Source organism: Vipera ursinii (assembly GCF_947247035.1).
Source record: "Vipera ursinii genome assembly, chromosome: Z".
Classification (NCBI taxonomy): Eukaryota; Metazoa; Chordata; class Lepidosauria; order Squamata; family Viperidae; genus Vipera; species Vipera ursinii.
In genome coordinates, this window is record NC_139517.1 from 65,339,370 (window position 1) to 65,411,458 (window position 72,089).

At 40.5% G+C, this 72,089-nt stretch overlaps 2 protein-coding genes across 5 annotated transcripts in view; one reads left to right on the top strand and one right to left on the bottom strand.

The window, feature by feature from the left end:
* Positions 1 to 289: 289 nt before the first annotated feature.
* LANCL2 (LanC like glutathione S-transferase 2) lies at positions 290 to 42,576 on the top strand. Of its 3 annotated transcripts, XR_014494278.1 has the most exons (10): positions 290 to 513; positions 6,120 to 6,237; positions 20,431 to 20,638; positions 21,647 to 21,794; positions 23,240 to 23,386; positions 32,056 to 32,238; positions 33,540 to 33,716; positions 35,209 to 35,281; positions 40,752 to 40,861; positions 41,492 to 42,576. XR_014494278.1 is itself a non-coding variant. In XM_083378304.1 (9 exons), the coding sequence occupies exons 1-9, from the start codon at positions 295 to 297 to the stop codon at positions 41,605 to 41,607; spliced, it is 1,389 nt and encodes a 462-aa protein (XP_083234430.1). In that variant the 5' UTR covers positions 290 to 294; the 3' UTR covers positions 41,608 to 42,576. The 3 variants fall into 3 exon arrangements, 2 of the variants coding, with proteins under 2 accessions (XP_083234430.1, XP_083234431.1); XM_083378304.1 differs by lacking the exon at positions 40,752 to 40,861; XM_083378305.1 differs by lacking the exons at positions 32,056 to 32,238; positions 40,752 to 40,861.
* A 2,605-nt stretch (positions 42,577 to 45,181) lies between these two features.
* The window catches only part of VOPP1 (VOPP1 WW domain binding protein), a 34,141-nt gene continuing 7,233 nt past the window's right edge, over positions 45,182 to 72,089 (bottom strand). For both annotated transcript variants that reach the window (XM_083378321.1, XM_083378320.1), the window contains 4 exons: positions 65,845 to 65,903; positions 61,280 to 61,357; positions 58,730 to 58,866; positions 45,182 to 53,428 (listed from right to left, as the gene is read on the bottom strand). In XM_083378321.1, coding sequence (XP_083234447.1) covers positions 53,247 to 53,428; positions 58,730 to 58,866; positions 61,280 to 61,357; positions 65,845 to 65,903 — 456 coding nt within the window. In that variant the 3' untranslated portion in view covers positions 45,182 to 53,246. The remainder of the gene's footprint in view (positions 53,429 to 58,729; positions 58,867 to 61,279; positions 61,358 to 65,844; positions 65,904 to 72,089) is intronic.

Below are 72,089 nucleotides of genomic sequence, written 5' to 3' on the forward strand. Positions count from 1 at the left end.
TAATCCTTAACTGCTAAGGATTTTAGATATTCATCCTGTTTTTGGTTTTCCCTCCGCGATGAGGCGTGTCGTATTTTCAATCTTCCCTGGGAGATAACTTCACCACCTGCCGAACCCCCCCCCCCCGCTTCCCCTTAATTTTTGGCTGGTATGCAACAGCTGCTGTCTTTCTAGGCGCTGATAGCAGCTGCCGTTTTGCGACCTCTAAAGCGCGTTGCTGTTATTATCGCTGGCTGGGGAGTTTGTCCTGCTTGGCTCGCCGTTCGAAGGTGGGAGGACAGGGGGCAGGCTGAGATGGGAGAGAGCATGTCCAAGCGATTGAAGGTGCAATTGGGAAGTGAAGCGGAGATGGAGGAAAGGGCGTTCAATAACCCATATCCAGATTATCAACCTTATGGAAGCATCGCCTCGGCCAGCACTACTTTGCCTACCCCCAGCGACTCGGAAGGCAATCGATGCAGTTCGGATTCGCCCCAACGAGACGACTCCCTCCCCTTCGAGAGCGACGGGCAGGTAAGCTAGATACAGGCCTGGAGGCAACTACATTAAGAACTCAAGGCCGGCGTTCCAGAATACAGTTGGTTTCCAGTAATCTGGAACGCAAATATGAATATCTTGTGAGGATCGGATAGATTCGTTATTTTGAACGTTGGTTCTTCCCCCATCCCACAGGCAGATCTGTCCTGACTCCCCCGTTTCAAAAAGCCAGCCAGGAGGGTTGGATTGCAGTATTTCGTATCCTAAGCCTTCTGGGGGACCGGATGGAGTCTATCCTGATGAAAAGGGGTCTTTTGGTGTCTGGGCGTTACGTCATGGAAAGCAGATATCTGTGTTTATTTTTCCTTAAGTTCTCGGTTAGCGTTTGTGTCTTCTCTCTCCCTCTTTTAGCTCCCTCGCTTTAATACTAGGCTCCTTCCCCTCCAGGCCTTCCTCCACACCCAAGCGTATGGAAGAACTTGGAACGCGAGCTAATCAAAGCTCCGCAAATGTCAGAAACTGGATAGAAGGCTGCGTCCTTGGCTGTAGGATTGTAAAAAGAGTATGTCACTAAGGTTTAGCTATCTTTCACATATAATTACCAGATTGGTGGAGAATATATTGGGATGATTACTTCCCCACATGCTCATTGAATATAGAAATTCCCTACCTCTTTAATAGTTATTTTTGTATCTCCACTTTCAACCTTATTTGCTGAAATTGCTGTAATGTCAATGGAGGAGCGGAGTTCCATCCTATGAGCCTCATCTGATTTTTCAGATTTTTAGGAAGGTGTGTGGGAACTCCTATTCAAGCCTGCTGGGTGATTTTGGGCCTATCACTGTATACCAACCCAACCTAACGCACCTTGCAGGGCTGTGTGAAAATAGGAGACAGGAGCATTAGGTAAGCAATGTTGAGGTGACAAAAAACTAAGATAGGATAAAAATCTAATAAATAAATGTGGAAGTATAAATAGGGGAACTTGTCATATGAAGTGATAGATCACTGCCATTAATATTCCAATATCTTAGCAAATAATCTGAAGGAAATATCTGATATTTCTTGAGCTGTTGTGAATTTTCTGAAAGGAGCATAAAACCTGCATTTTGATCAATTATTGAGAATTATCCCAGTCTGTCTATCCATTAGAACTAATTTCTATAGATTTTCTTTCATGGGACATAAATACTGAATCAGTATTTATTGGATGTACAGTTCGCTATGTTCTAATTAGCAATCTTTAACAGTGGGGGAAAGTGTTAAGGTCTCTGTTAATCTGGCAACAATTTTCCCATGTTCTGAAATAGAATTTGCTTATTTGAGCCAGTTCAACATAACAAATCATAGAAACATTATTTATGGAAAAGAAAGCTTTTAGAGAATGATTGTAGAATGGACTGACATTTTTAAGCAGATGACAGGGAAATCCAAATTATACCTTGGTAATCTGTACTCAGAAATAAGCTTTATTGGCTCCTGTAGGGTTTACTTTAAGATGTGTGGCTATCTTTGGCCGTTGACATATTCTCTGAAATAACCTACAGCTCTCTTTTGGTAGCTCCTTGAATCTTCCAGGATTATAGTAACAAAATTCAGGGTCCAACTAACTAATGATGTTTGGCAAGTTATTAACTAATGCACTCACCTTACTCATCCCACCACATGCCTTGGATTTGTATTTTAAGCAAACTTGTCTAGGAATGAACAGGAAAAAAACTAAGCAAACAAAACAAAAAAAGCAGAAATGCAATTCCTGTTTCCATGACTATCACTATAAAACTAAAATACTTGGTTACCTATTTTGCTCAGTAAGAGTTGGAAAATGTGCTGCTCAGACAAGTTCACAGTTCAATACATGGTTATTTAGGTAAGAATATAAAGCTGATGTTTAGGATTTCAATGCCTTGTCTCTTATTTCAGCCTTGCAAAAAATTAATAAATTGATACTTTCCTCATGTGCCAATTCTGGCTCCCCAAACCTCTCCTCATTTTTCTTTTAAGTCTCTTTTTCATATAATGGATTTTTCCATTTAGAGTATAAACCTTTTGGCTTTTTTTCTTGCCCCAAAGACCAGAATATTGTCTCAGGATAATTTAGTTGCTTTTTTTCTCAGCATGGCAAGGATTGACAACCTGTGTGTTATTCTCTGTGAACAATTATTAATGACGTGCCCCATCCCTTATAGTTCCTGCCAAACATGCCGTTTATATAATAATACTTGTTTTTCATTGTCAACCACAAAGAATCAGATTCAGAATAACCCCAAACTCTCTGAATGTCTAATATTGCTACTTGCTGTTGAATGCAAAGTGAAATTGAGAACTGAGTACCTTGTAGGCCACCATATATGGATATCTGGCTGTCACTTGGTAGTTCACAAATCTGAAATGCTTGTATCCTGAATTGTTTCCAGGATACAGGATTGACACTAATACAGCATCACTGGCAGCTGCCAAATCTGCCAAAAACCATTGGGGTTTTTGTGAAAAATTAAAATGGTGCTGATTGCAAGGCCAGATGTTGCCCAGAAAGGATTCCTCCAACTTGGAGACATCCTGTGAGTGAACTTCACTTTGCAAAGTTCCGCAAAGCAGAACTGCAATCTTTCTGCTTCCTAATTGCATCAAAATAGAACTTTCACTTTTCTATCCCTAAGGAGAGGTGAAAAGTTCTATTTTGATGCAGTAGAGAAAGGCAGACAAAGGTTTTAGCTGAAGGGAATCTGAATGTTATATTTTAAAAATCTAAAATATGTATTTTAAACATGAACTGTAGATAAGAAAAAGAAGAAACTGTCACATCAGACTTCCCAATTTATTCATCTCTGAAATCTACAGCTCCTACCATGAGCGCTTATGTACAGTTCACATCTACAAGTGGACATGTTGGTTTTGGTCTCATATCCTATCTGTCTCATCCCCAACTTTCCATTTCTGCATCTATATATTTTCTCCAAATCAATGTCTATATTCAAATTAATAAGCAAATGATATGCACAATAAGTGCTACTTGTCATTTTGATTCTATAATGTCATGCTCATTATCACTGAATCATAATATTTTGTTAAATATAAATTGAGTTCCTGAGTTATGACAGATGCTTTGCAGAGCATAATCAGCAGTTGCCTTCAGTTGTCAGGTTATAGAGGAAGATTTTTAACCAAGATCTAGTATTAAAATAGACTTTGCATAGTTGAACTGTGAGTATTAAAAATTAATTCACTAAGTATATGTAACCTCATATTTTGAACAGCATGCTGCATATAATTAAGATTTAGTTAAGACTCTAACTGGTTCTTTATGATGAGTTTAAGACTAATGATAATTAATGGCAAACATTACTTAGCTTGAGGGAATAGTTAATTGGGACAACTTCAAATGATTTAGTGATGTTTAGTTATTTGGCATACACTTAGGATTGTTCTTGCTTTTTATTTATGTTGAAGGCTTAGAGTTACTGTTTTGGTAAATCACATATTATGGTCTCAAAAAGACCATTTTTACAAACTCAGAAATCTTTGCTGTAATTGATATAGCAAGCAGGGAAAAAATGGTCCTTTTTGCTTGAACTGTATGCACCAGTTTAAATGTTTGGAGTTAAATACACTAAATACACACACACACACACACACGTGTGTGTGTGTGTGTATTTAAAAATCTACAGTTTCAAGATTATGCCAAGGTATTGATATCAAATAATGCCCATATTCCAGCTGCGGATATGTACTTACAATGATGTTTTGGCTAATGGTATGAAAAACCATTGAGAAATCCATGAAAATCCACAGAACCACATACTTAAGGGATTTCTTCCTAGAGAATAACTAAAGGCAGGAATTTAAATAGATTTGAAAATGAATCCATTTCTTTAAAAGTAACAAAATTTGCTAAGGCACTGCTTAGAAAGGAAATATTAGCCAGTGGCCCATAATTGTAATATTGTCAAATTGAAGGTTAGTTCTTCTTCACAAAATACTAGACGACTTCTAAAGAAATCATGCCTTCTTGGAAATCTTATGGATGCAGATGGATATTTTCTCTTTATTAGATGAATAAATCATCCCTTCAAAATATTGTGTGATGGATTGGCTGGTTTCAGCCCATTATTTTATGAATATTTTCACATTCTAGTAGCTGAAATTCAACTCAGTAACTTGACAGATTTGCTGGACTCATTTATAAAAATATTGCATTGACTATGTAGCCCAAATAATGGACAATATTTTATAATGCAAAGCTAAATCTTAATATAATGTTTGTGAAGCTTGTCTTATGCACTGCTATTAGGTTATATCACTTCCTGCTGATATTCCTACTCTATTGAGTTTTGGTGGAGAGCAAACATGTTTAAACTAGCAACATGCATTGCTGCCAACTAAGAAAGAACAGTCACCATCATTCAGGATCACTAGCCACAAAATGGTGTTATCGTAGTCCTCAATTTACAACTGTTCATTTAGTGTCAGTTCATAGTTATAACTGGAAAAAATTATAATTGACCGTTATGACCATTTTTCACACTTGCGACTGCTGCAGCATCCCCATGGTCACATGATAAAAATTTGGATGCTTGAGAACTGGTTCATATTTACGACAGTTGCAGTGTCCTGGAGTCATGTAAACAGTTTTTGCAAGCTTCTGACAAGCAAACCAGATTCACTTAGTAACTTAGCAACTGTAATTATTCACTTAACAACTGTGGCAAGAAATGGGACAAAACACATTTAACAAATGTCTCACTTAGCAACATAAATACCTGTAGTTGCTTCTTGTCTTCTTCCTCCTCATCTAGCTATCAACAAATGGTCAGGTGAAATCCATTGTTAAGGCTAAATGACAAAATTCTTCTTTCAAAGAGAAGTTGAAAAACAAAGGAAATTGGAATGAAACCCTACTGAAAGCATGCAATCATATAGCAAGAAATAATAAATGGGTCCCATTTATTTTTCTCTTAGCTGCCATAACAATCTCTATAAAGTTTTTAAAAAAGGATGGTTGAAGCAGCAACATAGAAGTTGAAAACTTTACTTAAAATTTTACTTAAAATTTTAAGTATAAGTCATTATGAAACACTAAGTCTCAAAGTTGCTGGGTCTCTTACAGTATATTCCTTTGAATGCTAAACAAACACTGCTGACTGAGCTTATATATAATGCTAAACCTTAATGTGGTTTTACTGATTTTACTTTGATTTTTGTGTAATTAGGAAGGTGTAACAGTTCAGGATCAAAATGGTCAAATACAAAATATATGTTCCAAATTCAGAACTGTCTTTGGGACATGCTGAAATGTACTGTTCTTGAAGGAGGAATATTGTAATTCCTGTTTTGTAGTCAAAATGCTGCATTTCAAAATGGAATATTTCCAGTAAGGTTTGAACAATTCAGGTGAAATAACCCATTCCATCCAAAGCGGAAACTTTTGAGTTAAAATGTTTCAGTCCCCAAACATTTTACAATTCCCCCCAATGTTTTATATTACATTGTAATGTGATTTATTGCTTAAATGTGATTATGTAAATGTAATTTATTGCTTAAGATTTTTGTGTTTTATTCACAAGCTTTAATTTGTTATCTGAATCAGACCTTTCTCTGTGCACATAATATGTCTTAAACATTTCTAGCCTTATTTTTTGCAGATCAGCTCATATTTTAATAAGAAAATTACAACTAAAATTAAAGACTTATTGCAGCAAATGGAAGAAGGATTAAAAACAGCAGATCCTCATGACTGCTCTGCATATACTGGCTGGGCAGGTGAGATACCTGAACTCTTTGATAGTTGATTTGGAAATGAAGTCATAAGACCTTCATTATATATGAAGCACTAGATTTTACATTCAAGTTGCATTCTGTTAATATTCCAATTGTTGATAATGTTTTGTCTCCCCTTCCATGAATACCTCTATAGCAGATTTAATAGTATTGTGAATAAAGTACAGAACACAACACGAGTTGGAAGGGACCTTGGAGGTCTTCTAGTCCAACCTCCCTCTCAGACAGGAAACTATATCATTTCAAACAAATGGCTGTCCAATCTCTTCTTAAAACCTCCATTGATGGAGCACCCACCACTTCTGGAAGCAAGTCTTTCCACTGGTTAATTGTTCTCACTGTGAGGAAATTTATTCTTAGTTCTAGATTGGTTTCCTGTTTGATGTATTTCTATCCATTGTTTCCTGTCCTTCCCTCAGATGCTTCAGAGAATAGATTGACTCCCTCTTCTTTGTGGCAGACCCTCAAATAGTGGAAAACTGCTATCATGTCACCCCAGATCCTTCTTTTCACTAGCCTAGACATGCTCAATTCCTGCAATTATTCTTCATATGGCTTAGCTTCCATCCCCTAATCATCGCTGTTCTCTGCACTCTTTTTGGATCTCAAATCTTTTTATATCATGGTAACGAAATATATAGATCATGTGTTAAAAAAATTAAGGCAGAAAAGTTTCAGCCATGCCGAATCTGGTTTGAATCTGGTTTGGTTTGGCATACATCCCCCATCTTCTCTTTAGTTCACTTGAGAAGATCAGATGTTTAGATTTTTTTATAAAATGTCTGATCACATAGAGAAAGATTTTCTTCCTTCTTTTAATGCAGGCTTGAAATACATTTAGTCATGGAGACACAATTTTCTCTGGGTCTGTGGGAATGCTTTAAGGCAGACATGTCAAACACAAGGCCCGGGGGCCGGATCTGGCCCGCGAAGTGGTTTCATGTGGCCCGCAAAGCCATCCTGGAAAAAGTGAGGGAACGGCCCCTACTGCCTTGGCCCTGGCCCTGAGACCGTCCTTCTGCCAGAGACCCTCAGATCTGTCCCACTCCTGCCCAGGCCCCCATAGGCACCCTTGATACAAACGATGTAGAGCTGGCCACGCCCACCCAGTAGGCCATATGCACTCTAGCCACGTCCACCCAGTAGGCCACGCCCACCCTGACCATACCCACCCGGCCCCCTGAGGGCAACCGCAATGCTGATGCGGCCCTCAATGAAATTGAGTTTGACACCCCTGCTTTAAGGAGTCCAGATGAAATATTTAAAGAATATAGAATATTTAAATTAATTTAGTCAATAATCTGTCCAGTTTTAGCACACTTATAATCCATTTCCCCTTACCCTGATGGTTTCCCTATCTTAAAATCAAGTCAGAAATATGTGAGTAAAATTCCTCCACAAAATGGCTGTTGAGATGTAAGAGGCATTTTTTCTCTTAGGGTTCTGATATGTTTGCTGCCAGAGCTGGTTCTTTGGCAGCCTTGACCCCTGGATTTGAAAGGGGGGCACTTAAGATTAACCCAAGATGACTTGGATGGTTGTGAACCCACCTGGGAGGGAAATCTTGAAGATTATAGCTCCCTGTGGAAGCAGTTGAAAAGTCAATAGACATTGCCATCCTCTGTCCAACAGCACATTATCATTAGCATACCTGGGATTTTTAAGTTCACTTTTTGAACTTTTGCTTTTGTTTATATCTTCAAAGGTTAACTGGATGGCTGATTCTTTCTGTTTTCTGTTTTGGCTTTCTTTCCTTGATTTAGTTGATTGCTCTCTTCAATTTTTGCTCTCTGTATGGAGACATAGCAGGTGACCTTGGATTTGTATTTTATTAACTTTGAAACTTTTTGGATCAAAATACTCAGAAAATATCTCCCTCGCTCCTACCTCCCTGTTCTGTCTCTGCTTTGAGCAATATTGGATCATATTACACTGAGAAGGAAAAGGCTGATACCCAAGGAGGAAAACAGAGTCTGGCCAGCAAGATGCAGTCTTTAGTTGATTTCTTTTCAAAAAGTTTTGATCAACTTATAAAATCCGTGCAAGACATTTTTTTAAAAAAAACATTAAACATTTCAAATCAGTGGAACAACTTGCATCCAGAAATTGTGAATGCTCCAACACTGGAAGTTTTTAAGAAGAGATTGACAGCCATTTGTCTGAAATGGTATAGGGTTCCCTTCCTGAGCAGGGGGTTGAACTAGAAGACCTCCAAGGTCCCTTCCAACTCTATTATTAATACCGTATTATAAATCTACAAGAAGAATTTGTTTTCAAAGCAGCAGATTCATCAGGAAGAAATATAGACTCAGAAATATAAACTCAGAAATAACATCAAGAAGAAATTGATTTTTTCCAGCTGTAATCTGGCCAGGAAGAAATATAGATTCAGAAATTATAGAGCATACACCTTCTGGAAGCTTAACACTCTGATAATAGCATAGAATTCGCTGGGTAAATTCTTTTTTTCAGGGGTTTGATGCAGTGGGAAATGGACTTCATACATCTAATTAGAAACATGCGGAAGAGGCCTTCATCCTGCAGGGGATAGATGATGGCTAAAATGATGATGATTATGACATCTAATTGAGGAACAATTTTATCTCTTTTTTGGGGAGAAGATAGATTGGCTATGGAGACTTGACTTATATATTTAATCAGTCAACAATTGATAAGATGGTATAAAGAAGCAAATGTGGATATTTGATTCAGATCAATTAGGGTTAATATTTGGAATGATTGGGGACTGAAGCCATGATAAATTTTCTTCGAGTTGCTTACAGTAATAATTTAACAGAGGGTTTTGACATTTCAATTTTTGTTTTTTTATTACTGTTTACAATTTCTATTATTCTAGTTCTATTACTCTTATACTTTTGCATAATATATTTATTATTATTGTGTTTACTGTTAACCATTTTGTTATTAATAAGTTTATAAATAACAGGCCAATAAGTAGATTTAGTAATTTAACAGTTTGAAATTCTTTTAGCCTCTTACACAAGGGGTAGGAAACCAACATTGCTGATTTATATTAATCAGCATTCAACTAGGGAAAATGTTAGGTATATGTGTGTTAGCTTCTTTAAGACACTTTTTTTGTTAATGTCTTTTTGTTGTATTTTTTCTTTGTTTTTTAAAAAAATATTTTGGTGCTTTGTATTTTAATTTTTTTTAAATAAATTAAAATTTTCTGTAAAAAATAAATATATAAGCAAACTAAAAAAAAACAAAAAAGAACCTACAGATTCATTCTCTGAGAGGCAGAGATGGCAAGACAGAATTGTTAAAGTTTTGGAGAGTCGGGAGTGGGATTAGGGAGAAGTACATGCGTACCTATATGTATGTCTCTTAGAGACAATACTTAATGAATTGCAGAATGTGAAATGTATTACCCTGAAATGTATTATCCAAGGCTTGAATGTTCTGTACAACGTCTCCCTGGGACCGGTCAACTAGAATATAAGGTAGCAAAATAAATATGGAAGAATTGATGCTGGGAATGGAATGCAATTTATGGGCACAGTATATGTATTACTTGTAGGACAAAGTGTACATAGAGATACGAGATAGCATACATAGTTTTTCATATCTCTAACTTTGTGTCCCTAGTTCTTCATTTAAAGCCTATTGCTATCAAAGTTTATGCAATTCTTCCAAAATGTTTTAACTCCACAATATAGCTGAAAAGACTCCCAAAATAACTTAAAACCTAAAAGATCCTTAACAAAGAAAGGGAGGGGAAAGGAGAGATAAGAACAGAGTTAGGCAGTAATTTTTGATTTGGATAAATTGTAATAATGATCATCTGGAATAGAAACAGTTGAGGAGGAGTCCCCAAAACCGGGTGCTGAAATCACTATTGGAGAGCTGTTTCTCCCTACTCTCTGTTCTACTGCTGACTGCTTCCAAAGATTAGCTCAGGGAGTGATCTGAAAAGCTCACATTTTGATAAAGCACATTCGCTTCTCTAATTTTGTCCCAAACAAAAGTTAAATTTGAAAACAGATTAGCCCACTCTCTATTATTAAAAGGGATCTGTATCTTTCAGCTTGTTCCTCTTTAATGGCTCTGGAGGATGCAAAGTGTTCTAGGCAGATGGCTCTGTAGGAGGAGAGGTGATAAAATTGTAGCATTCGTGATTTATTTGCTTTAAAAAAATGGAAACAGCCTAATGCTGGTGAAATGTAGTTTTTTAAAAAATATTTCTGCCTTTCGCTTGCTTTTTAGAAATGTAATAGAACAAAATTCTGATGCAGATAGTTCACTGCTAATTCATTCCTGAGTCATGATGAAAGAATTCAAACTTTTTCATACAGTAGGAAATAAAGAGGTATCGTACCAGTCTCCTAGGACAAGCCATACTTTTGAATATGAACATTTAAATACAACACTGTGTTAAAATATTTTTGGAGCTTTATGTGAGTTAAATGTAAATCTATTCATATTACTTTTATATTTGGATTTTTTTTCCTATCCATTGTGTCCATCCTCTCCTTGGAGAAGCTCTGATATATTACATGTTGTTACTCATTGTGCAGCTGTAGGTCTTGTGAGACAGGCAAGGACAACTGATAGTTAATTGAACTGGGAACCAATACTTTTGTAATAAAGGGCCATCACTTGTTCCACAGCAAATATAGCTTTTCTTTTTTAATCTGTTTAATTTAAACCTAATACGCGTTTTGCATTTTAAATGTATTTCAGTAAATAACATGATTTAGCAAAATGCATTATTTCCCAAATCTTTAGTGTCACAAAATACAGTGGTACCTCAGTACTCATCGTTAATTGGTTCTGGAAAGCTCGATGAGTACTAAAAATGAGTGCCAAACAAATCACAACCTTTTGTGTAAGTTGGGAAGGACTTCCTGTCTGTCCCTTTTCCTATGTCAGCAATCTTCCCAGCATGACCAACTTCTTGTCTGTTCCCCATGGCCATCCCTCTTTTCCTATCACAGAGTACCAAACAAACAATGAGTACTGTGACAACATTTGGCATTTGCATGCCAAAACAACTAGACACAAATATAAGTTTTTCTCCAGCATGATAGATGGAGAATCCACAAATGGGTTAACTCTGTCTTTCTGCCCAGTTAGACTAAGTCAATCAAGCTTGTCACATCTGTCCTGGACCAGGACACCTCCCAGTCACGACTTAGTCTGTGCCCAGAATAGACATGGCAATATTGGCTCCCAGAATCTTGCTGAGTGTTTTGTCCCCTCCCACTGAGTAGCCTCACAGAGGCTCAAAAGTCCAGCAGAAGCCAAACATAGGCTGAACAAACGAAAGCTGGTTTTCTAACAATCAACTCTCTCCCAAGGTTTATATCAGACAGCACTTTGATAATTACCAGGCAATGTTCCAAGGTCCATGGCAGACGGCCAGCAGCTTCAAAGCCCAGATGTAAGCAGACACGTTACAAATCTCAAAGCGCCAACAAATTGTCCACCATGCCTGTCCTGCGCAGCCACACCCCTTTTATACTCTGTAGGGTGTGGCCCTACGTCTCTCGGCTATGCCTCTTGGGACATTGCAACAATTGTTGCTGCTGTTGACTATTCTACGTCTCTCCCTTGCATCCAAAAGGGACTCTTCCTCAGTGCTGCCGGCCTCTGCCTGCTGCCCTGCCTCCCCCTCTGTTTGCCTGGGGTCCATAGGCACGTCAGCCACAGTCAGTTCTTGCTGACTCACCAGGGGAGTCGGCCCCTCCGGCACGCCGCTCGTGCCAGCTTCCTCCTCCTCCAACTCATCCTCCAAGTCAGTATGCCACGATAAAGCACCCTCTGGGGCCGGGGTCACAACACTGAGTCATCTCTTCTGAGTAATTGAGCAGGTCATATAGTTTTTTTCCCCTTTGTGGATTCTCCTCTTCCCTCTGCGCTGGGATCAGTGCAGTGCCTAATTCCCCTGAGATTCCTTCCCCTTCCAGCTGCAAGCTCTGACTGACCTGCAGCCTTCTGGAGGTTTCAACTGTTTCACTGTTGCAAGTCCGTGGGGAACATTTTTCAATTAGATAGCATTCGCTGTAGTTCTTCTTAGGATCGGAGTTTGCCCTTCTCCTTCCAGCTGCAGCTCTGATTGAGCTGCAGTCTCTCAGAAGCCCCAAGCTCTGTTTTTTCATGGCATGCTAGTTGTGGCTGCCATTTTGAATTCCGGCTCACCAGCAGCTAGCCAAGGGGAGGCTCTTCTTCAGAAAGCCTCCGCTGCCTTTTTAAGTGTGCCGATAGCATCAGAGGCACGTGAAGACTCTCAGAACTGCCTGCCTTCTCTCCTGAATTAAGGGGGAAGGACAGGTTGCTTCTTTTTTCACTACCAGCAGTAGCGGCCGCCATTTTGGCTGCCACGATCACATTGCTTTTACTCTGAAAAGGCTTGTGCAGCCTTCTTTGCTAGCTTCTGAGAAGTGGGGGTAGATTTCAGCCCCCCAAAAACCACAGACTTCAAAAGGGTTTACCTTGCCTTCCAGCTCAGGGAAGTTGGTCCCTGAGCCTCTGGTCAGTCGCAGGGGTCCTTTTTCAGGCTCCTCCTCCCAATCATTGCAGAGGGTTCTGAGTTCAGATCCCTTCTGACTGTAGCACAATCATTGTTTGCCTTGCCCAAAACCTTTCAAAGTGGATGGTCAAGTACAGGAGGCTTCAACTGTAGCTCTAGGCCTCAACCTAGCTGTCTTATTGTCCATTCCAACAGAAGAAGTGTGCTGGCCGTGCCATTCTTGGCCTTGCCGCCACCAACTAGGACTAGTGAGCTGGCTGTTATCACTGAGATGATCGTGCCGCCACTAGGTTATCTACATATGTGCTGGCATTATCACTGAGGTGATCTTGCCACCATAGTAGACTTGGCCTATGCTCCAAGGTGTTTTCAACTGATCTTAAGGCCATCAGGAGCGTTGCAGGTGTGCCGGTGTCCATTAAGTTGGTCCTGCTGCCACCATTGCCATAGAGTACGTGTTGCTCCCTGCAGGGTGGCACACAGCCTCAGATCAGTACTCTGCTCCTCTGTTTGAGATCCCTCTTAGCCTACCACTGAGATATCTTCCATAGCGATGGCAGATAAGACTGCTCCTCCATCTTCACACGGTGCCCCCAACACTCCTGGAAAATCAAAGTACATGTCCTCCAAACAGGAGGTTGCTGGAAAAATCAAGGCCAAAGCCAGGGCCATTTCTGGCAAAAGGCCCTCCAAAGTGGCAGAGAAAGAGGCCAGCAGGAGGCACCAGGCCTTAGAGAGGCAGTTTGCCAAGGCCCAGAAACAGGGCACGATGGACACTGAACAGGTCTCCTCTCCTCTGGTAGAGGAATCTGTATTTGGGGCTCAGCTTGCTTTTCCTCCATCATCTACCCAGAGGGTCTGGTCTCCGGGGGGGATGATGACCAACCCTATCTTCCCAAGGCTGAGCAAGAGGAAAGGGTTCCCTTTAACCAGGGACCAGGTGTCCGACTGACGCCTCCAGTCCCCAGAGCAATGCAGTCCAGATCCGAGGCCACCTTTACGCTCACAGCAGCTGGTCTTTGGCCCTCAGAGGTGCAGGGAGTATGGTCGCCAGAGCAGTTACAGGCTTTGATCTCCCAGGTGGTCACCCAGGGATTGGCCTTACAACGTCAACAAGAGTATGCACCCGAATCGGTGGCCTCAATGACCCCGCCTTATCTCCCCCAGTTGGGAGCATCAGAATATTCTGACCCCATTTCTCTGCCCAGTCTCCTCGCAGCGGAGTATCTTTTTCTGAGGAGTACGACCCAATGAAAATGCCACTCTCGGAGGATGAGGATCTTACTCAGGACCCTCCTCCCTTTGTTGGTCTATTCAATCCAGCGCTCTTTAAATCTCTGTTTCATAAGACCAGCACTACTGCTAAGATTGGTCCTGACCAGGTTCTCCATCCTGGTCCATCTACCAGCCAAGATGCAAGGCCGGTATTTTCAGAGCATGTGGTCACTGAGTGTCAGATCCCCTGTCCCCCTTTCTTCCTCAACATGGTACAGAAGCAATGGGGAACACCTGACACTTTTCCCTCTCCAGGGGGGACGGACAAGAAGCTCTTTAATGTTGACCTGGCCTTGTTGGAAGTGCTAGAGGTTCCTTCTGTGGATGAACCTCTGACTCCACTCTTCTCCTCCACGGTGTCCGGTGATATGGCTGAGACCTTGAAGGTGGAGGACAGGAAATCTGAACTTTCCTTCCACAGGACCCACCAGGCCTCAGCATGGGTGCTGAGGGCGGCCACATCCACCTCTTTCTTTGACAGAACCTCCCTTCTCTGGCTCCGCCAACTTCAGGCCAGAGTACCCCCGAAGGAAGTACTTAGCCAAGTTAGTGGCTGCTTCAGAGTACATGGTGGACGCATCTCTACATGCCACCAGATTCTCTTCTAGGGCCATAGCCTCCAATGTTACCGCTCGCAGGCTCCCATGGTTAAATCCAAGTGGCGTTTGGCAGCTGCACCTTACCATGGTGGTCAGCTTTTTGGAGAGGCCTTGACACCTTATTTGGTGGAAAACAAGGACAAGTATAAGGTGATGTCTCATCTTAGACGGGCAGATAGACAGCCTACCCCGTACGTCTGCAGACAGTTTTTCCGGTCAGGATCAGGATTTGAGTTTGCTCAGCCCTCCCGTTCCTTCCCTCCCAGGTCAGACTGTCAATTCGACTGACTGGGGACTAGAGACAGACCCAGGTCGCAATTCCAAGCAAAGCAGCCCTTTCGAGGCATGGGGGGCCATCCCTTCAGAAAGTCTAAATGACTTCAGGGCAGTCTCCCCAATTGGTGGCAGACTGATGTTTGTTCAAAAATGGGAGACCACCACTACCACAGACACTTTGGACCTCAACACTAACAGGAGCAGTCTGTCCCTAGAGTTCATGTCTGTCTCCCCAGAGCGCTTCATTCTTTGTCTGCTGTCAAAAAATGTGGTCAGGAAGGCTCTCAGTCAGAGGCTATTCAGTACCTCTTAGAAATAAGGGCCATAGAACCAGTCCCGGATGGGTAGCTAGGAAGGTCGTTCTATTCCATCCTCTTCATCGTTCCGAAGACATCTGGAGGATGGAGGGCAATACTCGATCTAAAGGGACTGAACTCTCATCTCGCATACAAGAAGTTCAAGATGCAAACACTACAGTCCATCTTGGCCAGCATCAGGAAGGGAGACTTCCTGACGTCCATCAACCTCACGGAAGCATACCTTCACTTTCCCATCCTTCCGGAGGTTCCTCAGGTTTTGCTACAAGACTCACCATTACCAGTACAGAGCTTTACCGTTCAGCCTTTGGTCGACCCCAAGAGTGTTTACCAAGATCTTGGTGGCGCTGACCACGCATTTGAGGTCTGTCCCCGTACGCATCCAGTGCTATCTGGACAACATTCTCATCCAGTCCCTATCGGTCCAGGTGGCTCAATTGGATCTGGCTTTGTCTATAAAGACTCCAGGACCACGGGTTCTCAGTGAACTTTCAAAAGAGCCGGACAGTTCCCTCAACCCGCCTTCTTCATTTGGGCACGGTCATAGACACTGAACTGTGCAGGACCTATTTATCTCAGGAACATCAGGACAGCATCAGAGCCCTAGTCCTTCAGATCCAGAGGGAGCGTGTAGTCACCCTGGCCGTTCTTTTCCAACTGCTAGGGAAGTTGGTTTCCTGCATGGGAATAGTCCCATGGGCCAGACTACATTTTTGCTCCCATTTCAGAGACTGGGCACCAGCTCCTCCAACCAAAGAGTAAGGGTTCCGTCTCAAACCCTAAACTCCCTCCAGTGGTGGACCTCGCCAGTGGTAGCCAGGGGTTCTTTGTTCCAGGAGCCCATTCGGATCACCCTGACTATGGACACCAGCCTGTTTGGCTGGGGGGCACATCTAGGGTCTCAGTTGGCTCAGGGCCAGTGGTCCCGGTCTGACCTGAAGCACAACATAAATTGGTTGTAGCTCAGAGCCATACATCTGGCCGTACGCCACTTCCGCAACAGGGTGGCGAGACAACATGTCCTGGTCCTCATGGACAACGTAGCGGCAAAACCCCATGTGAACCAGCAAGGGGGTACCTGTTCCAAGTGCCTTATGACTGAGGCCCAACTGTTGGGCTCTTGGGCGGAGACCAACCTCTCATCACTCGGGGCCGAGCACATCTCGGGGGAGGCAAATCAGCAGGCGGACTTTCTCAGCAGGTCGACAGTGGATCACTCCAAATGGCGCCTGCATCCCAGTCTCTTTGAGGAGATATTGGAGAGGTTCGGTCAGCCAGTACTGGATCTGTTCACTTCTCTGGCAATTCCCAGCTTCTGAGGTTTTTCTCCTGGTTCCCCTCTCTGGGGGTAGAGAGGACGGATGCCCTCCACAGTCCTTGGCCTGGGGGCTTGCTGAATGCCTTTCCGCCTCTCCCTATAATCCCGGCAGTCATCTGCAAGTTACTGCAAGAGCAGGCAGAGGTGATACTTGTTGCACCACAGTGGCCAAGACAGCCATGGTTTGCCGACCTCGTGAGTCTGTCAATCTCCCCCCCATGGAGGATTCCTCCAGATCACGTTTCACTTAGCCAGGGAGCTCTGCATCATCCAGAACCCCAGTGGCTCCAATTGACCGCCTGGCACTTGGACGGTGGCTCCTGACACATGAGTCTTATTCATCGGAGGTAATTACGATGATTCAGGCCTCCAGACGGCCTACAACAAACATTTCTCAAAGGAGCGACCAACACCAAACCTCCAGTGATTCACCGATATCCCTCTTGGGATTTGTCTTGGGTCTTGCAGGCCCTTACCTCTCCTCCATTGGAACCCATCAGGACCTGTACTCTGCAGTTCTTGACAATTAAGGTGGCCTTCTTGATAGCCGTCACGTCGGCTTAGACGCATTTCTGAATTGGCAGTTTTCTCTGTCAGACAGGACTTATGCATTTTTCATGCTGACAGGGTGGTCCTTCGATTGGATCCCTCCTTTATTCCTAAGGTCAATACCTTGTTTCATAGAGCGCAGGAAGTCATTTTGCCAGATTTTTGTCCTCTTCCATCTCATGCCTTGGAACGGCAATGACACACTCTGGATGTCCGCAGGGCTTTACACCACTATATTAAGTGGACAGCGTCTTTTCACAAGTCGGAAGCCCTCTTTGTTTCTTTTCAACCCTCTACTATGGGGCGGAAGGTTTCTGCCTCCACTATAGGCAGGTGGATCAGGGCTTGTATTGCAGGGGCGTACCAGTCTCATTCCCTGTCAGTTCCCAGGCGTATCACTACTCACTCCATTCGTAGTGCTGCAACTTCTGCAGCTTGGGCGACACAGGCGTCCATTGAGGACATTTGTAGGGCGGTGACATGGTCCTCACCTTCCCCTTTCATGAGGCATTATAAACTGGATAGGTTTGCTTCCGCAGACGCCTCATTTGGCCGGAGAGTGCTGCAACAGGTAGTGCCACAGGGTGGGACACAGGCCCAGACTGATTCCCTCCCATAGGGACAGGGCAGCTTTCGTATGTCCCGTTCATGGATTCTCCATCTATCATGCTGGAGAAGGCGTTGTCTTACCTGAACGCCTTTTCTCAGCATGATGATGGAGAATCTACACCCACTCCTTAGTGCCCGTCAGGTCCTGTGTCAGGGGTATGGGAGCCAACACATCAGACTGTTGTCATTTGCTTCACCTTCATCGTAACTGGGAGGTGTCCTGGCCCAGGAGAGGCGTGGCAAGTTTGACTGACTTAGTCTAATTGGGCAGGAAGACAGAGTTAAGCCATTCGTGGATTCTCCATCATGCTGAGAAAAGGCATTCAGGTTAGACAACGCCCCTTCCCTGTGCCATTAGTCTGCTAAACACCTAATTCCCACAACATTGCTTAAAGATATTTACCCACATAATAGGGTTGTACTGGTAATCCTCAACTTACAACAGTTCGTTCAGTGACCATTCAAAGTTGCAACAGCACTGAAGAAAGTGACTTATGATCATTTTTCACACTTGCAACCGTTGCAGCATCCCCGTGATCATGATCAAAATTCAGATGCTTCGCAACTGGTTCATATTTATGACTGCTGCAGTGTCTTTCTTACGACCTTCTTACAGGCAAAGTCAATGGGGAAGCTAGTTTCACTTAACAACCATGATACTAACTTAACTGCAGTGATTCACTTAACAACCGTGGAAAGAAAGGACATAAAATGGCAAAATTCACTTAATAATTGTTTCACTTAGTAACAGAAATGTTGGGCTCAATTGTGCTCATAAGTCAAGGACTACCTGTATTGCCATTATCATTCTTATCTTCTCATCTTACGTATTATCTTCTCCTAATTGGTATCTTACAATTTAATATTTGTTTGTATCATGATTTATAACTGTATCTTTACAGTCATGACTTACCACTTTGTTGTTTGTGTATACACTAAGAGCTTATATAGCGCAGATATTCCTTGTGTATCCTGTCACACTTGGCCAATAAAGAATTATTCTGTTGTTCTGTTCCGTTCTGTTCCATACCATTCCATTCCACTTTTGTGTCAAAATGCATTGAGTACCAAATTCAATGGGTTTTGAAGCAGTCGAGTACCAAGGTACCACTCTAGAAAGCAATGATTATTATACACAAATCCATATAATTAGTAGTAGCATTTTTGGTCTATATGTTAAGCTATCTAAAGTATACCTGATTCATTTCATGGTATTGGGTCTATAAGTCCCTAATCCTCATACTTCTGAAGGACACCAATTGAGAAATGTTGATCTAGAGTCATGAATCTGTCAGTGAATTAAAATAAAGTCTTCTTTGAGTTAAGGATTCTTGATAATTGTGTGCACATACCCAAGTAATTTTCTTGGCAGTAGCACAGAAGTGAATTATCATTTACAGGATATTTTTCAAATACTTGATCTAGTTTTAGAGCCCAGGTACTCTTATTTTCTGAACAATCAAACAAGTACTGCCATCATTTGAAGCCAGTGCATTTTCCCACTTTGGATTTGGTAGGCTTAATAGACAAAACGCATCAGGGACTGAAAACAAAACAGAGAAATAGGAATTCTGTTGAGACCCCTGAATATCTGAACAGCTTGAGTTCAAGTGGTTCTCCTTTTTACAGTGCTATCAGAAGGTGATCTTGGGAGATACCTCTTTGGGAATTATCCTGTGAAATACTGCATGGTTGATCTCGTTCTTATTTAGTATCTATGAAAACTATACATTGATATGTCGCCAGCTCTACCAGTACATAATGATCCCCAGTTGCACTTCTTTCCTGAAAGTTCAAGATAGGCTGTTTCAAGAGCTTCTATTGTACATGTTTTAGTTTTTAATAATCTGATGCTGGAAAACAATCTAAAGATAAATTCAAACAAATCCGAGCTCTTCGTGATTATAGCAATAGCAATAAGACCTATATACCGCTTCACAGTGCTTTACAGCCCTCTATAGGGGGTTTACAGAATCAGCATATTGCCCCCAACATTCTAGGTCCTCATTTTACCAATCTCAGAAGGATGGAAGGCTGAGTCAACTTTAAGCCAGTGAGAACCAAACTGGCAGTCAGCAGAATTAGCCTGCAATACTGGATTCTAACCACTGCGTCAGCACGGCTTTTATAGGTGCTCAATCCTCTTCTGGATGAAACTGAACTTTCCTGTAAGAAACCTATTTTGATCTGGGAGCCCCAAAAGGGGGATTTTGATAAGTTTGGGCTAATAACCAATTGCATCCTTTTCTGAGGAAGATTGACATGCTGTGGGTGACACATTCTGGGTAACATCAAGTATGGCTTTCTACAATTGCACCCCTTGAAAATAATGTGGAATATGCAACTGGCCCAGAATGTGGTAATCACAATGTATCAGCATTGAAACAGTGATATGGATATTTCACAAGACTGATTCAGACTGACTATTCTCTTAGGTTTTTTAGCAAAATCCAATTCTTACAGTTTCCTACAAGAGGAGCAATAGAGAGTTATAGAGAGAAGGCAAAAAGAGGTCAAAGTAAAAAAATAAAAAAAAACTGTAAGGAATTATATTTATGTCATGTGATAGTTTAGTGACAGGCCTGGTCCTTAACATAGGTTAAACATAGGTTTAACATAGGTTAAACTGGATTTAGATGTGTACATGAATGATGCCTCCAGTGTATCAGATGTGGGATCAAAAATGTAGAGAAAACCACTGACTAAGTATTCCATCTTTCTATATGGCAATTTCAGGCATAGCCCTCTTGTATCTTCAGCTATATCGTGTGACAAAGGAGCCCGCTCATCTACAGAGATCCCTGGATTATGTGAAGAGAATCCTACGTAATCTGAATGGAAGAAGAGTTACGTTTCTTTGTGGTGATGCTGGACCTTTGGCAGTGGGAGCAGTTGTGTATCACAAGATGAAAAATGATAGTGAATCCAAGGAATGTGTGACCAAGTGAGTGAGCTTGACTAGGACAAAAAGACTTAGGTTGACTAAATATTCCTTGGTATAAGACTGCCTTTCGGATTGTTTCGGGCAGATGATTACTGGCAAGCAGTCCCAGTAATCTCCCAGTAATCCCCCTATCAAATGATGATAGAGCACTTTGTCCTCATTGTCATTTTTTCTGTGCCAAATAATAACCTATTTTAATTTTGTGTATCTTAATTTTTTTATTCTAATTGTTTAAAATATGGAAATTAATATTCTGATCTTGAGGCTTTTGGAAAATCTTCCTGTCATTCAGCTACTTTGAAATTGACAACAGTCATATTTGAAGAGTCATAAAGACCAAGTGTTTGATATTTGCATTCTTTATGTTCTTTCTTGCTTCTACATTGGATGGTTGATTGGCTCATAGAGATTCCACCCTTCTATTGACATTTATATTTAGAATTTTAATCAGTTGCCAATTAATCCATGCCAGGTGGGAGATTAATCTCTGCCAGTACTTTTGCAAATAATATCTCTCATTTACATGGAACTTCTTCATGTCCTAATAATAAGGTTTGGGAGTTTTGTGAAACATAAAGAGTAATAAAGATAAGATTCCAAATGTGCTTCATCGGAAATAAATGAGGTTGGAATCAGTAGAGTTGTCTTCCAAAACATCTGGCTGCCAGGGGCATCTATTGGGGAGCTTCCAAAAACTACAAGCTCTGTCCACTTTTACATGTATTACACCATCTATGACATTTTATGTGGACAAATTTGTTGTAATTAGCTAGTTTTTCACCTCTGTACCCCCATCCCCCAGGAATTTTCTAACACTGCTCTAGCCGTTTCCAACTAGATATAACTCAAACACATTTGAAATGCAAGAGAATTTTCAATGGAGGCCAGCTTTTGCTTACTCTGGTAATCATGTGAAGACTTACAAGAACACATCCCATAATCACATCTGATATTTAATGTAAATATTAGAGTTTTATTGCATACTTTTCTCAATTCTGGTTTGCACAGACTTTTGCAGCTCCAGAGAATAGTCCTTGCTTCAGAGTCTGATCTTCCAGATGAGTTGCTTTATGGAAGATCTGGTTACCTGTATGCTTTGCTTTATCTGAATACTGAAATTGGTCCTGAGACAGTGCCACAGTCAGTAATCAAAGAGGTAAGGGAAATACAATAAAATCTTAATTCTGTAGATCTCCATTCAGCTGTTTTTCTATGTAGGATTTGCTATCATTATGTGTGGGATTTCAGTTTCCAAAGAATAAACAAAAGACTTTTCCAGTTGACATTTGTATCAATTTACATCATTTGCCTAATCGCCTAATTCAATTTGAATGTTGTAGACAGTTTAATTTAAAGGATACCACTTTCCCACAAATGGTCACTTAAATCCAATATTGTATGCTTTTTCTTTCTTTCAGTGATATTCCAGAGATTTCAACTTGAATTATCTGCTTTGGAAAGGAGGATATTTCTAGATGTTCATAGTGCTTTCTTTGGTTTTCCAGTTCCTCTCTCCTTTGTGTATGTCTCATCCAGCAGTTTGATTGTGCTGAACTGTGCTGCACCACCCAAATCTTTCTTTATCTTTTCCCGAATGTTTTATTTTAAAACCACAGCTCAGAAGCAATCAGGAGGGGAGTTGCTTTTCATTTTTTTAGGTTGGCTTAAGATAACAAATCTCTCATAGCCATCCAGTTTGGACTTTTATTTTTTACTTTAAAGTATCTATTTTGCCTCTAAACCTTTGGAATTCCCAAATAGTCCAAAGCAATGCCCTCATGATATTGCTGTCCATGCCTGTGTACTCCCAAAAAAGGTAGAAGAGGGAGACGGATACAGTCCTTGGTGGCATGACTTCCCTCTTGCTCTGTTCTATTTTATAACTCACTTTATCCTCTTTCTGCCATTCATCTTCTTTGGTACAATGGGTTCTGCTTTTTGTTGCAGTGCATTTTGGGGGTGCACAGTATTAAAGGTCATAATGTGTACCAAAGGATAAAGTGGCTCATGGAAACATCCACATTGCCTTTTGAAACCTGGAAATACTCCCTATTAGTGTCAATGGTAATGATGAAGTTAAAGCAATAGTCTAACTTAATATCAGCTTTCAAGAGCAGGAAAGGAGAATGCTTAGTTTTCAGAAAATTAACCAAAAGGTCCCATGTATTACTGTTTTATTAGGGGACGTCTTAACCAAAGATGGATGATCCTTGTTTTCCAGCATATAGCCTTCTTGAAAACTTACAAAAACTAGTAATAACAAGATAAACCTTTCAGCGGTTCCAAAATAGCCCAGAAAGCCAGGAAATTAGTGATAGTAAAAATGCTGTCTGAATAGGTAATGTATCAGCATTCCAGCAAGCTTAGATATTTTAGTATCCCCTCTAGCTTGGTGAATAAAGTGATTTTGTGGGTGATAAAACATTACATTATATAGAAACAATGACATGATATCATAGGAAATCTCAAGTGCTGTATCCAAGGAACTTCTTAGAGAACACAAGCACTGCAAGAAAATGTTTGCATAATTTAGGGAAAATAATTAAATTAAAAGAATAGTGTACTTGTAGATTGTTCTTTTTCCTCCTCTGTCTGCATTAGGTTGTGGAATCCATCATTCAATCAGGGAAAAACTTTTCCAGAGAAGAACGAAAGAATGAACGGTGCCCATTGCTGTACCAGTGGCACCGGAAACAGTATGTGGGGGCAGCCCATGGTGTGGCTGGGATTTACTATATGCTTATGCAGGTGATGTTCCATCTTACAATAGAAGAGAATATATGTAGTTCAAGGTTGAACAGTTGAGTCCTTGGTGTTTTTTGAGCTTGGTTGTTTGCTCGCAGTTCAGATGTTTCATTACCCAACTAGGTAACATCATCAGTTCTTGTGAGTGTGGGGTTTGCCCCCTGTTTATTTACAATAGTTTCCGTTCCAATGTTGGTAGGAATGTGGTTTTCTTCTTGGTTGTTCCTTGATTACCATATTGTTTTTCTGTGTGATTTTTTTTGACTGGTGTTAATCCAAACTTGGAGAACCCTCCAGACCAGACATGTCAAACACAAGATCCACGGGCCAGATCCAGCCTGCGATTGGCTGATATTTATTTATTATTTATTTTATTTATTAATGGGACTTATATCCCGCCCTATCTCCCGAAGGACTCAGGGCGGCTAACAACAATAACATATAACAGAAATTAAGATAAAATTAAAATTAAAGTCATCTGTGCAATAAATTAAAATTAAAAATTAAAAATAAATTAAAAATTGTAAACATAATTAAAATGTCTGTCAGCCAGGTGGAAAAGGAGTGTTTTGAGGCCGCGGCGAAAGGACCAGAGATCTTGGGTCATCCGAAGCTCGGGGGGGGGCTGATTCCATAGGACTGGCACTCCCACAGAGAAGGCCCTTCCCCTGGGGTTCGCCAGCCGACATTGTCTATCCGACGGTACCCTGAGGAGGCCTTCTCTGTGTGAGCGTACTGGGCGATGGGAATTCGTTCCCAGTAGCAGATGGTCCTGCAAGTATCCCGGCCCTAAGCCATGTAGGGCTTTAAAGGTAAGTACCAGCACCTTAAATCTCACCCGGAGGGCAACCGGTAACCAATGCAGCTCATGGAGCAGAGGTGTTATATGGGAGTATCGGGGAGCTCCCATCACTACCCGTGCAGCCGCATTCTGCACCAGCTGAAGCCTCCGGGTGGTTTTCAAGGGCAGCCCCATGTAGAGAGATATTTGCCCCCCCAGGGATGTCCCGGAGACAGTGAGGGACTGGTCCCCACTTCCCTGGCCCCACCCAGTTCAGTGGACCCCAAGGCAAAAGGCAGTGCACAGGGGTTGATGGCATCCGGCAGCAGGAGCTGCATAGCCTGCTGTGAATACTGGGCCGACCCTCCAGCAGCAGTGTTGTGGTGGCACCAGCAGCACGTGGAGTCGCAGCACGTGGAGTTGGGCATGTGATGCAGACTGCCAGACACACCTACTCTGTCCCATCTCTTTTTGGTTGGAAAGCAGGTCACCACAGGTCATCTCAGCCCCCTCGAGGATCTTACTCTTGGCCCATGGGTGAAACGTATTCCCCTCGTGCACCTCGGTACCTGCCGCAGCTGCCAGCCGCTCATGCAGGTAAATTAGGCCATTGCCCAGAGCTGCAGGCCGCCCAGCATGAAGGCCCAGCAGAGATGGGGAGGCACGCAATCCTAGCTGGGACTGGGAGGGCATGGCACCAATGGAGATCCGGCTTTCCCTGCTCGGGGTAGCCTTTTGCTTGCTGGGTGTGGGCGGGCTCTACCACCTCTACTCAAGCTTGCTAGCCAGCCGTTTCACCTCCTTTGTGGTGGGTGGGCCAGGCGTGCTAGGCGGCAGTAGCAGCCTAATGGCCCTGCACAAGCTGCTGGTGGCCCAATGCAGGCCAAGGTGCATCGGGTGTGCAAGGGGAACAGGCTCCACGCGCAGGCCAAGGCCAAGATCTGCACGTCCAGTGGTCTGCATCACATGCCGCCGCCCCCCCTACTCTGCCTGCTGATGGAGGGCTGGCCCAATACTTGCAGTGGGCTGCGGAGCCCCAGAATGCGCAGGTCAAGGGGCTGGCTGGCTGTGGCTGCTGACAGACCATCGGCCCCCACACATAGAGGCCAGCCGCCCCTGTCTTGCCTTGCCTTGTCCCGCAGCCCTGCCTTGCCTTGCCTCACCCCACAGGTCAAGCCTCCTCCAACCCTGCCCGGCCCCCACAGGCATCCCCTCCATGAGCAACATCAAGGTGGCCACGGCCACCCCAGCCATGCCCACCCAGTGTGCTGTGACCACCACAGCCATGCCCGCCCAGTGGGCCACAGCCCCCCTGAGTAGACCACAATGCTGATGCAGTCTTCAGTGAAATTGAGTTTGATGCCCCTGTTCCAGACCATCTTAAGTATACCAAAAGTCCTAGTAGCTGAAGAAAAAAAGCAGGAATTATCTATAACAGAATAAGGAGTATAAGAACCACTATTTAGAGCAGCCAAGAAGAAGATTGCCCCTGCCATTCTGTTACAGCAGGGAAGAAAGTTAGCATATTTGGGGTGCTTTCGCTTTGCTGTAATGCTTGGAAATTAGGGACGGAGCTTGTCTTCGGAGATGAAGCAGACTCCCAAACAGTTCCAGCCTTATTCCAAGGCCATCATGCCCTGAGAGTGATCTGTTATCTGCCTAGCACCTCAGCATCTCAAAACATCTTCATGGCATCATATTGGCTGCCTGTGGATTGGTTGAGGGCTGAGGCTTGGGGAAAATGAAAGAAGAGCTTTGTGCTTTGCGCAGGGTCTTCAGATTCCACCTGACTCTCCTGCAACCACTTCTCCATAAAAGTTATTTTGATTCAATCAAATGGATTCAATAGTCTTACTTTCCTGAGGGACCAGCTTTGGGGGTGGGGGGGCTTACACAGAACTAACACCAAACTAACCATTAACAATACCATAATCACAGAATTACCAACACTGGCAGGATAAGCTACTGCAGGCTCAAATGCCACACTCACTAGCACAAATGACACTGCATAGTTGAGTGAAACATCTCAAGCAAACAACCTCAGAACCAAGGATTTCATGATGTTTCATGTATTTGTTTTTTGGTCATTAATTTTCTAATGGTCACTTTTGGTCAGCAGCTGTCTACTTTTCAGACTATGCTAGGAGTTCTCTAACTCCACTTTGAAATATTGCTCTATTGAGAGAGCACAGAGCTTGATTTTACTGGAAAACTATTGTTTGGGAAGGGAAGCTATTTTACTAGTGACTGGCAGTTTCTCAGCATTGTGGAAAAGGCCACTTACCCCTGTTCAGAACCATTCTGAATAGTGAGCAAGATGACCATTAGTCAGTTTTGGAGGACAGCTCATGCCTAAGTTCTAGGATAAACATTGCCTCTCCAGTACTCTGATCCTGCACTCAAGCCACTTTTGCTGTTTGTATTGGTCTGTTTCTTATTGATGGTCAAGAGCTTAAAATGGATTTAAAGCAATACAAAGAGAAGCCCTGGCTGAAATGAAATATTTGCCATCACTTGTCTGCCCAGAGCAAAGTCATTCTTGAACTGCTGCTTTTGCAGCCTGCCATTGGCCAGTTATTGATATAAGCGGGGCTGTTAAGGAAAAGGAAAAGGCATCTACATTGGCTCCAGACAGTGGAGTGGAAATGTTCAACTAAGGATTAACACATTGTGGTTGGACCCCAAATATACTTCTGTGCACACATTATGAGATAGAAGAGCTTAAGGTATTATAGAAAGACGAAGAGATGACTTAGTCCTATCAGTAGTAGCATATATGAGATGCAAACCCAGGATTGTGGTTTGTTGCTTCCAAATGGATCAAACGTCAGTGACTAATTGGTATAGCCTACATTGTTACTGACTTGCAATCCTGTTTCATTTGTGTGTCACAACATCAAGAGCCTGAGTTTTAGCTTCAGGATGGATCATTTTATCCATTTAACGAATAAATGAAGAAGCTGCTTGCTCCTTTACTCTTCAAATTCCCTAAGAGGGCTTTTCAACCTTTTCACAGACTGTACCACCTTTAGGACATGGCAATATTCAAATACTACCAGTGGCTTAGCAAGGTGTCAAAAACATAATGACAAAAAAAGGGGAAATAGTGATAAAGTACACCCACTTACCACACTTTTAATGGGAAACTTGTGCCTGCTTCTCTGCCATTAATCTTTGCACTTCTGGCTGGAGAGTGCTTACTAACAGAATTAAGTCAGTTGAAGACAATTCCTTTCCTTAGTTTTTATACATGTTGATGAAGAAAATGCCTTCTTGCACAAGTATGTGGAATCAAATGGCAATAAGGCTTCGATAGCCTTTCCCCTAACTTCCAGGTACAGTTTTGCAACTTGGCTCCAGAACTCAGTCAGTGTTTTTTCATTCAAAAGTTCTTTCAAATTGTGGCTTGATGTCAATTCCAGATGTGCTTCTTGCTCTGGAGAGGAAAGGTCAGAGTTCACAACATTGTCCATAATGAAAGGTGATGTAATCCAGCAAATTCTAGTATCACATCCTCTTGACACAAATGGAAAATACAACGCAAACTCTGTGCAGTTTTTCCAAATGACTTTTGATGGTAGTTTCAATGTCTTCAGTGTCAACAATAGAATTTAGTTCAATAAAGTCTGACACATTGGGAAATGATGCAGTATTTCCTTTTTTTATTTGTTCTATCTACAGGGAGATTTTTTTTTTGTGGAAAGCACAAACTTTGTCTTTCATAACAAACATGTTATGACCATGGCCCTGCGGCGACCAGGTTAATCAATAGTTCAATAACAGAAAAGTCTTTAGTATAAATCTCAAGTTAACAACATCAGATATTTCCTCTTTTTTCCCCTTAATATCTACTATCTCATATTAGGCTAATACAGTTATTATTTTTATCAACTAAATAAAAACATCTTTCATGAGCTGTACGCCATAATCATCACCATTATGACAAATCACGGCTTGAACTATCTTGCTTTGCATGTAATGAGTCTATCTCATATATTAGTTTCCCCTTTTAAGTTGCATTACTGAAATAAATGAACTTTTGCATGATATTCTAATTTTTCGAGTTTCACCTGTAGCTCTGAAAGTCAGTAAAAGTTTACATTCACAGTTCAAACAGGCCAGATATGCCGCACAGAAGTTCCTTCTTTGCAGCTGAGTTTTTCACAGGTGGTAACTGTCAAGGTCAAGAAAAATTTTTTCTGGAGTTTGGGCTTCAAGCCAAGTCTTTTTTAGGCAATAACAAATTGTAATGCCATACTTTGCCACAAAATGTCAATGACGCCGTTTAAAGCTTTTTAAGGCCAAAGTTTTTATGATAGTTTTTCAAGTCATTTCTTTTTTTAGATAAAAACAAACATCTCCAGTAAGAATGGGAACACTTTTAGTTCCCAAGTTTCAAAAGCATATACATCCAATTAGATTAAAATTGTTCTTATAGTTGCTCTGTTTCCCCTGGGTAGTTAATTGCCACTTTTCTTAGAAGGTGGGGTAGAAATTCCCTTTCCTCTCTCCTCACAGGGGGAAAAATACTTTGGGCAGCTTTTACAGGAAAAAATACTTAAAGTCTTAGGATCAGATCTCACCCAGTTTCATCCGTGTTGCTTTAAAGGTGCTTGGTGGTGATTTTGACTTTGGCTGTCAGCAGTTTAGTGGTGAGCCCTATTGCTATGGCTGGTCTTTCCCCTGCTGGTTTGGAGGGCTTCCCTGGATCAAACAGAAGGACTGCCACCCTCCTGCGATCAAGCAGGGGTCCCCTTCTTGCTCATTGCCCCTACAGGGCAACTTTCGACCCTTTCCATGGTCCCCAGCAGGACAAATTTAGATGCAAAAGGTGGAGCTCATCTTCCAGCGTCTGTGGCGCCGTGATGGCAAACTGAAAGTCCATTTAGCTTTTTAAATACGTCAGCCAAATAGGCAAGGCAGGATACTCAGAAGACATTTTCAAACTTTTCTGCTAGGGGTGATGTAACATTTGTCAGGAACAGGTCCATTTCATCTCGTAGCTCAAATAATCTCAATAACGTTTCACCTCTTGACAACCAACATACTTCTGTATGAAAGAGAAGAGTGCTATGCTCAGAATCCAAATACTTGCATAATTACCAGAATAAACGTCCATTCGATGGCTGGCTTTTGATGAAATTTATTATTTTTGCAGTATCCTCCAAACTCCTGTGTAACACTGGGCTCATCCATTTAGAAGCATGTCTATTCAAGATGCAATGATTTGAAACAATGGAACTCTTTCTTGCCTCAGCTTGTGCTGTCGCCCCCGAAGCTCTTCCTGTAATAGCTACTGCACCATCAGAACAAATTCCTACACACCAAATCCATAATATTCCATATTCACTGAAAAAATTGTCTATTATTGTGAATATTTCTTCCCCAGTCATTCTGCCAGGTAGTGGGCGGCAAAATAATACGTGTTCCAGTACATCGTCTGAATCAGGAACACGCACAAAGACAATTAATTGCACTTCACCAGTGATGTCAGTACTTTCATCCAATTGCAATGCAAATTTTTCTGCTGCTGTGATCTTTTCCACCACTTGTTGAATAACATCTGTGGCCATATCTTGTATTTGTCTTTGGATAGTGTTATCAGAATATGGAATATTATGAATAGCATCAGCCATTTTTCCATCAAAGAGAATTGAAGCATTTGTAACGGCAAAGGGATCACAACTTCTTCAATGATTGTGTGACGCTTATTTCATTTAGCTGCTATCAAGGACAATTCATAAGATGCTTCCAGACATTTTTTCGAGATGGTTGTGGACTTCATGGAAGCAGCATGGCTTTTATAAATTGATCTCTCTTCTTCACAAAAAATGCTACTGACTTTTCAGTGTGCACTTTGTAAAATGTCTCTGGAGCAAAGAAGGCTTCATGGAATGCTTGGATAATACTTCATTGCAGATAACACAAATGGGAAGCTGCTGATCGTTCTCTTCCAGGAAATGAAATGCAAACTTCAAATAATCTTCACTGTATTTTTGATTTGGTGCCAGCTTTAATTTCTTCGGTGATGGTTCCTTTGCTGAATCACTTTCTTTTGCATTGATGAACGTATGATGAATTTCTCCATATTTATTAATATGCATCACTACCTTGATGGTCAGGTGGCTGGTTGGCTGTTCTTCCTCTCTCTTTCTCTCACCCTATGAAAACAGGCTGCTCGCCCTTCCTACGCAAAAACACCACTGTGTTGTCCTCTGAATCAAAACAGTAGATAGGAAAATGAATTAAAGGTTGCTTCAGAGCAGCTCCCATCATATCTCATCTTGGCTCTCGCTGCCTGAGAACAGATGCTCCACATTTGAGAAGCTTTTCAGATAGATCTGTACCTGGTCACTCATTCTGAAATTGCTGCACTTTGGGTTTTGACAGTACAGATATCCTCAATTACCATCCACATTTGGAACTGGTTACTTGGTCATTAAGTAAGGCAGTAGCTAAGACATGCCACTGCTGTGCTTTTGAACTCTGTTCAGCTTTACAGACCTGCAAAGATTCTAAATACAAGGATAGGTTGCCCAGTTATTTTTCCATCAGTTGTTAATTCTGAACAGTTGTTAAATGAGACAGTCACTAAATGATAACTACTTTTATCAGTAATTTATACTTAATCCCTTTTCTAGTAATGATTACCTTATCACAGAAATATTCATATGTCTAATAATTTAGCTGTTGTGCAACCAACTTCCACATGCAAGGTGTTCAGTGAGCTGCCTACCAGACAGATCTCATTTTTCAGTTAAAGCACTGCTGTTTCAGACCTTTTACTGATGTGGCTGCCTAGCTACATAGGAGCATCTGCTCCCACCCACAAAACTGCACTGAAGAATTGTACGTATTTTATTCAAGTTGAGAGCACCTTTCTAAGTATTTTTCAGAAAGCAATGGATATCCTTCTTCAAAACCACCTGATTTACATAGAGATCATATGGGTTCTATACCCCTCCCCTCCCTGCTTTTGTCAGAGAAAAGAAGCTCTGAGAAGATCAACTCTCACAGACAGGCCAGCTGCAACCCTCTCCACCTGCTCACTAAACAGGCCGCTCGCTGACTCACCCTTTGCCCGAAAACACACCGCTTGCTAAACACACTGCTTGCTTGCCCTTCCCCGGAAACACGCCACTCGCTCACTCTCCCTCTGAAAATAGGCCGCTCACTCTGTCTCCTCACTGCTTTGGTAAGAAAAGTCTCTTCTCGCTCTGTCCCTTTTCTACTTCTCTCTGCGCTCCTTTTCTCTTCTGGAAGCTCCAGTTACCATGTCGCCACGTACACCGATTCTGGGGCTTCTGCCAAGGTCAGCAGCTCCATATGATCTCCCAGTCTGTGCGATGCTGCTTTAGTTGTCTCCCTCCCCTGCTACACTTGGCTAGCGGTCGCGTCCCAACAGCCAGGTGCTAAAGTACCACTGCTGGTACGTGTACCACCAATTGAAAAGCCCCCCCCCCAAGTGATGTGAATGTTCATGCACATCTTCATTTTGTATTGTGACTCTTGAATCCAGATTTCAAGGATTTATAGAGCTATTTCATAGCAAATAGATATTAAGTTCCACGTGAAATTTGTGCATACTAGCTTTGCAATCCTAGTTTAATGTGCAAGCGAAAAGCATTTGTCACACAAGTATTTTACAATTACAAGATATGGAAACACTAAGTATGTGGGAAAGCTAACATCCCTCTTGGTATACATGAACAAGTTATTATTCTACTTGTCGCAGAAGGCTAAGTGAATCATATTATTGTTAAAATTTATTGTCCAGATCTTCAGCATGGACACGAGGTTCATCATAATGTATGACCAAAGCTTTCCATTTTTATGACAATGTATTCTTTATTGTGTGAGGAAAAAAATAAAATCTTGTTTACTTTTGCAGCCAGCAGCTAATGTTGACCAGGAGATATTGATGGAACTTTTGAAACCAAGCATTGATTATGTGCGGCATAAAAAATTCCGATCTGGGAATTATCCCTCATCCTTAAGCAATGAAACTGACAGGCTGGTGCATTGGTGTCATGGGGCACCTGGAGTCATCCATATGCTCATGCAAGCGTATAAGGTGCATCCTTGTTTGATCCCCACAATGATAGTAGAAAAATATATGCTTTGAAATGAAAAGTGATTTTCAGACTTTTAATACCAACCTACGTATATAGCATGTATTATCCATTCCTCCAACACTTTGCAGTGTTGCTCTCTAAAATGTAATACAGTTTTTATTCTTCTGTGGGTTAATCATGTTAATCAGCTAGTTCTCTAAAATAAGTCTTGTTGTAAACCAACAAAAATTGAGTTAAGTTGCAATGCTTGCCCTCCCATTGTTGAGACAAATTATGTTTTAAAAGAGGTTTTACCCCAAACTGCATTCTGGCTGTTTCTTTCATTCTGGTTCTTTCTCTTCCATAGCTTGGAACATACAAAGTGTATACTGAATGTTATAAATTGAAGCTATATCTTGTTTTGAGAAGCTTCCAGTCTGGATTTAGATAGTGGGTTGAGAAAGAAAACAACAGATAAATTACATTTGAACTTTGAAGTCCTTAGCTGAAAATTCACCTCATTGAAGAAGTTGGTTTTTAGAAGATTTGTCAGCCTCAGTACCTTCATCTGCCCAGGTAGCTATGGGAGTAATGCTATTGGACAGGGCTCTTGCAAGCAGTCTGAAACACCTGGATGACAGTTCATCCAATTAGTGGAATGGGATGCGCAATTCTGCAGGGATGTGTAATCTCTAAATGTAAACACTCTTTCCACAAGGAACTCTCTTTCCTACATAAAAGAATATCCCCTTGCCCATTTCATGCTTTGTCCCTCTACAGAGACTGTGCAAATAGTCTCTGAGATTTCTGGTTGAAATCTGTGCACAGGTAGTCCTTGATTTACGACTGGTCACTTGGCAAACATTTCTACAACAGTTACTTAAAAGTTACTTAAAACCCAGAATCAAAGTTCCAATCATCGCCTCCCTCCCTATGCGCTTAAGTGACATTTTGGGCATTCAGCAGTGCCTACATTTATCTCCGTTTGCAGCATCCTGTGGTCACATAACCACAATTAATTATGGGTTTTTTTGCCATAAAGCAGTGTTTACATCCAACTTCTGGCAAAAAAGTGTTCTATAGCAAACAATGAAGTTGCTTAACAAATGGTGTTCATTTAATGACAATAGCAAAAAAGGTTGCAAAATCAGGAATGGTCATGTGGTGACTCATTTAAAAATCTTCACGGCTTATGACCATAATTGCAGGATCAATTACAGTAGCAAGTAGAGGAGTACCTGTAGTTACAAAACAATTTCCTATCTTGTGCTGACATTTGACAAAGAATGGTATCTGATTTTATGCTTCTTGATATCCACAGGTTTTCAAGGAAGATAAATATTTGAAGGATGCTATGGAATGTAGTGATGTCATTTGGCAAAGGGGGTTATTGAGGAAAGGATATGGAATCTGTCATGGGACTGCTGGAAATGGCTACTCTTTCCTGTCCCTCTATCACCTTACTCAAGATAAAAAGTATCTTTACCGAGCTTGCAAGGTACTTTTTTCCTCTGTGCATAGAGAAACACTAAACCCCTGTTCTTATTGATGTGTCCCTGAAAGATTTATTCTTCTTTAGTCAAATCAAACAGGAAGAATAACCTACTTCTATATTCCCATAGTCAGAAAAAAAGATCACCACATAAAAGTACCACTTGGTTTTCTAACAGAAAGGTGCTTCATAAATCAAGATTACATTGAACATAGTAATCACAATTTTCTTTTAGGTTTTCCGGTTGTATTAAATAAAGAATGAATTTGACTGCCCTCTGCTAAAATGATTGCCATCCAAAGGGATAGTAAGGAAGGCAGATGTATGCCCAGAATCTGTATTTATTATTATTGCAGAAACCAAAAGAAAAGCCTGTGTTCAGAATGGCAATGTAGGCTGCTTGGGATCAGATTAGATATCTAGCCAGCCAGCCATGATCCCTTCCAAAGTGTTCTATTTCATTTCCCAACTGCATCCATAGTTTTCCCCATTCTTCTCCCCCCACCATCCGCTCCAAGTATTCAGCCTCTATTTCAGTGGTGGCGAACCTATGGCACGCATGCCACAGGTGGCACACAGAGCCCTCTCTGTAGGCACGCGTGCCATCGCCCCAGTCCTAGGCCTTCAGCTGGATTTTATAAAACCTTTTCGCTTTAGGCCTCCGCCGCTGTTTGCAAAACAAAGAGAGGTTCAATCAATCAATTTCAACTTCTCATGGGAAAAAAAAAGATCTCGCAAAGTTGGAATTGATTGATTGAATGTTTTAGTCCCACCCAGTCTGCCGTTACCACTGCAGCCATGCCCTCCCAATGGGCCATACCCACCCAGCACCTGACAATACATAAGTGGGTTTTGGGTTGCAGTTTGGGCACTCGGTCTCTAAAAGGTTCGCCATCACTGCTGTATTTTGTGAATGCTGGCTAGATCACTGAACTGTTTGTGGTCATTCCAGCCCAGCTATTTCTTGAAGATGCTTGGCTAGGCAAGCACAGGAAACCATATTTGCAGACTTAAAGTTGCTGCTAATTTGGTTGGATTTGTTTGTTTAAATGCAAGAGTCTGCCACAGAATCTAATTAGCAATTGATAATAGAGGTTATGAAGAATCACAGCTGATTTTCTTTCCTATTAAAAAAGTTTCAATGAGGATAACTATATTAAATATTTATTCATTCATTTTAGTGGAGGTATGTTGGAATTAAGGAGCAAGATATGCAACATCTGCATGCTGATGTTGATAATGATAATTTATTCTTAATATCAATTTGAATTTAAGTGAATGGTGGTTGAGTTTAGGGATGGCCCTTCTGACATTTAGCATTTGAATTTCTGCACTATAACCTGTGGGCCATTTATTGCTTGCTTGAGCTCATTATAAAAACTGCTGGTCATTTTCTCTTTAGAGGTAATACTAATAAGAGATTAACATCACTATGTAATCTGTACTGTGCAAGTTACATATTTATTCAGATTATTGTTTATTTGTCACATTTTCTCAGTTTGCTGAATGGTGTCTAGATTATGGTGCACATGGATGCCGTATTCCTGACCGACCCTACTCATTGTTTGAAGGCAAGAGCTTGTTTTCTTGAATTCTATACTTAGCAATCATAAATTTGCATCACAGGATTATAAAGCCAGGTTTGGATGTATATGAATTTCTGATAAACTGAGTGGGCTGTAACCAAAATACTTGTATACTTGTGTCAGAATCCATTTATATTTCATTTCTAACTCCCTATCTGTGCAAATCTAAATCTCACCCCCTTACTGAATTCTGCCATTTCCAAGGGGGGAAAGAGAAGGCAGGGTTGTTAAGAGCCATCTCTATCCCTTAGATGCAAGGTTTGTTTATTCAGCCTGCCTGGAGGCCATCACAAAAGACCAGGGAAGAAACCCTTTGAACTAAGAACAAAGAAAGAGAGAGGGGGGGAATTCTGGTTTGTATCTCTGACTGGAATGTGAAGGGGAGGAAGTAATAATGTTGCAAATGTACTGGGGCTCTCCTTTCCCACGAGGAGTTTGACACCTGAAACGTGGCTGATCCAGTACTGCCCAAATGGACTGAGGGGAGGGGTTATTACTCGGGGACACTTTAAAAGTATTGATCTGTGAGACAGTTTCCAGATCCTGTCTAGATTATCCACTGTCAACCATGTTTTAGTAAAAGTTTCTGTTTGGACAATCCTGTCTCCAAGAGTTCTTCTTTCCTAAGATGTGGATTGGGGTGGGTTCTGACATTAGACAGGATCTGCATTAAGAATCAACCTGGAAGGGAGAACCTTACTGGGGGACTTTGCAAAAAATACAATGTCTAATGACGAAGCAAGGGAGGAGGAAAGCCCCATGGAAAGGGAACTTTCCTCCTGAACAAAACCCCACCAACGATCGGAAGCTGAAGCGTCATATTCCTCCGGGGAAGAGGTGGTGGAGACGCACGACCACAAACTGCGGTGGTCGATGGGCATTGGAAGGAAAAGCGAGTGGGAAAAGACATCAAAGGAAGTGACCCTGAGGCGGGGCAGCCATCAACCCGAATGGAGGCAAGAGTTGGATAGCTCCCTGCACATCAGTGAAGAGTGGATCCTAGAGAAAGCTATTGACCTGATGAAGAACACCCTTAGCTCACTAAGAGAGGAGAAACCTGAATACCTCAGCTGCAGCAGCGCCTGGGCCCGCAACTAACTGGAGAGATGGGGGGATCCGGAACCTGCAACACCGGGACCGTCCACTGGACCAGGAGCTGCCGCCTCAGCAGCACCCACCCTCCGCCTAACCACAGACGAGGATCAGGATGGGGGGGCAATTCTGCCTGCTGCAAAGACACTGATCCATTTAAAGACTACCACCCCTGGAAGCAAAATTCAGGGGAGAGCCACCACGCTTGAGGTTTTTCCTAACCCAAGTCCTCAGCTATATTGAAGAATATGGACGGGACATCCCCAGTGACAAAGCCCGCATCCGCATCGTGCAAACCGCCCTGCACGGACCGGCTGCAGACTGGGTGGTGAACCTGCATGACTCCAGCGCCCCAGAACTCAACGACTTCAACCGATTCATGTCATCCTTGAGGCGGTTTGGCTGATCGTAAGGCCCAGGAGAGAATCAAAATAGTGAGGCAGGGCAGACAGCCAGTGGCTGAATATACCCAAGAATTCCGAGCCATTGCCAGCAAACTGAACTGGCCAGAAGACATCCTCCTTAACCATTTCAAAGACAGGCTAAACTACAACCTGTATGATGCTTGCCTGCCTTGAGGACACCCACACCATTTTGATGACTGGTATGTTCTGGTAGAGGAGGCGGAGATAGACCTACTAAAAAGGCACCGCCGGGGAAAACCATTGGGCCGCTCGAGCAAACACGCGAGCCAACGAAACCAGCATCCACAGCTAAGAAATCAACAGGCTGTTTCAAATGTGGGAGAGAGGGTCACTGCACCACAGAATGCCGCTCAAAAGCCCCTCAGCGCAAATCAGAGGCATCAACCTCCAGGAGACCAGGGAAGTCCCAAGGCAACCCAAAAGAACCTTCCTTGAGGGGGACAGAGTTGTAGAGTCCTCAAACCCTGCCAAGGACTGGGAGGGGATTCCGGCCTATACTGCAGGGGTGGTGGACATTTCAGAAGACAGTTCGGAGGGCGAAACCCTAGTAAGTGGATCCATTCCACCCATCCTTAAGACAGTGACTATATTAGCTTCTTCCATGCCCGAAGCCGTCAAAGTAAAAGCCCTAATGTACTCTGGCTGCACCCGCTGCCTCATTAGCCCGACGCTTGTGGGAAATTTGGGCTTTCCAGTGAGGAGACTAAAACAAACAATCTCCTTTAGCCAGTTAGATGGGTCCATAGCAGGGGGGGTCCCAGCTACCCTAGCCACCTTACCAGTTCACCTGTCCCTGGGGACTCATGAGGAAGACATAACATTTGTAGTGACCCCAAGCATGGAATGCTCAATGATTTTAGGACTGGAATGGCTGAAGAAATGGAACCCTTGGGTAAATTGGAGGACAGCAGAACTCAACTTCCAGGAGGGGGAGCATAGGAATGCAAAACCCCAAAGCACCCCCCCAACCCGAAGAGAGGAGACAGCATCAGTGGGGGAAGAGAAGGGGTTACCAGAAATACCGGAGGAATACAGGGACCTTGCTGAAGTTTTCAGTGAGCTTCCTGCTCACTGGCCCGCAAACTGTGCTATAGAATTCAAACCCGGGGAAAAACTCCCGAAGCCCAGGATGTACACCATGAGCCCAAAAGAAATGGTGGAGATGGAAAGATTCATAAAAAGAAACCTAGAAAGGTGATTTATTGAGCCTGCCAAATCCAAAGTGGCCGCCCCAGTCCTGTTCAGGGAGAAGAAGGATGGCACTCTTCGTTTGTGCGTAGATTATAGATCTCTTAACACAATTAGTGAATGTAATCTGTATCCCTTACCCCTAATGAAGGATATGCTATTCCACCTATCGAAAGGAAGGATTTTTACCAAATTAGACCTGAGAGAAGCATATTACCGCATTAGGATTAAAGAAGGAAACGAATGGAAGACTGCGTTCAATTGCCTAATGGGTTGCTACCAGTTCAAAGTCCTGCCATTTGGACTGCAAGGGCCCCCTGCAGTTTTTATGCAATTAATGAAGTGCTAAGAGAGCACCTATATAAGGGGGTCCTGGTTTACCTAGATGATATCCTTATCTTCACTGAGACCAAAGAGGAGCATGTTAACCTAGTCAGAGCAGTTTTGAAAAAATTGCGGGCTGCCCACCTATATGCGAAATTATCGAAATGTGAATTCCACCAGGAAAGAATAGTCTACCTGGGGTATCGCATATCCTCACAGGGCATTGAAATGGACCCTGAGAAAGTCAGGGCAGTATTAGAATGGGCACCCCCCCCCACACACACACACGAAGAAATTGCAAAGTTTCCTGGGGTTTGCAAACTTCTACCACCAATTTATCCCTTCATTTGCCCAAATAGCCCTGCCCCCTCACAAACTTGTTGAAAAAAGGGGGGTCCCCAGTGAAACCCAGCCAGCCCCTGAAGAGGACAATGGAATGTCAAGCAGTATTTGAGAGGCTAAAGAGACTTTTCTGCTGAACCTGTACTGAGACACCCAGGTCCTGATAAACCCTTTGTAATACAGGCAGACGCTAGCGATGTGGCGGTGGGAGCTGTATTATTACAGGAAAATGATGAGGGGCCATTGCAACCATGTGCATATACGTCCAGGAACCTGACGTAGACAGAACAATGTTGGGCCGTGTGGGAAAAGGAGGCGTATGTTGTAAGGTGGTCATTACTTACATGGCGCCATTTCCTTCAAGGAAATAAAATCCCCTTCCAGGTCTGGACAGACCACAAAAATTTGGAAGCACTAAAAACACCCAGGAAACTCACTCCTAAGCAAGCCCGCTGGTCCCAGCATTTTCACCAATTCCGTTTCACTCTCAAACACTTACTGGGGGGGGGGGGAGAATTTCTTGGCAGATGCATTATCTCGCATGCCCCAATATAACAGCACACGGGTCACTGACTCTAAACCACTTATGCCTGAACAACAACTAGCAGCACCAGTCACCACCAGGACCCAAGCTAAAATGAAGCCGCAGGTAGATAGCCAAACTGGAATAGAATTCTGAACGTCTTTGGAAACTGATGAATGGTTCCAGAAAAATAGACATCTGTGCACAATCAAAAATGGACTACCCTGGGTGGGTGAGAAGTTATACATATCTGCCACCCAGAGAATTAATTTCAGGCAATTGTGCCATTATACAAAATCAGCAGGACATTTCGGGTTTGTAAAAACCCTATACTTAACTAAAAGGCAATTTTGGTGGCCATCCATGAAAAAGGACATAGAAAGCTACGTGGCCAGCTGCCAAACTTGTGCGACGGCTAAGAGGCTGCAAGGGAAATCGCCAGGACTGTTACAACCGGTGGTGAACCCCTCAGACCCCTGGAAAGAAATAGCCATGGATTTTATAGTGGAATTACCAGAAAGCAACGGGAACACTGTAGTCTGGATGGTCACGGACTTGTTTTCCAAACAAGTGTGCTTCATCCCTTTCCAAAAGATCCCCACTGCAAAAGCCTTAGCGAAACTTTTCATGCAGCATATTTACAGATTGCATGGGGCACCACAACACATCATATCTGATAGGGGGTGCAATTTACGTCGGCATTTTAGATAGAATTTTTATCCCTTTTAGGAACCACCCAAGGACTGTCATCCAGTCATCATCCTCAGGCAGGAAGTTCGGCTAAACGTTCGAACTCAGTACTTGAGCAATATTTAAGATGCTTTATTAATTTCCAGCAAACAAATTGGACGGACCTATTGCCTTTTGCAGAAGTGGCATATAGTAATGCAGTTCACTCCAGCACAGGTTACACTCCTTTTCAAGTAGCTACTGGTCAAAGTTTCAACCCCATGCCAGAACTAACCCCAAACGAACCAGTAATCTCAGCACTGAAGGAATGGATTGCACAACTACAAAACATCTGGCCAATCATTGGGAAAGCTTTAGACGAAGCTAGACAAGCATACAAAACACAAGCAGACAAAAAAACAGTCGATCCCAAACCATTGAGGGTGGAAGAGATGGTATATTTATCCACAAAATACCTTAAATCCCTACAACCCTGTAAAAAATGTGGACCAAAATATATTGGACCTTTTCCATTTAAAAGAATCATAAACCCAGTAACAGAATTAGAATTACCCAAATATCTTAGGCAGATACACCCAATTTTTCACTGCAGTTTACTAAAAAGAGAACAACATTCACCCCTATGACCCCCCCCCCCCACACACACACACACACCTCCTATTGTGGAAGGAGAACAACATTTCGAGGTAAAAGAAATCCTGGATTCTAGGAAACACCATGAAGCAATTCAATACTTAGTAGCTTGGAAACACTTCCCCTCCTCAGAAAATGAGTGGGTCAATAAACATCACATTAGAGCACCCAGGTTGCTTAAGAACTTTCATACAGAATATCCTAACCGGGCTAACATTATATTTTGTTTCTTCCACAGGTGGACCTCTCTCTTTTTTTGGATTCTAACATTCTGCCCTCTCTTTTTTTTTTTTGGAACCACCCTGCCTTCTCTTTCCTCCCTTGGAAATGGCAGAATCCAGTAAGGGGGTGAGATTTAGATTTGAACAGATAGGTAGCTACAGTATATTCCATTTCTCCTTCACACAGCAACTCATTGAAATTAACAAGGCCTAAGTGAGTCATGTTATTTTCAAAAGCTCCATATGAAAGGAGTAGGTTAACCCTGAGGGAGCTTTTTCTCTCCATTCAGATCTTGGCATACATCATACATAGAACAACCAGTGCTACTCCCATTCCAGCTCTGGGACTGAATACTGACAGAAAAGGGTTCAGAAAATCCTCTTCCTCTGGAGCAGTTATTTATATACTTACTTACTAAATAATTGATTCATTACAATGGGCAAGTTGTTTGTTCATTTTTTAATACTCATTAGACTCTTCCAAGAACATACCACCAAATTTCAGCACTATAATTTTTTTTAAAACGAAAAAAATGTAAGATACTAAGTAGGTACTATTTCCAGGGTGGGAATTTGATGTCCCTTGACTCTTTCTCCAAGTTGTGACCTCTTTATTAAAAGAAAATTGTTAGTCTTAGATAGGCTTGCTTGACAGCTGTACATCTTAATGAGGAAGTATTCTTAATATCTGCCACCATGCCCCTGGTTAAAGTTATGAATGAAGATGCCACATTTCTTTTGAAATTATTTTTTTCAGGTATGGCAGGAGCTATCCACTTTCTTTCTGATATCTTGGTTCCAGAAAAGTCTCACTTCCCAGCATTTGAACTTAGTCCCCAAATGAAAGAAAACAAAGAGACGCACAGCAGCTAAATGGGAGATGAAGGTGGTGCCAGAGGCAACACAACTGCGGAGTGCCTAAACTATATTGAACCAGTGTTGGAGTCCAAACAGCAAGATCCAAGAAAACTTTCTTGGCTGTCCTTCAAAGGATTGTTTGTCATTAGCACATGAATGAGAGAATTCTATATCTTGATGTTTCCTTATAAGAGATACCTTTAACAGTGGCAAAGAACAAATTTCAGTTTGTTGGGATGTCTTTTGTTTGGCTTTCACAGTTGTCTCTTCAGGTCTTTTAAGTGTTTGCATGTTCTTGGTGTTGTCTGTAATTTTTCTCCTTGTTTGTTGCAAAGCTGAAAAGCATTCTGTAATATCTAGTCCTGTTGTTTTTTCTGTGCATGACTGTACTAACAACAGTTTTTTCTGCAGCTGAAAAATACATTATCACAATAGGACCAGCCTGTTGGATATAATAAATGAGAGAAGCAGGAAAGGCCAGATGCTCAAGTTACAGAACCCTTTCTCCAGGAAACAAGTTCAGAGTTCTAAACCATTTTGTTTGTTCCCACCACTGTACAGCAGTTTTAAAGTCCCATGTGCTTAAATTGCCAACCTCATTCTATAGAATCTAGAAATACTCAATTTCTAGATGTATTATGCCCAACATTTTTACAGTTATTGTATCCATAGGGAATATTTTTATGATTTATTTCATCCAAAGTGCAACACTGACATCCTAATATTTGTTTCTCTGGAATCACTAAAATCGGTGGATCCAAATTATGGGGGCTGTTAAAGTGCACTGCACATAGGATAACACAACTTCCCCTTTTTATTATATTTGTATGCTGCACCCAGCAATTCTGGACTATGTGGAAATTTTTCTTTAAAATATGTTCAGTTCACACTTTTCTATTTGAAACAGACTTATTGTTGAGGGATAACATATGCTGGGTAACTTCTTTGTGCTGTTGGATCTAGATTATAAATCTTAGTTTATGGGGGGGAAAACTTACCCCTTTGATAGTATTGCATATCTGTATTTGATTATTGTGTTTGGCAGACAACCAAACAAACCAAAGAAAATAAGAAAAATAAAATGACTTATTCTCATTTGGTTTCTCACTGATCTGTTCTGATTAAGAAGGTAATGATATAAATATAAAAATACATCCTTTGTAAAAAAAACCAGACATAGAAACACTCATTTTTGTCATTTCATCTTCATTTTCTTTGCATTCTTCCATTCAAGAACTACTGGAAAAAATTCAGAGAGCAACTAAGATGATCAAAGGCCTGGAGACTAAAACATACAAAGAATGGCTTCAGGACTTGGGTTTGGCTAGTCCATGGGTAGGCAACCTTGCTTCTTTTATGATTCGTGGACTTCAACTCCCAGGATTCCTGAGAGCATGGCTGGTTCAGGAATTCTGGGAGTTGAAGTCCACAAATCATAAAAGAGCTAAGATTGCCTGCTCCTGGGCTAGTCTAAAGAAAAGAAGAAATAGGGGGGACACGATAGCAGTATTCCACTATTTGAGAGGCTGCCACCAAGAAGAGGGGATCATCTTATTCACCATAGCATCAGAGGACAGGACAAGAAACTGGTTGGAAACTGATCACAGAGAGAAGCAACCTGGAATTAAGGAGAAACTTCCTGATAGTGGGGACAATTAACCAGTGGAACAGCTTGTCTCCAGAAATCGTGACTGTTCCATCACTGGAGATTTGAAATGGTATAGGTCCTCCTGCTTGAGCAGGGGGCTGGACTAGAAGACCTCCAAGGTCCCTTCCAGCTCTATTCTATTTCCTCATAACAGGCAGCTCAACTTATAACCCAATCTTCTACATGTTACTGACAACAGATCTATAGTTGAGTAAGTGCTCAGAATGTTTAGACCTGTTTGGAAGAGCAATTCTTTGACATAAATATATTGAGATTTTTTTTAAATGAGGAAGGCTGAGTTATCTTTGAAAATGCTGCAATCTTTTGAGCTACCATGTCTGAATATTAACTTGTTTTAAAATGTTTGTAGTTTGCTTCTAAATGAATTTGAAGAGAAATAGAATTCCCCCATTTAAATTTACTGGACTAGCTTCTGACTGTTAAACCTAGATCATTTACTAATCCCAGAACTAGTCAGACTATTGATTTTAAACATATTTTAATGGAAGCTTCGATGATGGTTTATTTTACATCTGATTTGAAAGTATGTTGTAAATCATCATTTGTCAACTGAATGCTGGTGCAAAAAATTCTCCAGGGAGCCAGACTTGAATTTCCTTGTAGGCAAAGTATAGAATTACACCATGTTTCTGCAGACTTTTAATTTAAATCAAGCCTTCCTTTTATATGTAGACTTGAACAGATAAGCCTGTGTCAAAAAAGTGAAGTTCTACCTGTCAATTCTCTAGAAGTGAAAAGACAAATGTGAGTTGAGTAGATGGACATTTATGGTACAATGAAAGTAGGTGGCTGAGAGGTATATAATCCATTTCAAAGCTAATATGTATCCTAATCCTAATACTAATATGTATTGAAATCTTACTACTAGCTGGTCCTGTTACTTGCACATTATAGAAAAATAATTCATTCCTACATGGTTGAATTATGGAATACGTGGGTTGGTTTTTGTGAGTGGACTAGTTGCCATTGTTTAGTCTAAATGAAAAACAAATGTGGCCATACTTCGCCCAATCTTTCAAAAAAATCAATGCAGTTAATAGATGTGACAGAAATCCAGACAACGCTGTGCTATAGAAGATCTCTCATCAGCAAGCATAGCCTTTTGCTTGAAGATCCTGTTAGCATGCCTGCCAGTTACTTCGGTGACAGCTAGCTCAAAAAGGCACTAGAAAGCTGAAATGGGAGCAAAGTATTAATAAAGGCCCCATTTGGAACAAAGCTTCATTACTAGCTGTAATTCCAGACACAATTAAAATTTGGCTAATTAGGTCTGGAATGATAAGGAATGAAAGACTATTATAAGAATGTATTATTTAAGGCTGAAAGTAAGCTATGTGTGTTCACTTCAGAACAAAGCATTGTCCTTGGAATCTCATTTATATTCATTTAAAATTCCCCTATTTTATTTATCTTATGTGCTTTCTTTCAACTTAGTCAGGTATAAATGCACTTGGATCTAGTACTAGCACTGTGTGTGAGAGGGAGTGGGAGGGAGGGAGGGAGGGAGGGAGAAAACAGAATACTACTCTTCCATGGGAAAATTTCTGATTGTACTCTTAAATACAACTCTAGCATATCTATTCTATTTAGGTGGATTATTTTTCCATGAAATTGACTACCAATTAAGATGAGTACTATGGGTTCACATATTTGTAACTTTCTCAGAATTCACAATTGTGTAAAGGTCAGATTACATAAATGGAGCCTTCTTCATGCAAGGATTGCAGCTAATGTGTTTAACCTTGCTCTCCTTCATAAATGTTTTATTATGTAGGTTGTCAGAAAACCTTATGAAATTATGTGTGTAAGGCTGTTCACATTAGTAAGCTTGATCATGGGTGAGCAATCAGTACTGTGCATCCCTCAGTTCACTTTTACTTATTTACAGAATAAACATACCCTCCAAAGATTTAACCATGCTATGAAAAAGTTTTATTAAAAAACAGAACAAAATACATTCTGCACAAAACAAGAATTAAAATAAGCAATATATTATGATTTACTTCTTTTCCAACTGTGTCCCAGAACTCACTAGAAATGCAGTTTAACTTTATTATAAGCTGTAGTATAAAATCTGGTAGCCAAAGATTTGTTGGAAAGAAACCTACATCTCAAAAAACCCCAACCCTACCTAAATTAGACAACTTGATGAAAAAAAATTCTCAACAACCTAACCAAGAAATGTAGAAGCACAAAAGAACAGTGGCAGATGAAAAGCAATGGATCCATCCTCCCGTGCTGTATCATTATTGTTATTATTATTATTATATTGGTTTATCATAAAAAGTAAACAGAAAAACAATAAAATAAAAGCATACATTCAGCACTAACAACAAAAAATGGTATACAAAAAAGAGAAAAAGGTGATCCAAATACCAAATAAATTTAACATTTAACAAATAGAATCCATACCGGCTGGGCGTTGGAAAAAGAAAAAGCAGTAAATCCTCCCTCCCTCCCCCTTTCACAAATATATAAATATACTGCTTTTTCTTTTTTAATCATGTTGAAAAATAATTTGGGATACTATTCCTTCACATAGTGATGGCTGCAAGGATTGTACTTGGAAAGAAAAAGGTATGCAAACTGTTGAAGAATAATTTTGACATTGACTGAATTAGCAGAGATGACAAAATTAATCGCTTTTATTGGCGATAATGGACTAGACATCTTTATAAGAGAATGGAAACCGTTTGTGGACTTTCTATGCACTAAATATAACAGATGGTTAACAGTGTGATTTGAAGATCAGTGTAATGTTTAGTCTTAGTTTGTTGACTGCTTTGGGTGAAAGTGACCACATCATACTGGAATTTAATATAATGCAAACGCTAGCAATAGAAAACAATCCAACAGGTGTCTTAAACTTCAAAAGAGCTAACTTGAACAAACTCAGAGAGAACCTAGGAAAAATCCCATGGATGAAAATCCTAAAGGGGAAAACAACCCAAGAAGTGTGGGAAACTCTGAAAAATGCAATCAAAAGCCTAGACCAGCACAATACTATTGAGAAAGAAAAACAAATTCAAGAAGAAACCAGCATAGCCGCACAAAGACCTCTGACACATTGAAAGACAAAAAGGGCAAATACAAAAAAATGGAAAGAAGGGCACATAACTAAGGCCGATTATCAGCAGACAGCCAGAACATGTAAAGATGAAGTCAGGAAAGCAAAGGCTCAGAATGAACAAAGACTTGCAACAGAAATCAAGGATAATAAAAAAAGGTTTCTTCCAACATATTAACAAGAAAAAAGTCAAGGAAACTGTAGGCCCACTGAAGAGAGAAGATGGCAAGGATGTAACAGGCAACAGGGAGAAAGCAGAGCTGCTTAACTCATACTTTGCATCAGTCTTCACACAAAAAGAACCTATAGCCCAACATACCAAAGAAAAACTACTGCAAAAGACAAACTAAAAACAAAAAATAAGCAAGAAAATGGTAAGAGAACATCTATCCAACCTTGAAGAATATAAATCACCGGGACCCAACAGAATACATTCCAGAGTTCTGAAAGAGCTGGCAGATGTTATCTCAGAATCATTGCACCACATCTTTCATAAATCCTGGAGCACCAGGGATGTCCCTGAGGATTGGAAAAGGGCTGAAGTTCCCATCTTCAAGAAAGGAAAAATAACAGACCCAGGAAACTACAAACCAATCAGTTTAACATCAATACCTGGGAAAATCCTAGAAAAGATCTGCAAACTAGAAGCAAAGTCATAACCAGTAGCCAGCACAGGTTTGTTAACAACAGATCATGCCAAACCAATCTTATTTCATTCTTTGATAAAGTGACTAAACTAGTAGACCAGCGAAATGCTGTGGACATAGTATACTTAGACTTCAGGAAGGCATTTGATAAAGTAGACCACAACCTACCCCTTGGTAAACTAGAAAAAGGTGGAATAGATAACATCACCACCAGATGGATCTGTAGCTGGCTGACAAACTGTACTCAACAAGTAGTCCTCAATGGCACTACATCCACATGGAGAGAAGCAAGCAGTGGGGTACCACAAGGTTCCGTCTTAGGCCCAATACTCTTCAATATCTTCACAAATGACTTAGATGAGGGAATTGAAGGGGAACTCATCAAATTTGCAGATGACACCAAACTGACAGGAGTAGCCAACACCCCAGAAGACAATCTCAGGATCCAAAAAGATCTAGACAAACTTGAACAATGGGCCCTATCCAACAAAATGAATTCCAATTTAGAGAAAAGCAAAGTTTTACATTTAGGCAAGACAAAAAAAATATCAAAGGTACAAGTACAGATTGGGCAAGACCTGGCTTAAAAACAGTAACTGTGAGAGGGACCTTGGAGTCCTAGTGGACGATCACTTGACTATGAGCCAGCAGTGTGCAGCAGCAACCAAAAAAGCTAATACAATTCTGGGTTGTATAAACAAAGGCATAGAATCAAAATCACACGAAGTATTAGTACTGCTTTATAAAATCCTAGTAAGACCACCCCTGGAATATTGCAGCCAGTTTTGGTCACCATATCACAAAAAAGATGTTGAGAGTTTGAAAAAAATTCAAAGAAGAGCAACTAAGATGATCAAAGACCTGGAGACTAAAACATATGAAGAACGGCGGCTAAAGAAAAGAAAAAATAGAAAAGACATGATAGCAGTATTCCAGTATTTGAGGGGCTACCACCAAGAAGAGGGGGTCACATTATTCACTAAAGCACCAAAAAGCAAGACAAGAAACAATGGTTGGAAACTGATCACAGACAGAAGCAACCTGGAATTAAGGAGAAACTTCCTGACAGCGAGGACAATTAACCAGTGAAACAGCTTTCCTCCAGAAATTGTGGCCGCTCCATCACTGGAGATTTTTAAGAAGAGACTAGACAATCACCTGTCTGAGATGGTATAGGTTCTCCTGCTTGAGCAGGGGGCTGGACTAGAAGACCTCCAGCTCTATTCTATTCTTACTGAAAACTGTACAACTGCAGATTCTGAATTTTACAGATTTAGTAGCTTCAATTTGTTTCCTCAACAGAGAAATCTTACTTTACACTGAAAAAAAATCTGGAGCCTCCTCAATGGATCATGACCTGGTAAAAGGAAAAGGCTCAATATGTGATCATTTCTCCTCTTGATAACCTTAGGACTTAATTTTGCAAGATAATAGCTAAGGTTCCTATTAACTTAATTTATGCTAATGACTTTTCACAGTTTATGGTTGACTACTTAAGTGTTCTTAAACCGGTGAATTTCAGAAAGAATTTAACTGAAGTTTATTCTGCAGCAAAGCCAGTCCAAGAATAGTAGTTGCTTTCTCAAATATTGAAGATCTATATACAATAAAAATATTTTTTCAAGAACTGGGGCGTTAATTTTTTCCCCCGGACTTCATACCTTCTTTATGGTTCAGTAGTTGTTACTTTCCTACATTCAATATATATTTTCACTATAGCTTGACAATTACTATTTCACCATGAATGAAAGTTCTGCAGGATGAACATTGTGCTCTTCTATGTTTTCAGATATCCTCAGTTGATATTACATTATATATGTTATTATATTTTCTTTGTTCCTTCCAAAGTTTCTAACTTAGCACAGCAATTGCCCCTTGTAATTAAAACTAAAAGTAATATTCAATGAATAGTACATAAAACAGTTATTTCAGATTAAAGGCTAAAGTTGAGGTGTATAGTTTAAAAGATGTTCAAAAGTTTGACTACATCCGAAACTAAAGAATGAAATTGGCTCTTCATTGCAGCCCAGTTTAAATACTCATGGGATGCTAATAAAGTAAACCTAAAATTCATGAAATGCAAATAATCAAGAATTTAATAATTTACTGCACTTGACTCAGAAGCAAGACAGTGAAATTGTATAGCAATAATTTCTTTCTTATTATCTTTAAGGATTATCACCTCAGGGAAGTTTTAAATATTACAGGCCAGGGAGAAAAAAACAATCCAGCAGTCTTGCTTCTTAAAAAAAAAATTGGCCATATATGTTTGCATTACAGCTGTGATACAAATTCCTTTACATACTATACAGAAATTTAAAATAGCTGAGGCATGTCTAAAATGTAAATGCACAAAGAGTTTCTCACTTTTTTTTCAAAATATTCATTTGACCAATACACAATAAAATTGACATACATTCATTCAAGGTACTAAATTAATTAAAAGCAAAGTTCACTTGAATACAGTTTCCAAAGGTGTCCATGTGCTGCAATGGAGGTGCCTCTTAGGTACTCCTTCAGGTTCTACAGATTTCCTAGAGATTTCCCATTTTTTTTAAGACTGGGAACCCCAATATTATGGGTGGATGAATTGATGGATACATATAGCATCATCTGGTTTTCTTCTCCCTGCTGTACATCATTTATAGATTAAAGGGAAGAATTTATAATTGCCTAGCTTTCCAAGTACTGCAGAGGCCTCGCTAAAAGAAAAACTGCCTAGATACATCCTAGTAATCTCAAGAAATTTTCATTTATCCTTTAGTGAGAACAGATCTAGGAGCTGAGCTCCTAAATATTTCTAATGCCGATAAAGGTAAAGGTTTCCCCTGTCCAGTCATGTCCGATTCTAGGGGATAGCGCTCATCTTCCGTTTCTTAGCCAAGGGAACAGGCATTGTCTGAAAACATTTTCTATGATCATATGGCCGACAAGATTATATGCCAAAGCACTTGGAATACTGTTACATTCCCACCAAGGTGGTATCTTGCATTTACATGCTTTCAAACTGCCAGGTGGGCAGGAGCTGGGGCAAGTAACAGAAGCTTATCCTGTTGCACAGTGCTCAGGTGTTGAACCTGAGCTGTCAGCAGCCAAATGTAGGGCATTCCTAATAAGCGAAATCTATAGAAACAGAAACTTATACATTTGATTGATGAGATTTATACCTGTGGATTTCTATGTGATGCATTTATCACATCTTGGAGAACCTGCAATCATTTCTCAGTATCTGACAAATCTCAATTTCAGTTAAGATTTTTCACTTTGAATAAACAACTCACCATGTAAAACCCCCCAGGAAAAAAGTAATGTGGAAATAAGTCTACAGTGTCAAAAAAAGAGAGTATACAACTGAAAACAAAATGGAAATAGAAGTAATCCCCGAGTTACGAGCATTTACTCAACACCCATTTGAACTTATGTGACAAGCACCCCCTATTGTTTACAAACAAATCCCAAAATTACAAATATTGCAGCACCATGGCAGTCGTTCACCCTTACGATTGCAGATGCTCTGCAACATTCATCCTACTCCCCCACCACCACCACTCCTTACAACTGTTTCCCCTTCCCTTCCTGCCGCACCAGACATACCTTGCAAAATCTGTCTCCTCTCTGCCGCAGTTTCTTTCCCTTTGAGGGAGAAAAGTTTTGAAATGCTTTTTTGCACTGGCAATGGAAGCTCTTAGGTGCCATAATATCGTGCAAGTTCAAACACCCATTCTCTGCAAAAGAGATCATGGCCCCTGGAAGCTTTCTTTCTCTGAGAGGGGGAGTGTTTGCTTTGCTTGCATACCTATGAGGCAAAGCGTGAAATCATAGTTGGCACGGCGCAGGAACCAATGCCATCTGTGGACCAGGTGAGTGGCTCACTTGCATGAGCAGGCATTAGTTTGAGGGTAGAAACGATGCCTTCAACTGAATGGTGAGGCATTGCGGGGCCAGGTCTCTTGCATCCATGTCCAAGCCAGCGACGGTGGCAACACCTGACGGGCCATGATCCCCCCTCCCCAGCCAGCTATCCACCCTGCCCGACCTATTCCTTCCCTGGCCAGCCAGCTGGCACAAATCCTCACCGCTCTTCTCCTTCTTGTCCTTCCCACTCAAGCAGCAGCAGCAGCTTGGGTTTCTCAGCTTCATCCAAGTGGAAGAAAGCAGAGGCTCAGGAACAGGATTGTTCACAAACAATAAGACCCGGGTGTACTGCTTGCTCGTGTACGCTGGCCTTATTGAGAGCACTCCCGCTGTTGCACCTCCACTTTCTTCTACTCAGATGGAGCCGAGAAACCCAAGCCGCTCCCAATCATAAACTTTTTATCTGAAGGGAGACCTTGGGGAAACTGGATTCTCCATCTGTGAGCAAAAGGGCGGTTCAAAACGAAGCAAATTGCTTCATTTTGAATTGCTCCACTTGCTCACAGACGAAGAATCCAGTTTCTCCAAGGTCTCCCTTCAGATAAAAAGTTTGTGAGTGCCTATCTGGCATTTGAAAATGAAGCGATTTGCGAGCAATTCTGCTGCTGCATCTCTGCTTTCTTCCACTTGGATGGAGCTAAGCAACCCAAGCTACTGCCGCCACTGGAGTGGGAAGGATAAGGAGAGCCAGCCAGCCAGCCAGCCAAGGAATAAGTCGGGTATGGTGAAGGGCTGGCTGGGGAGGGGGGATCATGGCTGCTCAGGTGTTTTCCACCATTGTCGGCTTGGATGCGGGTGCAAGGGACCTAGCCCCGCGATGCCTCATCGTTCAGTTGAAGGCTTCATTCCTGTCTTCAAACTAAGGCCTGTGCACGCAAGCGAGCCACTCACCCGGGCAGTATTGGTTCCTGCACCCAGCTATCTCCGATTCCACGCTTTGCCCCATAGGCATGCAAATGAAGCAAATACTTCCCTCCCCCCCAGAGAATGGAAGCTTCTGGAGGCCATGATCTCTTTTGCAGAGAATGGGTGTGTGAATACGTGATATATTATGGCACCCAGGAGCTTTCAGTGTCAGCATGAAAAGCATTTCAAAGCTTTTCTCCTCTCCCTCAAAGGGAAAGAAACTGTGGCAAAGAGGAGACAGATTTTACAAGGTAAATGAGTCCAGCGCAGCAAGAAGGGAGGAGGAAGCATGAGGTATCTTAGTGGATCAGAGTGGCCTTGGGGGCCTTTTCCATCACTAGGCCCTCCATGGCCTTCCCCACCCTGAGATACCTCAAGTGCACTTAACATTTGCCCACACATTTGATTAGCAAAAGTAGGGAGTGAATCACTTTCAAGGTACAAGATTCACTCCTACAAATTTTTGTGTTACAAATGGAATGGGCAGGCTCCATTACATTTGTAACTCGAGGACTACCTGTACTAACAGTCAATTCTCATATTCTCATATATAAAAGCAAGCTCAAGTTTGTAATCAGGACTCCTTATTGAGTTCTCCTGTTTGAGATGCACCTCTCACACCCAATTAATTAGGAATACCTATAAAAACAACATATGCTGAAACAGGGTTGTAAAAAGATCCCCAGAATCAATATTAAAAGTTCAAACTTTTTCTTTACATAAGCAGTATTTTCTACACATTATTTTTTTTATTACTCCATTTTGGTAAATTATTCTTGACCATCAATAGCGTTTTCCTTTCCATCCCAAATCAGCAATTTGCTAGGACATCTGCACTCCCAAAAGGAAAAATGCATTTTCTTATTTTTGGCAGCCCATCTTCCACAAACTGTTAGGATAGGAGATTTTGTAATCTTCTTCCCTCTAATGTTGGTGCTAGTGAAACAAAGGGATTTTATTCTGACATGAAAGGTTTTCCACATATTGTACTACAGTTCCTCCAAAGTTTCCTTTAACAACTATTTGTCTAAGCTTTATTAAGTTCATCTGCTTCAATTAATTCAACTGTTTTCAGTCCATCATCTTTTTTTCTCTCTTTTCATCTATAAAATGATAGAATATCTTCCTAGAGGTTTAAATTATTTTGTGCTCGCTACCCTACTTTCCCTCAAATATGTGTTATTATATGCATCAAAATGACAAAGACAATAAATTAAAAAGGTCAGCAAAGGGAATTTAAATATAGGTTTGGGAAGGGAAGCATACAAAAAACTCTTCTCATTTTGAATATGTCAAAACTTAATTTGTCCTGTGCTGCAAATCCATCACTATTGTCCAAATTATTCTAGTTGGAACAACAGCAAAGGATGGTAGAATTCTGAGAAGTCTTTAGCTTAGCTCACGATTGATCTACTTTTTGACCAAGGTTCTGCTGGTTTCAATAAAGAGATTATGTGGAAGATTTAACAGCCTGCTCATATGATGGGGGTGGGGTGTTGCAGTAAGAAGGTAGAGGGGGATAAACTTGGTTCATTTGTGGAGACTTAGGTTGGACATGGTAACTCATGGCCATAGGATTCATCATAATTCCTTCTGGATCTGCATAATAGGCCATTCCTGGTTGCTGGGTTCCTAAAAAAGAGAGACAATAGAAAATATCTGAAGTTGATTAATGTGACCATGTCTAAACAAGTAACTGGATGATTTTCAAGCTATTCACAAGGCTTTTTATATTGTATAGTTTAGAGAATGTTAAAATATAAAAAATACCCCATCAAGAAGATCAGATTTCACAATCTGAAATAAGAGGATATTTTTTCTTGGTAACTTGGAAATGAGACAATATTTCTTCTTTTTGAACTACTAATTTGATATTCAAATTGCTGCACTTCCCATATTATATATACAAGCTTTGTTTCTATTCATTCCTCTATCACCATTTTTTGAATCAGCCATCCAACTTAGTATTTAATGAATTATCATACATATGCTGTGACAAAGACTATGTAACAGGATGTGAGACAGAACCAAGTTCAGTTCACAGAATGTCTGAAGTAAATAAAACAGAAACTAGAATATTGTACAGAAAGGCTGCCTTCATTTTGAAATTAAAATGGATTTCCCAGAAATTCTTCAGAACTCAATGGACAATTGTCTGGCACTTACATGGTAATCTGGCTCTATCCAGAAAACATTGCTGCAATGATATCCCTCAGAAAAAGTGACTGCTGACAGATGAAGTTTTTATTGTACAGTTTTATTGTTTTTATTTGCTATGGTCTCAGATTTTATTGGGACAATATAATTCTCTTAATAATTTCATACTCTTTGTCCTATATTTAAATTCTATTAAAAAAGGGAGTAATGCTACAAAAGATATGTTTTGACAGGTAGGGCTCAGAGTCTCTTCTCTGAAAGTACACACCATCCTATATGATGTGATATCATGACTCCCTTCAAATCACTGATGGTATCAATTCACTCCTCTCCCCTCATGATTTACAGATGTTCACGTAATTCTGAAATATAATCTGAAATGTGTCAGTAGATAACATAACTGGGACCTAGTATTTCTGGTGGCTTATTCTTCAACAGTAGAAAGAAATATCTTCTATCAGAGTAAAACATGGACAAAACAACAGTTTATGTTTGAATTTGAAGCATCTAGTATATATTATACTGTATACAGTATGTTTAAAGATCTCTTCTTGTTCAAGGTATGGCCTCTTCAATTATATTTAGTTTAGTACATGTTTACTATTAAACTATATTTAAATTTATTTTCCCTTTTCTTCTATTCAAATTGTTTTTACCCTGATTAAAAAAATTATGTACAGGTAGTCCTCAAGTTATGAGTATAATGGAGCCTGCCATTCCACCCGTAACTCAAAAGCCCATACAGTGAATCTCATTATCTTGAACAAGATCACTCCCTTGCTCATTAAAATGCATGCAGCTCATTAATCGAACATGAGATATCTTAGGGTGGGGAAGGCCATGGAGGGCTAGTGATAGAACCCACTAAGACACTGCATGCTTCCCCCTCCCTTCCTGCCACACCAGACTCACCTGGAAAAGATCTGTCTCCTCTCTGCCATGGTTCCCGCTGCTGCCTAGATCTGAGGCCAGGGAATGCTTCTGTCCCCCTCCCCCCCTGCGCGGCCCGATCTGGGCTCTGGAGGCCTTTTCCAGGCCACTGCTACCCAGATATGAGGCCAGGGAACGCTTCCACACACACACCCCACAGCCCAATCCGGGCTGCGGAGGCCTTTTCCAGGCCATTGCCACCCGGATTTGAAGCCGGGGAATGCTTCTGCACCCTCCCCATGGCCTGGAAAAGGCCTCCAGAGCCTGGAGAAGTGTTCCCCGGCCTTATCTAGGTGGCTGCAGCCTGGAAAAGGCCTCCAGAGCCCAGATCCAGCCTCCAGAGGCATCTGGAAGCATCCTCCAGCTTCGGTTTCATTCTCTGTTGCAGAGAACAGAGGCCTAAAGTACCATGATATCTCGTGAGATCAGTAGAGTGAAATCTCGCCCAACTGATCTCACGTGATCTTGTGTTACTTTAGGCCTTCATTCCCTGTGAATGCACCAAAGACCTGAAGCAGCCAAGAAACCAAAGGATATTGATCTTCGTAGGGTGAGTATTGAAGTCCTGGTGAGTAGAGAGACCCAGGGTGGGGATGGGGAGGGATGGAATAACCAAAGTGAATATTGCAGAGCCACTGCTGTTGCTCGTAAGGGCGAACGACTGGCATGGTGCTGCAATATTCGTAATTCCTGGACTTGGTTGTAAGCACTAAGGGACGCTCATCACATAACTCTGAACAAGTGTTAAGTGAACAACAAGCATTAAGTGAACACTCGTAACTCGGGGATTACCTGTATTCAACAACATACAATGAAGCATTTTAATATGTGAATAACTACAAGGAGAAAAATAGATAATTTCCTGTGTGTCATTGTAATCCTATGTGTGAGTTTGTATGAAATATAATAGAACAAGAATGTATTTACATTTTGAGGGGGCTGGCTTGATAACCATTTGATGTGTTTGGTGTGTTCTTAGACATGCTAGTGTTTTTCTTTGATTACAAAAATAATAATTTTAATCCATGGGAAAAGTAATTTAAAACAGTTGTTCTTTTATCTTCTTTTTCATTAAACAGCCACGCCAACCTTGTACACTATGAAATTTCAATTTAAAAGTCCCAGAACAATTTAGCTTCTTCATTTTTTATTATTTTTGCCTATTTTGTGGCCCCAGAAGTTCTTGCCTGCAGGCAAATGCTTTTTCTTCATATATTCCAATGCAATATTGTTGCTACTTTGTCATGCTGTTGTTTTTGTGATCTTGCAATAGCTAATTACATGGCCCACAGTTTCTTCAGTTTTATTACATTCTGGTGATATATTAGAAAAACAATCTTAATATCAAATTTTTTATTTTACTTTTTTTTTTTGTTTTTTTTTATTGAAAAGTTTTATAAAATACAATTTTCCTTTAAAAAAACCCCCCTTCCCCCTCCCTCCTCCCCTCCCTACCTCCCCCCTATCTCCCCCCCTCCCCCTCCCCCTCCTCCCTCCCCTACCTCCCCCCCTCCACTTCCCCTCCTCCCCCCTCCCCCCCCGACTTCCCAGAGCAAAATACAAGGTATATATCTAAAAGGCAATCATAAACAATCATATACTAACAATTATAAACTCTAAAATCCATCACTCTCTAGCTTGTATATAGTAAACCAATCCTTAATAATACTAAATATATATAAAAAACTAAAATAAAAGAAAACTAGCATCATTCCCATCTATGTTCTTCCACAATTCACTATTACCTTAACATATTCTCATTTGCACATTAATAAATAGTTCTTACACAAATTAACCCACATTAACCCACAAAACTTTCTTCCTCTTCCTCTGTAGTAAGTTGTCCATTAATTCCAAATTAAAAAAAAAAAAATCTATTACCATACATAGCATCCCAAAACTTTTTTTTTTTTTTTTTTAAAAAACACAACTACCACTTAACTATAAATATTTTGTGGAAGTTCCATAGATTTCTACTGGTCTTATTTTTTTTTCTTTTTTGAGCGTTTTAAGGCAGCACGCGTCACCCTCTGTTCTCTAAGATCATCCAAAAGAGTTGCAGCTTGAACTCCTCCTGTACCCTTCTCGTCTATCTGTGCATCTTCATCCTCTTGATGTTCTCCTTCTCCAGATCCCTCTGCAGCTTCCAGAAGTGTTGATGGGGTTACTTTCAAAACATTATTATAAAAATCATGCGCTTGCTTCACATTACTCAAACAGTACCTTTTGCCATCATACATGAAGCTCAACCCAGCTGGGATCTCCCATCTGAACCTTATATCTCTTTGCTTGAGCTCTTGCACAAGAAATATAAAATCCTTCCTTCTCTTTAAAATCTTTGGAGGAATTTCTTTTAGAACCAAAACTTGTTGACCAGCAATCACAACTTTGGTATCGTAGGCAGCTTGTATAACTTCATCTCTAATTTCCCTTTTTACAAAATAAACCACCACATCTCTAGGCAACTTTCTCTGTTTAGCAATCCACGAATTCACACGAAACACTTTGTCCATACCTTGTTTTAATTCAGATGCTGGATGGTTCAATACTCCCTCAAAAGCCTCAGAAACCAGCTGCTTTAAATCTTCCTTAATATTCTCTTTTAGGCCTCTAATTCTCACAGCAAACTGCATCTGGTAAAATTGGGCCAAGCTCTGTTCACTGTCAATTTTGTCTTTTAAATCTTCAATTTCCAATACTTTTGCTTCTAATAAAGCATTCTTTTGAATCAAGTCTTGCACTTGATCATCCAGCACCTCCACACATTTAGCAACTTTTTGCACTGAGGACAAAATGTCTACCTTCATTTCTCTAAGTTTCTGTTCCATCCTTTCTTCCATTCTCTGCTCCAATTTCTCCAATTTCTCCTCCATCTGTAGAAATTTAACACCCATTGACTCCAAAATTAACTGGGTATGTTTTTCAAGATCCTTCGATGTCAATACATCAGGAGAATGCAACGCCTGCAGCAATGATTGTTGTTGCACCGGAGAATTTCCAGCACTCCGAAAAGTTCTAGGGGGAGGTTTAGCCGCCATCTTTTACTTACAATTGTGACGCACTTTCACTTTAAGTTTTAAGCAAAGTCCATCAAGCTTGAGAGTAAAATAAAATCTTCTTCATCTCTTCATCTTTCCCTCTTGTACTGCTCTGCCTGCTCTTTCCCTTTCATAGTCTCTCCTTCAAGCAGGGATGGTCGCAGACGCCTGGCTCTGCTCCATAAAGTCCGGAGCAGAGACGCTGGTCAGCTGGGAGCAGCCCAGGCTACGGGGGAGTTCAATCCTTCAGCCGCCCAAGCTCCAAGCTCAGGCGGCCCCGGAGAACTCAACCCCCACCTGGGGGCTCACCCCCTCCTCTTCTCCCGAGGAGGGGGCTTCAGATTCGCCCGAACAGCTGATCGGCGCTGTTTCGGGCGAAAAAACACCAGCTGAGCCGCGGGCAGCCCGGGAAGGCTCCCTCCGTCGCCGCGGAGCCACCGGAAGCTTAATATCAAATTTTAAATAGCAAATATGTTTGCTTTGGATGGACTCTCCTTTGTTGGAGATATGTAAGTTGAACAACTATGCCTTTAACTTGCATTGAGATAGCCAGATGGCCTGTTTTTTTAACTTATTACTAGTATGATCCTTTGTAGTCACACTATTCATTTATGGCACAAACTTTGTGTTGAAATTATACTTCTTCAATCTGCCTCTTAAGTCTTTTAAGATATCTAGCAGATTGCATAAGATAATGCATTATATTACCTTATGATCAAATCAGTAATAGCAGTAATTATTGAGATAAATAATTACTATATTATTGAGCAATAGATGTAAACCTAATAGGGCAATTGTAATCTCTAACCTGGTGTACTGGAGTTAGGTGGTCGAGTGAATGACACGTTATAGGTTGTTTCATCAACCAGTGGTGGAGGATACATCCGTCTTCGGATAAAGAAACCAGCCCCACAGCAAAATAGAACTCCCATCATCAGAAGGAACCTGAGCAAAAAAAGAGGGAAACAAGTTAAAAAAAATTGGTTACTTACAAAATTTAATGTATAGTTAATTATTGATCCCAGTACAAGTAATTAATCCAATGATCAATAAATCTAAATGGCTCAGAGGAAATGGAAATATTTTTTTTATTATACTTCAAGTACTGTTTAGGTAGAGCAGTGTTTTTCAACCTTTTTTGGGCAAAGGCACACTTGTTTCATGAAAAAAATCACGAGGCACTCCACCGTTTTCCGCACCGTTGGACCTCCCCACGGTCGCTACACGAACGGTTGTAAGTCGAGGATGGCCTGTGTTCTCAAGGGGTTGGACTAGATGACCTCCAAGGTCCCTTCCAACGTATTATTATTATTATTATTATTATTATTATTATTATTATTATTATCCTCTTTATTATTTTATTTTATTTTGGGGCTTTTGTTTGTTTGTTTTTGCTGTGAAGGAAAAGGAAAGCTTGCATTTCTTTTTAATTTATCTTTCTGTATTTTCTTTTTTCTCTTCTTTTCTTCCTTCCTTCCCTCTCTTTTCTTTCTTTATCTTCCTTCCTTCCTTTCTCTCTCCCACTTTCTTTCCCTCCCTCTCTCAATTTCTTGCTTTCTACTTGTTGTGGAAATTGGAAGCTACTTGCATTTCTTTTTAATTTTTCTTTCTGCATTTTTCTCCATTTATTTTTCTTTCTTTCTTTCTTTTCTCTTTCTTTCTTTCTTTCTTTCTTTCTTTCTTTCTTTCTTTCTTTCTTTCTTTTCTCTTTCTTTCTTTCTATCTATCTTCCTTCCTTTCTTTCCTGCCTTTCTCTCTCCCACTTTCTTTCCCTCCCTCTCTCAATTTCTTGCTTTCTACTTGTTGTGGAAACTGGAAGCTACTTGCATTTTTTTTTAATTTTTCTTCCTGATTTTTTTCCTTCCTTCCTTCCTCCCTTCCTCTCTCTTTCTTTTCTATTCTCCTTTTTTTCTTTCTCCCTCCCTTTTCCCCTTCCCCCTTTCTCCTTTTTTTCCCTTCCTTTTTTCTTTCTTTCTCACCTTTACCATCAAAAGCACTTCACTCCAGGGGGGGGGGGAAACCCCAAAGGTTTTTAATTGCTTTGGTCCAAAGGACATTTTATTATGCAACGTATCAAAAGGACAGGTTAAAAAAAATCAGCCATGTAATTTTTCAGACGCAAGCGAAGCCTCCAAGAGCGAAGCGGTCAGATCCCTCTATTTCGGGCTGGGGCGAGGGGTCACGGCGAGCAAAGAAAGCGGAGCCAGGCAGCCGACCAGGCGGGAGTCTCGCATCCTCAGCCGCACGGGGAGTAAGGAGTAAGCGGCGCGTGCTGGGGAAGAAGAGCTTTTTCGAACGTTGCAGGCAACCAACCACGCAACAGCTCAGGCGAGCCGGGCTAGCCGCCCGTCCGTCCTCTTCCGATAAGCGAGCCGGTCGCCTCTCCCCAGCTTCTCTCTCTTCAGCAAGAGACCCTCCGAAGCCAGAGAAGGGGGTGGAGCTACGCTGCCGTGGAGCCCTGGTGCCTAAAGAGGTCGAGCCCACTTCTTTTCCTGGGCTTTTGCTTCCAGCGAAGTAGGGCCGTCAGCTTAGCCAAGGCTCCGGTGCCCAGCGCTCCCCGCCAGAGAGTCTTGCAACGCCGCTCCGCCCACGGCTGTTCTCCTCCTCCTCCTCTCACCGCTGTCTCCTAGGTCAGTGTTTTTTCAATTTTTCCCACGGCACACCAGGCAACATCTCGCGGCACACTAGTGTGCCGCGGAACAGTGGTTGAAAAACACTGAGGTAGAGTATATAAATTTCAACATGCTTAGCATTAGTTTTTTGGTCCCTAGAGCTTCCCCCAGTTGGCCAAATATTTGAGCATTTTGGAGGTGAAAATACATTAAGAGTTTTTTTCCACAACCTTTCCACATCTCAAAAACAACCTGGGACAATGAAACTAACAGTTGTTGCGTGTTCACATAATAGCCATCAAGTCTAAACTTTGAGGATTGCTCAATCCCAGGTTGGTCAGAGGGGGAGAAAGATCTTCTGATTTTTAGGGAGTTAGAGACTGCATCCAAAAGGAAAAAGGGATGACCAGAGGGAGGCTTCATGGTGTGAAAGAGATGCTATTCACTCATTCTAACCTTTACATGCCCAAGAGAACTATGACTCTTGTTCCAGATTTAATCTTCTATTGTTGTTATACCCATATACTTAATTGGATACTATGGCCCATTGAACTGAATGAAGCTTACTTACATGAAGGCAGGTATCAGACTGTATTAATTACTTGAATCCATCTGTCATAGTAATACAGGAATTCTTCTTTAACTGATTTAGAAAGCATCAGATGTGGAGTGCTTCCTTAGGCACTTAACTGCAAAAGAAGCTTCATGGATATCACGTTAACCTTGCTAGTTGCTTACCAACTTACCAAAAATACCATAGTCGCTGGACCAACAAACTTCTCACGCAGCATCTTGAACCACAACAATCTTCATAGGACCGACATCTGTATAATGGGGACAGAAATGTAAAAACTAAAAACCTTAAGATTTCTTAGATTTAAGAATTAGCAAGAAAGTAGAAACTCAGAATGCCAGAGTTCTGTTTCCTTGCTTTAACTGTGAACATGATTGCTAGATAACAAATTCTGGAAGGTCCACAGTTCTGTTTTAAAGATTTACTTTCAGGACTGTTATTTGTGGGATTAGATATCTGAAAGCAAAAGGCACAGAGAAGGTGTTCCCTGGAAACTAACTACAGTGGTAAACTGGACTTGTCAAGAAGTCAGAGCTACTCATCATCAACTACCACAGATTCAAGGACAGAAAATTATTTAGCTGTTGATACAACTGATTTTTTTCATTCATATTCATGGGGTTATACTCTGAGTACACTGGGAAAGAAGAAAACAAAACTATCTGCAATTTCACATGGATATAAATAATATATTTTCAAAACTGGATATTTATATTGATGAAGCCAAGCCACAAAACATGGATTAAGAGATCATCTATATCTAGGCATATCTATCAAAAAAAGCAAAAATGAAAGTTTTCCTAGAAAAATGAGGGGGGGGGACCAAAATAAATTAAAATAATTCATTATTTCATTACTTAAATAACAGCATTATGCTTGGGCACTCATTCATCCAGATGTTTATACTGGATTTGGCATTTTTTTTCACCTATCAAGTCCTTACCAAAACCCAGGATAGACAGATGTTGCTGTTTAATAACATAAGAAATAACGCTGCAGTTCCAACTAAAGCTGCCTTTTGCAATTATTACTATTATGATTAGTCACACAATTTTTTCTGTTCTCAAATTATTCCTCTATTTAGTATAAATGGAAAGGAAAAACACATATTCCCAAACTGCATACATAAGTTGTTAGATGCTGGCTTAGCACTACAGAATTTCCCTGTAAATATTCCCAGGTAGAATCTCTTCTTTTGGCCTTATGCCATCAGTGGAGAGATCTCAAAATCACCTTCCACTGGGCTTGTAATTGGAATGTTTTTCTGTTCATGATATGGACAGTGAAGTCTCAGGATAGATAGAAAGAAGCACTGCAGCCCAAAAGTATTTAACTACAATAAAAACTCTTCAACAAGAAATATAGATTTATTATGAAAGCAACTACATTAAGAGCTATAAGCTGTTAAATGTTTAGGTAGATGTTGTTTTCCTTAGACATTTATATTTTTACCACCCTGCTCTGATTTTCCGGACTTGCAACTGAGAGACTCCAACTTGCTACATAAAACCTGTGTGCGAGGAGAAGATCTTCTTTATCTTTACTCCTTGTAGGAAGCCTCCTCCCTCCCCAGAATAAAATATTCTTTATTCTTAAGATTAAAAAAAAGCAGAATAGAATATTTTCCCTGAAGGAGAAGAGGAGAAGCAAAAAGCAGCCCCAGAAAAATGCTCCTGTCATTGAGGTTTCTGGCTATCAAATAAACAAAGACCTTCTTTCCTGCAGCCTGCCTCCATTTTATTTCCAGTCCATTAGAGCTGCATGTGCCGACTTTAGCATTCCAGTTTTGGCTTGGGCCCCACCAGGCCTTCACAAAAGGAAGCTTCCTCTGGTCTCATCACTCTATTTGTTCCTCTATCAGCTGCTGACATCTCGAAGCCGCCAACCTCCTGGTGGGGTCCAGGTAGGCTGTTACATTGGAGAGTTGTTTTAATGTCAATTCTCCAGTTGGCATTTCCAGAAAAATAAACTCCTGGGACATGATTTTACCAAGAGTATAATACTACCCTGAAAATGTACATTGGCACAGAAGAAGTGAAAACAGTTCTAGTTTTCCCACTAGAAAGCTTACTCAATTAAACAAATGAGGCTCTGCTGCCCTCTAGTGCTCATCTAGTGCTCAAAGATGATGTGTGGACAGCAGTCAGTGTTGAATTCAATGAAAAGAAATTCATACATACATCAGCATAACGTAAAAAAATAAAATAAGAGAAAAATAAGAGGAAGGTGTTGGATATGTCACCATGAATTATTTGTAAAGATAATAAAGGGAGGATATAAGCAACAAAACAAAGACAATTAGTTTTTCAATATTAAGGTCACCTTTAAACAAGACCAAAAAGATGATTCCTGTTTTTGCCATTCCTAGCTAGAATATATTCATTTGCTTATTTAGTTGTTACAAATATTATATCCTGTCCCATTCAGAAGCTCTGCGAAACATAAACATTATGAAATTATATCCTCTAATAATCCACTATCATAAAACTTTACCATAAACACATAATCAATTATTGTCTTCCATAAGATTTAGTTCTTTTCCTCCTTGTTATTTAGCCTCTGTGAAGTGGCAAGCTTTTTCCATGGCACCCGTCTCTAAAGAACATTCTTCTATGTTAGTTGCTTGTAGAGTACATAGAACTGAAAGCACTAGTTGGCTAGGCTATTGTTTTCATCTTTGCATAAACTTTAATTTAATTTTTGTTTAATTTAAAGATTGTTAACAAAAATTAAACTAAGGTTTAAGCAAAGATGAAAAGAATAGCCTAGCCAACTAGTGCTTTCAGTTCTATGCACTAGAGTAATCTGTACAGGCAGAGTAGTAGGGCTACAAAAGAGGTAGACATCAATGAACAGGAAAGATGGTATTCTAGGTAGATGATGATGATGATGATGATGATGATGATGATGATGATGATGATTATTATTATTATTATTTTGTTGGAAGGGACCTTGGAGGTCATCTAGTCCAACCCCTTGCTCAGACAGGAAGCCCTATACCATTTCAGACAAATGGTTGCCCAGTCTCTTCTTAAAAACTTCCAGTTTTGGAGCATTCACCGCTTCTGGAGGCAGGTTGTTCCACTGGTTAATTGTTCTAATTGTCAGGAAGTTTTTCCTTAGTTCTAGGTTGCTTCTCTCTTTGGTTAGGTTCCATCGATTGCTTCTTGTCTTGCCTTCAGGTGCTTTGAAAAATAGCTTGACTCCCTCTTCTTTGTGGCAACCCCTGAGATACTGGAACACTGCTATCATGTCACCCCTTGTCCTTTTCTTCATTAAATTAGACATACCCAATTCCAGCAACTGTTCCTTATGTTTTAGCCTCCAGTCCTCCTAGAAAGAGTCTCAACATCTTTTTTACATTGTGGTGACCAAAACTGGTTGCAGTATTCCAAGTGTGGCCTTACCAAGGCATTGTAAAGTGGTATTAACACTTCACATGATCTTGATTCTATCCCTCTATTAACGCAGTCTAGCACTCTGTTGGCTTTTTTGGCAGCTGCAGCACACTGCTGGCTCATATTTAAGTGATTGTCCACTAGGACTCTGAGATCCCTCTCACAGTTACTACTATTGAGCAAGGTACAGGTATACTATACCTGTGCATTTGGTTTTTCTTGCTTAAATGTAAAACATTACTTTTTTCACCATTGATTTTCATTTTGTTAGATAGCACCCAATGTTCAAATCTGTCAAGATCCTTCTGTATCTTAAGCCTATCTTCTGGAGTGTTGGCTATTCCTACCAGTTTGAAGTCATCTGCACATTTGATGAGTTCCCCATCTACCCCTCATCCAAATCATTGATGAAGATGTTGAAGAGCACTGGACCCAGAACAGAGCCCTGGGGTAGCCCATTACACACTTCCCTTCGTGTAGATGCAGTTCCATTGAGGACCATATGCTAAGTACAGGTGGTCAGTCAGCTATGAATCCATCTGGTGGTGATGCTGTCTAACCCACATTTTTCTATCTTATCAAGTAGTAGGTTGGGGTCTACTTTATCAAATGCCTTACTGAAGTCCAAGTAAATTATATCCGCAGCATTCCTCTGGTCCACTAATTTTGTCCACCTGATCAAAGAATGCAATAAGATTTGTCTGGCATGATCTGTTTTTGACAAACCCATGTTGGCTTTGGGTAATGAGTTTGTTTGCCTCTAGGTGTTCACTGATTCGTTGCTTGATTATCTTTTCCAGAATCTTCCCAGGTACTGAGGTCAGGCTGATAGGTCTGTAGTTTCCTGGATCCATTTTTGTTCCTTTTCTGAAGATGGGAACTACATCAGCTCTTTTCCAGGCCTCTGGTAGTTCCACAGGTGCTCCAGGATCTTTGAAAGACATAGTTCAGTGGTTCTGTGATCACATCTGCCAGTTCCTTCACTCCATCTGGTCCATCTGGTCCTGGTAATTTGAACTCGTCTAGGGTGGACAGGTGCTCACTTACCATTTTCTCGCCTGTCTTAACTTGTGTTTCTGTTTTTTACAGTACTGTTTTTGATAGTTTGGACTGTTTTTTCCCTTTGTGTAAAGATGGATGCAATGTATAGTATATATTATTAATTTTTAATAATTGGCTTTTGTTTATTACATAATTTTAGTTTTCTTTCCATTGATATACCATTGATTCATTTATCTGTTGCAGTCATTGCCACTAGAAAGAAGACTTGAAATTTTTATTCCACATCGGCACACTCATACAGACCAATGAACAGAAAGAAAAAAGGAGAATCGCTTACATATAATTTGTAGGATACACCCCTTCAAAGTACCAGCATTGCTTTTTGGCTTCTGAATCCTGAAAAGAAAGAAAAATATAGCATTGTTCATCAGATGCCAGCATTAATCATTATAATCATTATATATATTATATAATCATAATAAACATTGTATTACAATTTCATTTATATTCTAGGCAGGTTTTTCCAACGTGACACCATCTAAATGTGAGTGAAGTATAATTTCCAGAAATTCTTACATTTTGCATGTGGAGTTGAATAAAAATAATTTTAAATAAATCCTAGGATAATAAAAATTACCAGTTTGAGAAAGAATTAAGTGTTTCCTCTGAACCATTAATTTTCTTCGACATCTTTCTTCAGGGCTCTTGCCATTAAAAAGGAAAAAAAGAGTTGGTAAGGATCTTTTGTCACTACATCTGCTTTTCCCCCAGGAATCCTACACAAATTATAACCTTTTCTCTTATCACAAACTGTAAGCATATGCAAACATTTGCAGTGAAATTCTCCCCCTTTATTTGAAGGAAATCTTCCTACTGTGCCAAGTTAGGTTTGCCTGCTAGTACGTTGTTTCTCATCAAAACATTAATCTTGAAGTAAATCTGACTGAACCAACTACAGAATTTCTGAAAGTCAAATTTCATCAGACCTCCATCATCTACATAGTTGGCCAACTTAGTTGCAGGCAGGAGGGAAAGAATTAGTCCAGTGGAAAGGGAGTATGACTGGTGGAGGAGTGCAAAATTTTACAGGGAACTCTTCTCTTACTTGAGTACCTTTTTTAATTTTTGGACATCATTTCTTCCAGTTTTACACAATAAACTTTTCCAGGAATGCTAGACAAGAACTCCCAGCAAGCAAGACCTTTGTAAATTGTTATCTAACATATCTGAAGGGCCTTAGACTGAGGGAGGGCTAGATTTAAAACAGATAGAATGCTTCCCTTATTCACTGTTGCTTTGAACAGGTTCAGAACTTTTTGTATCCTGAATTACTCTACCCAATATTTCTTTGGCAACATCTCCAACTGTGTGGAACTGGGATGTCATGTTCTGGTTCAAAATAAGACTTTTTTTTAGTTTGCTCATTCTGTTGATGTTCCTCTTCTTTCCACACTATGTAAATATAAACAAGATACATGTTGGACTGTAAAATGCAAGCTGTCATTGCAAGTTTGAACTGATTTAATTCTCAACTGAATATCACACTGAACAGTTACTCTAGAAGGATGTTGACAGAATTACTTGTTTTGTCCACTGAATCACAGGCCTATCTACAGTACAGGTAACAGCTCTACACTTTTGACAAGGGACAAATAAGATTAAATTGAGAGTACAGCATGAGCATTTTTAATTATAATTATTATGATTTTATTCACTTACAGCATAAAATACAAAAATACAAAAGCAAATAATAGGGAACAAAGGTACAAGCAAGGGAAAAAGAGAAGTGTAGAAAGGGTGCGGGGGAAAGGTGTTGACTTCCAACTCCCTCTGTTACAGTAAAATAAGGCATTAACATTGAACGTTTTACATTTCTATAGTAGTATGAACTAGCTATCTCTGTATCAACAAATCAATCTAATCAGTAAAACTCCAAATCATATCATTTTTTTTCCACCTCAAGCACAAAGTTCAGAAGCAGTTTCCAAGTAGAAACAAAAGTACTTATATTCTTTTCTTTTATCAAAACAGTCAATTTAGCCATCTCTGCTAATTCCATCAACTTTAGTAGCCATTTGTCCATGGTGGGAATCGAAACCCTAACCCTTCCATTTTTGTCTTGTTGCCATCATACATTCCCAAAATCAGAGTTCCAATTTTTCTTCCAAGTCTTTTTCCATTAGACCCAGAAGGAAAGTTTCTGGTTTAATCTTTATACTTTAAATTCACTTTAAGAATTTTCTGCATTAAAATATGAATCCTACTCCAATATTTCTTTGCTTTATTACATGTCCACCATAAATGATAAAAAGTCCCTTCTTTACATTTGCATTTCCAACATTCATTTGAGATTCCTCTATACATTCTAGATAACTTATCTGGTGTTAAATACCAACAATACATCATCTTCTTAAAGTTTTCTTTTTGATTGTATTTTAATGTGAATTTTAAGCCTTTCATCCACATATTCTCCCATTATTTAAGCATCACATTATACCCAAAGTTCCTTGCCCACTGAATCATACAGTGTTTTACATCTTCACTTTCCAAATAATAATATAATATATATTTTAATAATATTTTGCAGACCTTGGCAATAATATATTTTTATTTATTTTTTATTTTAATTCCATTTATATCCCGCCCTTCTCCGAAGACTCAGGGCGGCTTACAAGCTTAGCAGTAGCCTTCATTCTATGTATATGCCTGCTTATTAGGGCTTTCACACACACCCCAGCGGCATTATTACAAAGTCAGCTTAATTGCCCCCAACAATCTGGGTCCTCATTTTACCTACCTCGGAAGGATGGAAGGCTGAGTCAACCTTGAGCCTGGTTGGATGTGAACCTGCACTAATTGCAGGCAGCTGGTGTTACTTAAGGAGGCATTAGCCCACTGCTCCACCAAGGCTCACTACCACATAATAAAATTTCCAATTCATTTTTAACAAAATGAAACCTATGAATTTTTAAATATAGTTTTATATCTTTCATTTGTAAGTATGTCAACCAATGATATTTATTTATTTATTTATTTATTTATTTATTTATTTATTTATTTATTTATTTATTTATTTATTTATTTATTTATTTTTGGGACTTATATGCTGCCCTATCTCCCGAAGGACTCAGGGCGGCTAACAATAACATATAATAAATACAGAAGTTAAGATAAAATTAAAATTAAAGGCCTCTGTACAATAAATTAAAATTAAAATAAATGAAAAATAGAGTTAAAAAATTAAAAACATAATTAAAATCCCTGTCAGTCCAGGTCAGCCAGGTGGAAAAGGAGTGTTTTGAGGCCGCAGCGAAAGGACTGGAGATCTTGGGCCATCTGAAGCTCATGGGGGAGCTGGTTCCACAGGGCTGGCGCTCCCACAGAGAAGGCCCTCCCCCTGGGGGTTGCCAGCCGACATTGTTTAGCTGATGGTACCCTGAGGAGGCATGCCCTTCTGATTCTAGCTCTTCCTTAGATTTGAGGGTAGAATCACCGAAATTAAAAGATATTATTTTACCATAAATCCACCAGTCCAGTTTCACCGCCATTTCTTTTCTAAAAAAGTCTTCCTGGGGAGACACCCAAAGAGGCATTTTTATAGAAAACCTTCTTTTGTATCTATTCCAAACTCTTAATATGACACATCTAATAAAATGATTGTTAAAGTCAACATTTACTTTATCATTCCATAAATAACCATGCCATCCAAACCTTAATTCATGACCTATCCAGATGGAGTAGCCTCTTGTTCTGGAGGTTCACCCACTCTTTTAGCCAGACCAAACAGCATGCATCAAAACACAATTTCAAATCTGGTAAACCCAACCCCCCCCCCTTTCCTTAGCACTTTGCAATAACTTATATTTAATTCTTGGTTCTTTCCTTGCCGTATAAACTTGGAAATATCTCTCTGCCATTGTTTAAATGGAGTATCCGTTGCAAGTATTGGTATTGTCTGAAACAGAAACAGCATATTTCTGTTATGTAGCCAGCATAACTATGCTGAGGTGAATGGAATGCTGTTATGTTCCCCCTAAAGTGCTATCTACTTGCATTTGCATGCTTTCAAATTGCTAGGTGGGCAGGAGCTGGGGCAAGTAATGGGAGCTCACCCCCTTGTGTGGCATTTGCATCACAAATCCAGTGTCTTTAAGCACTGAGCCATTGCGCCTCCCTGAAATTATTGTATTTTGTTTTTTTAATAAACCGTGGTGATGCAGTGGTTAGAATGCAGCACTGCAGGCTACTTTTGCTGCCTGCAGTCGATTCTTACCAGCTCAAGGTTGGTTCAGCCTTCCATCTTTTTGAGGTTGGTAAAATGAGGAACCAAATTGTTGGGGGCAATATGCTCACTCTGCAAACCACTTAAGAGAGGGCTGTAAAGCACTGTGAAGCAGTATATAAGTGCTGTTGCTATTTGTCACAATAAGACATCATGTTGCCTATTTTTTTAGTCTGCCACATTTAATCTGCCATTCTCTCATTCAATTTGGTGACTGATCTATATGCAAACATTAAAGACAATCTCTCCCCACCAAGGATAGATTTGAGTTGAAATAATCCTAATTGATTCTCACATGAAATAATTCCAAATAACTGGATTTTTTTACATTTGGTAGAATGGTGCTATACAGATGGTGCTATATAGAAAATTCTCCAATTTATTTATCAAAGCCATCTCAAAATTGATTATGAGAATGATGATGATGCTAATGATAAGGAGGAGGGACATTCAAAATAGTTCACCTAGTACAGGGGTGTCAAACTGCCAGCCCACGACCTGGATGCATCATGGCAAAACCGTGACACATCATGTGATGTAGTGAGTTTGACACCCCTGACTAATATAATGCTTAAATAACTTAAGAATAGATGTGGGGACTCCAAAAGGTATCAAAATGTATGTATGTGCAGACATATATACCAATATTCCTAACAATGTTCTATAACCACAGCTTGAAATCTAAGCTTTAAAGTTTGTAATCTACTTTAGTAAAGAATGTAAATCGTTGTTCTTTTAGGTTCAAGAATATATCCACTGATTTTAGTTAAGCTTTAACCAATGTAAAGGTTTCATGTGGCTTTAAGGCCCTCACTAGGGGGGTTATGTCATCAATAATTGTAGGACCCAAATCTACTAATTAACTATTTTGTCTGCAGACAATGATTGACATACATTTACCTTCTTTAGCACTAAAATAACAAGCATAGTTTATCTGAAGTAGTTAAACCTTCAAGTATCACTCTTTTTTTCTAGAAAATGTTTATGGAGAAGATGAAGGAAACTGATTTGGAATACATTGGCACATCCCTTCATATTTTCCCAATCTACCTTTTCAATGAAAAGCAAGCGAGGAACCTACATTAATATGGGGAGAGAGGAGAGCAGATCATAGCTATCTACACTGTAATGTTATTTCTTGAATTTTCTCTAGGAATTACATAAGGAAATTACATGTGTTTTATTCAGTTCAGTTCAGGATCTCTTTCATCAGGCCCACAGATCTTGCTCCTATCTACTACTCTAATAATTTTTCTTCTCATCTTTGCTCAACTGAGACAGCAAAAAGAAAGAAGTTATTGTGCTACATAATATTGTCCTGTCTTCTTGCTCTTAGCACTGCATATCCTGCTTTCATAAAGGGAATTCCCTTAATCCAATAACTAATAGTTAAAGGTGTTTTGAAGTTTCATTGATCTGTTATCACGGAATAAAGCAGAAGGCACAAATTAGCAAGCAAGCAAGCATTTTATCAAGTTGCTTATAGATACCATATTGTATCAGCTTCCTGTGCACTTAGGAACAAACACTAATTAACTTAAGGTAAGAGCAATCTTGCCTTAACTACACATAATTATCTCTAACTTGCTTCTTTCTCTGGGAGTTGTGCAAAGGCAGCAAATGCCCCAAGACAGCTTGTTTTTACTTCTCAAATGGCCTGTGCTCAACTAAAGATCTTCCCTGCCAGAATTCTGTGGTCTGCACGTTATCTGTTTCATTATGGCTTCTAGCAAGCTTTCTTCCTGGAAGATCCTCTAACTTCCCACTTGTTCAAGATAAACTAAATAGCTTTCAGTATTCTATTGTTTGCTGATTTGGGAATTCTGCATATCATTAGTCTTATCCCTACCTTTTACTTCTTTCAGACACAGAAGGGGAATTCTTTCTTTCAGACTCAGAAAAGAAATATATTCTTACTCTGTTTTTCTGAAAGATTTACTTCAAAACTCAATGAAATCAAAAGTCCTCCTGCCACGTCACAATTCCATTAACAGCTTACGAGTGCAAAATAAAAATCTCATAGATGTAAAGAAAGGATGATAGAAAAATAGATTATGATATCCTAATGTCAAGATTATAGATAAGAATCACGTTATTAAAAATAGGAGGAACCAAAATGATAAACCACACACAGTAGTCTTCAACTTAAAACCATTCATTTACTGACTGCTTGAAGTTACAACGGCACTGAAAAAAGTGACTTACAATTGTTCCTCATGCTTATGTCTGTCACAGCATCTCCACGGTCACATGATTTAAATTGGGTGCTTGGCAACTGGCATATATATTTATGATAACTG

Excerpts from the sequence above, each read along its gene's own strand:
- LANCL2 (XM_083378304.1), top strand. The coding sequence starts at position 295 with ATGGGAGAGAGCATGTCCAAGCGATTGAAGGTGCAATTGGGAAGTGAA. Across the intron at positions 32,239-33,539 it reads TGCTCATGCAAGCGTATAAG|GTTTTCAAGGAAGATAAATA; the intron begins GTGCATCCTTGT and ends TGATATCCACAG. Across the intron at positions 35,282-41,491 it reads ACCCTACTCATTGTTTGAAG|GTATGGCAGGAGCTATCCAC; the intron begins GCAAGAGCTTGT and ends TATTTTTTTCAG.